This window comes from Oncorhynchus mykiss, chromosome 10 (assembly GCF_013265735.2).
Source record: "Oncorhynchus mykiss isolate Arlee chromosome 10, USDA_OmykA_1.1, whole genome shotgun sequence".
Lineage (NCBI taxonomy): Eukaryota > Metazoa > Chordata > Actinopteri > Salmoniformes > Salmonidae > Oncorhynchus > Oncorhynchus mykiss.
Window position 1 is genome coordinate 46750911 of NC_048574.1, and position 72089 is coordinate 46822999.

The 72089-nt window shown below is 41.5% G+C and overlaps 1 protein-coding gene across 2 annotated transcripts; it reads left to right on the forward strand.

Moving 5' to 3' along the window:
- Window positions 1–14137: 14137 nt before the first annotated feature.
- LOC110534107 (zinc finger and BTB domain-containing protein 20) lies at window positions 14138–48844 on the forward strand. Of its 2 annotated transcripts, none has more exons than XM_036990511.1 (5): window positions 14138–14240; window positions 17026–17132; window positions 41029–41209; window positions 43114–44658; window positions 45932–48844. In XM_036990511.1, exons 4-5 carry the CDS (start codon window positions 43134–43136, stop codon window positions 46459–46461), a joined length of 2055 nt encoding a protein of 684 aa, XP_036846406.1. In that variant the 5' UTR covers window positions 14138–14240; window positions 17026–17132; window positions 41029–41209; window positions 43114–43133; the 3' UTR covers window positions 46462–48844. The 2 variants fall into 2 exon arrangements, with proteins under 2 accessions (XP_036846406.1, XP_021474455.2); XM_021618780.2 differs by having other exon boundaries at window positions 14154–14399.
- The last annotated feature ends 23245 nt before the right edge of the window (window positions 48845–72089 follow it).

Genomic DNA, 72089 nt, shown 5'->3' on the forward strand with positions numbered 1-72089 from the left:
GAGGGGTTAATACGGAAATCAGGGGGAAGCTGTAACCTATAACATACCTCGTTCAGTCTCCTCAGGACTTTAAATGGCCCCACAAACCGTGGCCCCAGCTTCCGGCAGGGCAGGCGGAGGGGCAGGTTTCGGGTCGGGAGCCAGGCCCGGTCCCCCGGTGCAAACACCGGGGCCTCACTGCGGTGACGGTCTGCGCTGGTTTTCTGGCGCAGCACGGACCGCTGGAGGTGAACATGGGCAGCGCCCAGTTGTCCACCGCAGGAGCCTCGGTCTGACTCTGATGCCAAGGAGCCAGAACCGGCTGGTACCCCAGTACGCACTGGAAGGGGGAGAGGTTAGTGGAGGAGTGGCGGAGCGAGTTCTGAACCATCTCGGCCCAGGGCACGAACGCCGCCCACTCCCCCGGCCGGTCCTGGCAATAAGACCGCAGAAACCTACCCACATCCTTGTTCACTCTATCCACCTGCCCATTACTCTCGGGGTGAAAGTGATCGAGACCCCCAGACGTTCCATGAACGCCCTCCAGACCCTCGAAGTGAACTGGGGACCTCAATCAGACACTATATCCTCAGGCCCCCCATAGTGCTGGAAGACGTGCGTAAACAAGGCCCTGCAGTCTGTTGGGCAGTAGGGAGACCGGGCAGAGGGAGGAGACGGCAGGACCAGGATCGTGGTGTGGGGGGAGGTGAAATCGGTTAGAAAATCAATCGACAGGTGCGACCAAGGCCTCTGTGGAACGGGTAAGGGGTGTAGCTTCCCTCTGGGCAGGTGCCTAGGAGCCTTACACTGGGTGCACACTAAGCAGGAGGAAACATAAACCCTCACGTCCTTAGCCAAGGTGGACCACCAGTACTTCCCACTCAAACAGCACACTCCTACCGATCCCTGGATGACCAGAGGAGGGGGACGTGTGAGCCCAATAGATCAGCCTGGTCACGGACGGCAGACGGAACGTACAGACGCCCAGCGGGACACTGGAGGGGAGCGGCCTCTGCACGTAACGCCTGCTCAATGTCCACGTCCAGCTCCCATACTACCAGCGCCACCAGGCAGGAGGCCGGGAGTATGGGGGTAGGATCCATGGGCCGCTCCTCTGTGTCATATACTGCCGGGACAGTGCGTCTGCCTTCACATTCTGGGAACCTGGTCTGTAAGAAAGGGTGAAAACAAAACGGGTGAAAAACATGGCCCACCTTGCCTGATGAGGATTCAGTCTCCTCGCTGCCCGGCGCCGAGGTAAACAGAGCCCTTAGATGACCAAAAGCCCTATCCGCCTCAGCCGACCACTGCAACCGAAAAGGACCCCCCTATAGCAGTGAGGTAATGGGAGCTGCTACCTGACCAAAACCCTGGATAAACCTCCGGTAGTAATTGGCAAACCCTAGAAACCGCTGCACCTTCTTTACCGTGGTTTAGCCAATTACTCACGGCTAAAATGCTGTCACTCTCTATCCCCATCCCTGAGGTGGAAATGCGGTATCCTAGGAAGGAGACGGACTGCTGGAAGAACAATCATTTCTCAGCCTTGACATACAGGCCATGCTCCAACAGTCGACCAAGCACCTTGTGCACCAAGGACACTTGCTCAGAATGTCATCGATATACTCCACTACACTTTCTCCGATAGAGCTCCATTTTTATGGAATGGTCTGCCTACCCATGTGAGAGACGCAAACTCGGTCTCAACCTTTAAGTCTTTACTGAAGACTCATATCTTCAGTGGGTCATATGATTGAGTGTAGTCTGGCCTAGGAGTGTGAAGGTGAACGGGAAAGGCTCTGGAGCAACGAACCGCCCTTGCTGTTTCTGTTATATCTGGAGTACTTCTCCTGTCATATCCGGTGTCCTGTCTGAATTTAAGTATGCTCTCTCTAATTCTCTCTTTCTTTCTCTCTCTCGGAGGACCTGAGCCCTAGGACCATGCCTCAGGACTACCTGACATGATGACTCCTTGCTGTCCTCAGTCCACCTGGCCGTGCTGCTGCTCCAGTTTCAACTGTTCTGACTGTGATTATTATTATTTGACCATGCTGGTCATTTATGAACATTTGAACATCTTGGCCATGTTCTGTTATAATCTCCACCTGGCACAGCCAGAAGAGGACTGGCCACCCCATATAGCCTGGTTCCTCTCTAGGTTTCTTCCTAGGTTTTGGCCTTTCTAGGGTGTTTTTTCTAGCCACCGTGCTTCTACACCTGCATTGCCTGCTGTTTGGGGTTTTAGGCTGGGTTTCTGTACAGCACTTTGAGATATCAGCTGATGTACGAAGGGCTATATAAATAAATGTGATTTGATTTGATTTGATTTACACCCTGCCCGTGCAGGTCCCTAAAAATCTCATCCACAAAGGCTTGGACCATGGGTATCGGAGCGGTGGTGCTGGGGGATAGAACCGACAGATCCCGATCTGGATGTCCGCGGGTAGCCGGCAGGTTATCTAGCCGAATTGACAGGTCCACAAGCTGGTCAAAGGGGAGGGTGGTGTCCCTGCAGGCCAACTCCCGGCAGACGTCCTCGTGCAAACTGCAGAGATAGTGGTCAATCAGGGCCCTGTCGTTCCATCCCGCGCCGGTGACCAGAGTCCGAAAGTCCATCGCAAACTCCTGGGCGCTCCTCGTCCCCTCCCTCAGGTGGAAGAGACGTTCACCCGCCACTCTACCCTCGGGCGGGTGGTAGAAGACGGCCCAGAAGCGGGCGAAATCCTCGAAGTGGTCCAGCGCCGCATCTCCTTCTCCCCACACGGCGTTGGCCCACTCCAGAGCTTTCCCCGAGAGGCACGAGACGAGGACGGACACCCTCTCACGGCCCTAGGGAGCCGGGTGATGTATAAATGTATAAATCCAGCTGCAGCAGGAAACACTGGCAGCGTGCGGCCGTCCCATCGTACTCCCTGGGAAGTGCGAGACGAATCCCACTGGAACCGGGTGCGGAGGGGGTGAGTAGTGGAGACCCCTGTTGTGCTGGTGGGGGCGCTGGAGGGACTCCCTGTCTCTACCAGCGGTCCATCGTCTGGATGACACGGTCCATGGCGGTGCCGAGATGGTGAAGCATTGCCGCGTGCTCCTGGACGCGCTCCTCGACTCCGCTACCAGGGGTACCTGCTCCTGCTGACTCCATAATTCAGGTGTGGAATTCTGTAATGGAGTGCGTAACTGGCTGCAGGGAAGTCAGGGGCAGGAGAGCAGAAATGCGTAGCAAACAGAGCCCTTTATTGAGGCGAACAAAACACGGCACTCAGAAAACTAAACACACACGGGTTACAATAACCCGGTGCAAACCAGCCTGGAGTACACATACATTTACACAGAACAATTCCACACAAAGACATGGGGGGAAACAGAGGGTTATATGCAAGACCAGTAATGAGGGAATGCAAACCAGGTGTGGGGGAAAACAAGATAAAACAAATGGAAAATGAAAGGTGGATTGGCGATGGCTAGAAGACCGGTGACGTCGACCGCCGAACGCCGCCTGAACAAGGAGAGGGACCGACCTCGGCGGAAGTCGTGACATATACAGTTTCCAGAGAGGAAGGAAACCACTCAGGGATTTCACCATGAGGCCAACGGTGACTTTAAAACAGTTTCAGACATTGTAGTTGCGCAGTGGATATTTTAGCATGTAAATCTTGGTGTGGCAAACTAAAACACCTTTTTTTACGCAAGCAAACCCACTACACAGCACAACACTAAACAATACATGAATTGCACTATAATGGACAAATGGTGTCCACACACTGTTAGAGCCTACAGTACACAACACCTTACCACTGCTACACCTGGCTATCAGCAGAGCCTTGTCTGGCAGTGAAACAGTTCATTCAGCCTCATTTACTGCCTTTTAAAAAAACATAGCTGATATGGCTGACTTGCTTAAACAAATGTGGTTTCTACTGACAATTGAGATGTACAAACTACGGCATAAGGGGATGATGAGCAGATCAGAGGCAATCCGTAATTTCAATTAAGACATCAATGAGCGTGCTAGGACAGACGTAGTGAATTTAACTATTACTTTATTTGTGCACTTTTTAAATGTACAGTGACAGAATTCAGAACATGGGCCATTCTTACAGTGTTCTCGCTGTACACCAAGTCAGAACTGTAGGATAAATAAATGGGGCATATAAGCAATGAAAGCTCTTACAATATTCAATGAATACATTTATCTAAAACAGGTTAAAGGCTACATGTGCACCACCAAGTCAGAACAGTAGGTGAAATTAGGATGGGAAAATAGACCAAATTATTAACTTGAACTCACGGAAATCACATTTCCCAGTTCTGAGTTTCCAGTTGTTTTGAGCGTGGCAGAAGTCATGCTGGATTGACAAGATGGCCAATGTTGAATGTTTATAATTTTAAGCTTGGAAAAGAAACCATTAAACCAAGACTTGAGACCACACACCGACTACCCTGAATAGCAGGCTAGTGATCGCTTTGCAATGCTTGCAGTTAGCCACGGATTCCTTCCAAACCACTCATTGTTAAATTTGCAATATCCAACTTGTTGTGTAATGTTTATGGCCGATGAGCACCGATATGTTTTATATATAATTTATCTTCATGTGACAAGGATCAAAAAGGATTTGCCAGTAGATTGTGGACTTGATTCATGATGATGACTGCTAGTTTGCTTGCTAAGATTTTGAAAGTATGATGTTGAAATGAGCAGTCCAATCAAAGCTGCTGTAGATATGTGATTTGACGTCATTTTATCTGTGGCCAATGACTTTGAGCCTTCTTGGATGGGCACTTCTAATGTAACTCTATGGGTACCCAAGGGGCTTGACTTTTCGAGCTCTACCCTTTTTGCTGGGCTCATTTGGTGGTGACATAGTGTCCCTGTGATGTGGTAAGGTTGGACCCAGGTGCAGACAAGAGACCAAACGAGAAATCAGTGGTTAAGGATAAACATAATACTTTACTGAGAAACAGTAGCCCCAGGATCACAGTACACTTGAAAAAACAACAAACACTTTCTCGAAAACTCACTCAGGAAATGAAGGCACGCGGTATATAATTCAAGCAAAGGGCCACAGAAAACACACCACTTTTAACAGGGACACAATCATGAAATAATAAGACACACCTGAGCCCAATAAAAGTCTCTAGGGCTGTCTCTGCCAACCTCTGGTGCTAGGAGCATCTCCAGCTGCTGAGCCATGACGACCAGCACATACTGTAGTTGTTTGAAGTCTCTAACAAGACCAGGATCTAAGATGTCCTGGGCAGGCACCCATGCCCACTCCTCGGGCTCGTAGCCCTCCCAGTCCACCAGGTTCTGCAGGGACCCTCAGACCCGACGAGCCTCCAACAGATGCCGGACCGTGTACAAGTTGAGGGGGCGGAGGAGCAGGTGTGGGGGGGGGGGGGGGGGGGGAGCATGAACTGGTCCTTACCAGCTTGAGACGGGAGACATGAAAGGACAGACAGACCCTCATGGACCTGGGAAGCTGGAGACGATAGGTGACCGGGTTGATGCGACTCATTATCTTGAATGGTTCTATATAGCGAGGATCGAGCTTCTGCGAGTCCACCTTTAAGGGAAGATCACAGGTGGACAACCACACTCGTTGACCTGGTCGGAGGAGCTGAAGAGTTCTTCGGTGCCGGTTTGCCTGATGTTGGTGTCGGGTAGAGGACCGGAGCAAGAGGATCACGCTCTGATTCAGGTGTGGCAACATCGTCGGCCCCGTTTCGGGCCTCTTGTTCAGGAATTGACCAAACTGACACTCAAACGGTGATAGTCCCGTGGACGAGTTCGTCAGTGTGTTAAGAGCATACTCCGCTCAGACAAGGAACTTGCTCCAGTTGCTGGTCTGAGTGGAGACGAAGCAGTGGAGGAACTTCTCCAGCTCCTGGAAGGCCTTCCAATCCAGTGTGACAAACTGGGGTCCACGATCTGAGACAATGTTCTGGGGAAGTCTGTGTAGTCGAAAGACATGGATAATCATGAGAACAGTGGTCTCTTTCACGAAAGGCATCTTGGTCAGGAACTCCAGTGTCCGCCTCAGGAACTCCAGTGTCCGATTAACCCCTGGATGCCCATTTAATTTAGAGGAGTGTCCCCCTTGTAGTACTAAGGACCGGGATGATCACGGAATGTAAAGTCTGTTAGTGGGTCCCACGCCGGTGTCAGGGTCTCTGGTCTGGGCTTGTCGGACCGTGGTCTCAATACTCCATATCACAGGGACCACAACGTGTGAGCTGTGGATTGGCTAAAGATATTGTCTGAATGCTAATTTCACCAATGAGCCAATGATTGACAAGGAACAAGGAACAAACCCCAACATAACGAAAATGCAGGGAGTCAGGAAGCAGGTGCAGATGGTGAGTTTAATAATAACGAACATGGAGCGTTACAAAACAAGAGAAGTGTCTGGACATGAAAACAGAACCAATACTGCCTGACGACTGTCTTTTTCTTCTTCGATGAGATTTAACGGCGGTTGGCATCCAATAATTGTTGCATTACCGCCACCTACTAGACTGGAGTACAACTCCAATATATTTTGCTTGAAAAAAATCATTAATAAACAAATACCCTACCATCTAACACAACACACACACAAAAAAAATACTTCTAACAATAAAAAAGAACACCACCCTCTCTCGCACAGGACATTTATGATCCCCAGCCCCATGGGCACCCCTACAATTAACACATACCACTACTTTCCCCAATGGTACACATTCCTTTGTCTCATGCCCTTCTGCACACATCTCACACCTAGGAGCCTCCCTCCTACACACTGCTGCCACATGCCGATAAGCTTGACACCTGTAACAATGTAATGTATTTGGGTCAAAGGCTCGTACATAATAACTTATATATCCTAACACCACTTTGTCGGGGAAAGAATCAACATTAAAACTCAAAAGAACAATGACTTTTCCATTTCACCACTAACGCCGCCCTGTCTGCGTCGCACCAAACGACGAGCATCACAAACACCAGGAATCTTCCCTTCAGTTGGTCAACTTTTACTGGTACCCCAGTAAGCACTCATTTCAATGGCACCCTTTTCTTCAGAGCAAAACAATTCACATGTCTTGTCCCCATTTGTTTAACGCAGAGGGCCTTCTCCCTCTGTCCAGCAGAGAAACAAACAATTATCACAAGACCACTTCTGGTTACCCTCACCAATTCCACAGCACCCAACTCTGTTTTCACCCACCCCGAATCCACAAATGGATCAGACAATAGGCAAGGGTCCACTTTTTCCAAAGACTCCTGACCGTCAGTGCAAGCCTTGGACTCCGAGAACTTCACCACACCTACCACCACAGATAGCTTTTCTTAAACAAAATGTGGAGGAAAAAACTGGGGGGGAAAAAATAGAATACTAGGCATATACAGTGCATTCAGAAATTATTCAGATCCCTCACCTTTTCCACATTTTGTTACGTTACAGCCTTATTTTAAAATGTATTAAATAATTTGTATTCCTCATCAATCCACATACAATACCCCATAACGACAAAGTGAAAAAAGGTTTTTTAGACATTTGGGGAAATTTTAAAAGAAACCCAGACATACCTTAGTTACACATGTATTCAGACCCTTTGCTATGAGACTTGAAATTGAGCTCAGGTGTATCCTGTTTCCATTGATCATCCTTGAGATGTTTCTACAACTTGATTGGAGTCCACCTGTGGTAAATTCAACTGGACCCTGTTTAGAAAGGCACACACCTGTCTATATAGGTCCCACAGTTGACAGTGCTTGTCAGAGCAAAAACCAAGCCATGAGGTTGAAGGAATTGTCTGTAGAGCTCCGAGACAGGCTCAGATCTTGGGAAGATTACCAAAAAATTGCTACAGCATTGAAGGTCCTGAAGAACACAGTGGCTTCCATCATTCTTAAATGGAAGAAGTTTGGAACCACCAATACTCTTCCGAGAGCTAGCTGCCTGGCCAAACTGAGCAATTGGGGGAAAAGGGCTGTGGTCAGGGAGGTGACCAAGAACCCGATGGTCATTCTGACAGTGCTCTAGAGTTCCTTCCAGAAGTATAACCATCTCTGCCGCACCACCATTCAGGCCTTTATGGTAGAGTGGCCAGATGGAAGCCACTCCTCATTAAAAGGCACATGACAGCCTGCACCTATAAACTCTCAGACCATGAGAAACAAGATTCACTGGTCTGATGAAACTAAGACTGAACTCTCTGGCCTGAATGCCAAGCGTCACGTCTGGAGGAAACCTGGCACCATCCCTACGGTGAAGCATGGGGTTGGCAGCATCATTCTGTGGGGATATTTTTCAGCAGCAAGGACTGGGAGACTAGTCAGGATCGAGGGAAAGATAAACGGAACAAAGTACAGAGAGATCCTTGATGAAAACTTGCTCCAGAGGGCTCAGGACCTAACACTGGGGCGAAGGTTCACCTTCTAACAGGACAATGACCCTAAGCACACAGCCAAGACAGTGCAGGAGTGGCTTCGGGACAAATCTATGAATGTCCTTGAGTGGCCCAGCAAGAGCCTTGAATTGAACCAGATCAAACATCTCTGGAGAGACATGAAAATAGCATTGCAGCGATGCTCCCCATCCAACATGACAGAGTTTGAGAAGATCTGCTGAGAAGAATGGGAGAAACTCCCCAAATACAGGTGTGCCAAGCTTGTAGCATCATACCCAAGAAGATTCAAGCCTGTAATCGCTGCCAAAGGTGCTTCAACAAAGTACTGAGTTAAGGGTCTGAACAATTACGTAAATGTGATATATGTTTTTTATTTTTAATACATTTTCTAAAAAACTGTTTTTGCTTTGTCATTATGCGGTATTGTGTGTAGATGGATGAGGGAAAAAAAACAATTTAATACATTTTTTAATAAGGCTGTAACGTAACAAAATGTGGAATAAGTCAAGGGGTCTGAATACTTTCCGAATGCACTGTATGTGTTAATACACACAGGGTTAAAAAGAGTGATGAAAGGACTCAAGAAGGTTCAGATTACTGTGACAGTATTGTGGCCTTGATGCCCAGAAGCTAGGCGAAACATGCAATAGGCCTAGTTATTCTACCTGTATGGTCTTTAGGCCTATATCTAAAAACATAAAGGAGTCTAACATGTTCTAACTTGAACTGAAGCGGCTCCTCTGGCCTGTCAAAAAACAGGTTTTTAATAATCTCCTGTAGAGAGATCACAAAAAAAGACTGCAAACACTGCATGCCTATGTTGTCATGATCACCAACTTTTGTTTCACCTCAGGAGGTGCTTATTTTTCTCACCTGAAAGATCTGAAGAAAGTTATGGCTTTCCATGTATTTTACAGAGCGCTCAGATGGGTTCATGTAGGATGGCACAGAACGAAAAGACAGATCAGCAGTATCGATTATAAGCACTTTGTTGTTCCTGGTTCTGCCATCTGAGCAGAGAAGTTATTACATTTCCATTTTGCAATACCGCATATGACACTCCAAAAAGTGTATAGGTTACAGTGATGCAATTGGCACGAAAAATGACCTCTGGGGAATGAAAGCGTAAAAGGGTCTGGCAAATTGTCCATAACCTATTTTTCCACTGGTGGTCGATATGCATTTGAAAGTGACAGGTTCTGGAAGAAAAAAATAATGGGTCTATAATTTTGTCTTCTCTCATTAGCCTACCTGCCGAACACCTGCCCTCACCTTAGTAAACAGAACTGCAGGAAAACAGTGCCCGACAGGCGGGGGTGAAGGACACTGTCTACTGGTCACCCCCGCCTCCCACTAGCACAGTAGGCGGAAGATTGGGGTGACACCATGTGCTAGCTAACTAGCTTGTTTGCGACACCGTGTCATGTGCTAGCTTGCTAGTTAGCCTATACTACCGCTGGCACAGCAGGTGGAAGGAGGGGGGAGCATGTGCTAGCTTGCTATTGTGCATTAACCCCACCTACTGTACTGGTGCGCCACCGCCTCCCGCCTGTCCTAACTTAAAAAGTTACAAATAGAAGTATAAAGAGGGCTTCCCAAATTCAGGAATATCCACACGCAGGAACTCCCCGAATTGCACTCGTCGCGACACCGATCAAGTGTGGGTAGCTGCAGCCCAACATGGCGACCAGAGTAAGAGTGAGTGGGTGTATCGAAAGGAGTGGGTTTATGGAAAGCGAATCAGCTAATTGGGCAAATTTGTTGGCACTCCAGACTATTTTGCGTGGCGGATTGGACTGCACAAGTCGACATGAAGTGCTTCCTACTCTCTATCACGGTCCTGTCACCGGCGGTAACTAAAGTGGCATTTTTTCTCTCACATGATTTTATTTTGAGTAGGACAGCAGCCTACACAAGAAATAACTAATATTGATAACCATCTAGATGTCACCTTGATGCATACAGTACCAGTTAAATGTTTGGACACACTTACACATTCCTGGGTTTTTCTGCAGAATAATAGTGAAGACATCAAAACTACCAAAAAGGTGTTAAACAAATCAAAATACAGTATATTTAATATTTTAGATTCTTCAAAGTAGCCACCCTTTGCCTTGATGACAGCTTTGCACACTCTTGCATTCTCTCAACACGCTTCATGAGGAATGCTTTCCGGCATATGCTGAGCACTTGTTGGCTGCTTTTCCTTCACTCTGCCGTCCAACTCATCCCAAACCATCTCAATTGGGTTGAGGTCGGGTGATTGTGGAGGCCAGGTCATCTGATGCAGCACTCCATCACTCCTTGGTCAAATATCTCTTACACGGCCTAGAGGTGGGTTTTGGGTCTTTGTCCTGTTGAAAAACACATGATAGTCCCACTAAGCAAAAACCAGATGAGATGGCGTATCGCTGCTGAATGCTGCGGTAACCATGCTGGTTAAGTGTGCCTTGAGTTCTAAATAAATCACAGACAGTGTCATCAGCAAAGCACCATCACACCTCCTCCTCCATGCTTCATGGTGGGAACCATGCATGCAGAGATAATCCGTTCACCTACTCTCACAAAGACACGGAGGTTGGAACCAAAAATCTCACATTTGGACTCATCAGACCATAGGACAGATTTCCACCGGTCTAATGTCCATTGTTTGTGTGTTTTGGCCCAGGCTAGTCTCTTCTTATTATTGGTGTCCTTTATTAGTGGTTTCTTTGTGGCTATTAGACCATGAAGGCCTGATTCACACAGTCTCCTCTGAACAGTTGATGTTGAGATGTGTCTGTTACTTGAACTCTGTGAAGCATTTAAATGCGCTTCAATCTGAGGTGCAGTTAACTCTAATGAACTTATCCTCTGCAGCAGAGGTAACTCTGTGTCTTCCTTTCCTGTGGCGGTCCTCCTGAGACCCAGTTTCATCATAGCGCTTGATGGTTTTTGCGACTGCACTTGAAGAAACTTTCAAAGTTGTTACCGAGTGACTGACCTTCATGTCTTAAAATAATGTTGAATTGTCATTTCTCTTTGCTTATTTGAGCTGTTATTTTTTAACAAGGCACACCTGTTAATTGAAATGCATTCCAGGTGAATACCTCATGAAGCTGGTTGAGAGAATGCCTATGAGTGTGCACAACTGTCATCAAGGCAAAGGGTGGCTACTTTGAAGAATCTAAAATGTAAAATATATTATGATTTGTTTAACACTTTTCTGGTCACTACATGATTCCATATGTGTTATTTCATAGTTTTGATGTCCTCCCTATTATTCTACAATGTAAAAATAAATAAAAACCCTTGAATGAGTAGGTGTGTCTAAACTTTTGACTGGTACTGTATATTTCGTCTACTACTCAATTGGGAGGGCATGAACAGCAACAAGAATGGGACACAGTGCCCTTAGCTCTGCTTGACAAGCACTACTGTTCGGCCCTTGGGAAGTAGCTACCTAGTATCCAATATCAGGGTGACAGCTGCACACGCATAGAACGCATTAAGTACACCCGCCATCAATACTTTTAATCAAAAATAAACAATTGCCAGTTTTATAACTTAAAATGAACAATTATTTGTGTAAACCAAACAGTGAAATATGACTCAGACTCATCCTCTGGCTTAAAAAAAGAAGTCCAAACTCTCACGGTAAGGTAGGTCAATGTATGGTAGTTGCATGGTAAGAAACTGAAGAAAAAAACACTGATCAATGAAAACCATCAAACCTATAGCAGAGCACTTTTGACTCACATACTTTTTACATACTTTTTTCCACACGCCCACTAATTTCCTTTCGACACACCCACTCGCCCATAATCCAGTTGCCACATTGGGATGCAGCATCCAAAGATTTTTATAACTAACCCAAGATACACCACAGCCTGCCATTTCCAACGGGAACAAATGAGTCATATTGGGCAGAACAAGCAAGAATAGAGGGAGGGGGGCAAGCACGAGCTAGCGAGATCCTATTGGCTAGTTATATCATTGATTTGCGTATTTCCGTTAGGGAACATCTACTCTGTGAAGTGCGCGTGTGCATGAACCCAATTCACCATTGCACTCCTGAACAACGCAATTTCTTAAAACTTTGGCAAAGGGTAAAATCTACAAAACTTAGTCCACTCGTGTTCGTATAAGAATGTAGTTTTGGGAACAGAAAATTGTATTGAGATTAAACTTTTACTCGATTAGAAAATGTGCATTATTTCGGCCAAAATCCATTTCGCTCTATCTTCTCCCACTGCCGGCCACTTAGCTTCCTCTCATCACCATATTTGTTGGTGAGCGGAAAAGCCCAACCCGATGCTTCACACGTATACATCTGGTGAAATGTTTGGCTCATTGTTCCATCTGTGGCTACCCCTTCTCACGCCGCGGGTGTCCTCCATTAACCCACAATGAAATTACATTAAAAAAATATATCCGCCAGATGGCGCTCATAATCAACCAAATGCACATGTCTCACAAAATCCGGAAATATACAATTCGGGATGAAAGTTTACCATGAGAAATGGCGATTGTTTGAGTACATTGTAGTTATGAGATGTGTCTTGCGGGACTAAGCAAAATAGGAAATACGCGTATTTAATGATAATGAACTACGTTTGCTCAATGGTTCCCGTCATGTTGTCTTTCTTAGTCTAATTTCATAGTAGGCCGAAGCACGCGTATTATTTAGGCTATGAGTCACACCTAATTATCCTACAACAGAGCATTAAGCATGAAACAGAACCCCCTGATAAGCATCATTCCAAGAGAGAACGTGATGGCCTACTTAGGGTTCTGCAGATATGTTCGACATCTCATGGTGTTGCCGGTAACGAAAAGCCCATGATGTTTAGAATATACAATAAACATTAACTTCAGCTTTAATTAAGGCTGATTATTCAAGTCTAGACATCAGACAAGCGCGCTCGCACACACACACCTGTCACTGTCTAGACAGGGAGGGGGCATGAAGGCCGGAGGGGGGTGTGGGGACTTGAAAGATCCACTATTGCTATATTTTATGCCAGTCAGAACATATCTGTGAACGCATTGGAGAACAAAACAATTTAATATTGCATTACTCAATCTGATTGGCCAGCTAAACCGTCAGCATTTTTTTTAAATCTTGGCTTGAGGTCAGCTAGGGACGTTAAAAAATAAATAAATGAGAAAATAGAAATGCGTAGAAAGTAAAAGACACGGCAGCCAATCTAGCTTGTTGGTACTAAAAATGATAGGCAGCAACGTCATCCAATATGAAGCTGCAAACCAATCGGTAGCAGTTACTGACAACGACTTTGTCCAATGCAAAGTACAGACACATGATAGACATAATTCTTCAATTGACTGCCCTTTTGATCAATGGAATATTGAAACTAGAGTTATTCTCTTTACATTATAAACCAAGCGTCATGATTCCAATATAGACCTATATAATTATATATATATATATATATATATTTTTAATAAAAGCGTGTAAGAGGAAATTAACCCTTGATGACTTGAATGAAAATTATTTCCTTAAATAACATTCTGCGAAGACGTACATTCTGCATGGATGAACATTTCAAGACACAGAGAGTGGAATTTCATTAAAACTACGGTCTTCGGTTGTTCATATTGGATCAAACAACCCTGTCTGCGTAAGAGGACATGTACTATTTCGGAGCCACAATGCCATGGAGACAGTTTCACCGGCCCACTGCACTCCGTAGAGAGGGTGCACGGCTCAATGATTGGGGCAAAACCACGTTGACCGATTTATGTTCCAACCTACATCGCTCAAGAGAGGCTCTGTTCCAATCGTAAGTGAAAAGGCGTGCCTGTCCAAAATATTCAACGTATAGTTAAAAAATGGGAGGGCGCACTTGAACTCGTTGAAGTCCTTTATGAAGGTAGGCTGCAGCGTGTGTTTATTGATGAGATGAAAGAAGATGGAAGTGAGAAATGAAATAAAGTAAGGGAAAATATTAAACAATTCGAAGCCTTGCCGGGGAAAAACCGGGGAAGCTGTGAATCGCTGTCGCCATTGGAAAAAAAGCTTAGGAGAGCAGGTAAGAAATAGGAAAAGTGAGGGAAGGGGCTGGTGTTAAAACGGTCTATGTTAGGCTATTTATAAGAATATATTACAGTTATTCCCAATATATGATATATACTAAACTTAAGTAAGTGAAGTAAGTGAATCTTAAAACATACAGACAATTTTACGCTTAGTTCCATTGCCTCCATTTCTGGATTTCCCAACCAGATTTACAGCAGAATCAGTAAAACTTTATTTCCTTCCAGCATTCCAGAGCCTTATTGAATTAGACCGTAAATGCAGAATGATATATGATATTGTGGGGTCTATTGATTACAGATAGTATGGATTTACAATAGTCAGTTTACGTTACACCCGACAAAAAAGACGCTCTGCTCACTTTCATGACGTCCTAGGTTGCCCATCTGTCATTATTTTCAACATCAATGCTTATTTCCTTAGTTTTACTCCTTTCTATTCTGGACAGAGATATGAATTGTGTTGACTGTTCTACTTCGGACCGTCACGTTATTATGAAGGGGGCTCCATGGTTAAGACTGTATAACACAAATTAGACAACATAAGGATAATTTACAATGAACATCTGGAGTTTAGTGCATGCGGTGTGGTGCGTAAAGCGGAATAAACTGAGATATAAGGGTCAATCATTTGGGAATGAGAATGAGCAGGCATACAATTTAAAACCACTATGTTGTATCTCCGTCTGTTGGCTGTTTTCTCGGACTATGTCCAAATGTGTCCAGCCCCCTACCAAGTCAACACTTGTTGGACCGAACAATGGGCGAAATAGAACTAAAATTGCAATAAAGCCCTCAAATATTTTAGTTTGGCACATGCTGTACCTAAATTAAAATTGGGATGCAAGGTGTCAGACGTTTGTCAAATGAAATTATACATTAACATCTGCCTGACACAGAAAGGTAGCCGAGATATTCAGCCAATATCCTAGGCTAAAACTATGAAAGACACTGCGGATTTAGTTTCACCGATATAATAAAAACTGTCCATCTGTTCTGGATTTTGGTGCCATGTTTTACAAAATGAATGCCCTCTTTTATTGTCACGATCTTTGTTGCGCAATTCCAGCTATATTGACGTATATGACTGTATAGGAAATTAGAAGAATATCATATAGAAGAATATCATATAGAAATATGATATCATTAGGCATAGGTCTATAGTCCTATGGGAGACAGTCTGGTTAGTTTGATAAATGACGGCACAGGGGTGCTTGAAGCAGTGAATTGGCTCATCAAGATGTTAGTTTCTCCAACTTCAAACAGTTTCATTAGTTTTAACAATTTAATTGACGGTTGATTTGACAGTTGATCAGTGGGGCAAAACGTCCTATCCATCTCTCAAAGTTGTTGAGACTATTGCCTCTGCACCGCATGTTGGATGTCAGCACCAGACTTGGTCAACAAGGTTATGAGTAGCCACAGCCTATATAGTCTATTAGAATGAAACATTGTACAAATGTTGCAGGTTGAAGAGATTTATGGGTGAATAACAAACTTTATTGAATCAGTCAGAGATGGTTCACAATGTCCTTTTAGGATTATTACATTTTTAAATATAACTGTTTCGGTTTGGCTTGTTTCCCATTCACCCCCCTATAACAGTCTTCTAATGGTCATAGACTACTGTGGAGGCATGTCTGCCCTATATAGAATAGGCTTACTATATATAGCTGGAATATACCGGTAACTCCACAACAGAAACCTTGCTTGGCACTGTGAGTTGTAATGGATAACCAGCCGCACGTTTTTAAGCACATGTGCACTGGCTGCTGCAGGCATGAGTGTGTTGAGTTGCGCATCTTATCCTAAATGATCTTGTGAATCATAGGCTGTAGACATAATGAAGAATAGTGCTGAACTGTAGGATAGCAAACACGCATCGAAGAATCCATTTTTTTTTCTCCAAATGCCTGTTGACAAGTAGCCTACGTTTACTGATCAATACACATCTTGATCTAAGATAAAACTCATAACTGAAATGCACATTATAAAGTTTATAGCCTACAAGTATGTTCCCTCCCATTTTTGATATCCATTTCCCTTTTTTTTTTCCCTGGTTTGATATGGAAAGTTTTCATTTAACACATCCACCATTGTAGTGATTGAGGCTGTATGCAGAGTGGGCCTATGCTATGATGGATGAAATTATAATTATTGTAATGAGTGCAGTATCACACATGAAGTATTGCAATTCAAGCCTGTTGGTTGGACATTTAGGCCTACTCTTTAGAGCGATTTTGGCATCCAACAGCCTTTTCTGGTCTTCGGTTTCAAGTTAAATCCAATTTTCTTACAGAGTTCATTCATTCAACCACAACACATAGTAAACAGGCCCAGTTGTCCATAATTGTCACATTTTCATTGTAATCACAATAATAGTGTAACTACATACACATCGTTACATAGTACTTACAACTATTACAACATATTTTCAGATTGTGAAAAAAAACCTCACTGGTTATTCAGGCTACAATTCAGAGGGGCAAGCAGAGTTGAAGGAGTTTGTTTGTTAACTATGTCTTACAACAACTCTTCATATGAGCAATCACAAAACAAATATTTTAAATGCAAAATGCCAAGTTTCGATTCATGATAATTGATTCAGTACTTTGTCCATAGCGATACGTCTGGATTGGCTCACGAAGACACTGCCAGGACATCAAATGTGATCTGTGATGTCATTGCAAGGTGGGGAGGTTTTGGAGGTGTCCAGTTTAAATTGAAAGGTAAGCCATGTGCCTATTTGTGCTCACAGAACAAAAGTTTGATGAAAATGTAATGGCATACCCTTCGGCTCTCAAGGGAACCACTTGATTGCTTTGTGTGGCTAATTCCATAATCATGCAATGGGTACCACATCTTGAATAGATATACATTTTTGAAAGAATTGTAACTATCACAAAGCCAGAGGAAGACATTGTATTTGCCGTTTTAATATTGCTTCCTGTCCTCTTTTGCTCAAGCACATAGTAGAATGGTTTCAGCCTCCCAGTTTTTGTAGTTCCAGCTTCCAACCAACTTAGGCCTGCTGTTCAATCAAAGCTGCCCCCTATGCAAATACTGTAGTATGTTCTACAGTGTTAGCAAGCCCAGCTGTCAGCTCTCTGGCAAATGGTCACTAAAATATTGACATATTGAGACATTTGTAAATGCATCCTCTCCACAGAATGCATCCACAGAAGGCCTCCCTTTCTCTTCAACACAGCAAGCTTTTAAACTGAAGACGTAGAAAACTGTAAATTAGCTAAGCAACAGCTGTGTTGCTCTCATTTGCTGAATAAATCAGTAAGTGGCAAACTAATGCTCCCCGACACATTATGTAATGATATTTTAGCATTGGGCTATACTCAGAAACATATATTGGTGTGGTATCTAGGGCACAGATTACAATATTGTGCATTTTTTGAAAGCCCATTAAAGGCTTTTCAGGAGCACGCTGTAAGATGTCCTGCTGCTAATAGCTCCTTTTAGCCCAGAAATATATCCTGAAAATGTGACAAAGAGTTCACATTATTATGTCATGTCCTCTAGTCTACATGGGGGGGGGGGGGGGGGGGGGGGACGGAGACGGACAAGCATAAGATATTCAGTAGTAATTGTCTGAGCATATATGTAACATGATTTAAGCTTAATAGTGCTATTGTGCCCAAATTGTGTAACAGATTTCTCTTACAGCTTTGAAAGGGATACTTCGAGATTTTGTTAATGAGGCTCTTTATCTACTTCCCCAGAGTCAGATGAACTCATTGATGCAATTTGTATGGCTCTGTGTTCAGTATGAAGGAAGTTAGAGCTAGCAGATACCCATAGACGTCCAGTCATTGTGCTAATGCTAGTTAGCATTGGTTCGTAAAAACAACTCTAACTTCCTTCATACTGGACACAGAGACATAAAAATGGTATCCACGAGATCATCATTGACAACATCTCAAAGTATCCATTTAAGGCCGAGCCTACACGCAGAAATGTGGCCACACTGCTACATATGAGTTTGTGGATTGTTTATATGAGTTGTAATTATTTGGAAATTCATATTTTAGTATTTGCTGTTTAACATACTTCAACCTTACTTTGCGTATTGTAGCGACCTAGGCATTAGAAACCATTCATCGACTACTGCCAAGGACATATGCCTAGTAGGCCAAGGAAGTATTGAGGCCATGGAAAGAAAGTTGAGGAGGGGTAGAGTGCAGTGCGCCTTCCATTGCTAAGTGTACCACAATCACTGCTAAGAGGTGGGTTCTCTTTTAATTATTCGTTTTGACATCCCATTCGTGGGATTCACCAGAATTTCCTAAGTAACTCGAAGAACCAATCATACATGTCTGTCGGAGACAGACAGGTCGAGTGGTGAAGAAGGAGCCCCTCCCCTGATATTAAAGAGCCACTCGCCTGACCTCTGATCATTCTCACTTCTTTTCCTCACAGAAGACTTCTACTTAGTTTTCTTCAGCACAACTTGATCTGTTTTCCTGCTTAACTGTTCACCGGTGTGCAGTCAAGGTTGCACCAACAAGCACAGGGTTATCAGATCTCATATTTTGTCCTGGGTGACTTTCCTGAAAGGATACTTTCTACTTCGGGTAAGAATTAGCTTCACCGCTTTTCTTCCTTCATCTCCTGTTCTAGCTAGTGTCACACGGCTAGCTACGGAGACTTGGCTAGCTTAGCTGCAAGGCTTAGCTGACATGGCTTTCTCACCGCAAGGCTAGCTATCCTACCGACTAGGTTTTATACCTGCAATGGTAGAATTACTAGTTCGCTCTCTTGTTTAGTTTAACCCACTACCGGCTGTGACTAGATCGACCGTCCTGCTTATCAGTCGAGAAGCCATGCTTTTGTTCATCGCAAGACGAACATAGTGCTAGCTTCCTTTGGCTAACTTTGTGCTAATTAGCTAGGCTACTAGCCCACTTGGTGAACACTAGCTACGTTCACATTGTTATATAATTAGCTTCTCCGACCAGCACTGTGTTAACTAGCTAGGCTACTAGCCCACACCTGTATTTGGGGAGTTTCTCCCATTCTTTTCTGCTGATCCTCACAAGCTCTGTCAGGTTGGATGAGGAGCATCACTGCACAGCTATTTTAAGGTCTCTCCAGAGATGTTGGATCGGGTTCAAGTCGGGCTCTGGCTGGGCCACTAGTCAGAGACATGTCACAAACACCACTCCTGCGTTGTCTTGGCTGTGTGCTTAGGGTCGTTGTCCTGTTGGAAGGTGAACCTTCGTCCCAGTCTAAGGTCCTGAGCACTCTGGAGCAGGTTTTCATCAAGGATCTCTCTGTACTTTGTACTTTTCTGTACCATCGGGTTCTTGTTCACCTCCTTGACCAAGACTCTTCTCCCCCGATTGCGCAGTTTGACCAGGTGGCCAGCTATAGGAAGAGGCTTGGTGGTTCCAAACTTATTCCACTTATTCCATTTTGGTACCCTTCCCCAGGTCTGTGCCTTGACACAATCCCGTCTCTGAGCTCTACGGACAATTCCTTTGACCTCATGGCTTGGTTTCTGCTCTGACAGGCACTGTCAACTGTGGGACCTTACAGTATATAGACAGGTTTGTGCCTTTCCAAATCATGTCAAATCAATTGAATGTACCACAGGTGGACTCCAATCAAATTGTAGAAACATCTCAAGGATAATCAGTGGAAACAGGATGCACCTGAGCTCTACAGACAATTCCTTTGACCTCATGGCTTGATTTCTGCTCTGACATGCACTGTCAACTGTGGGACCTTAGAGATAGGTTTGTGCCTTTCCAAATCATGTCAAATCAATTGAATTTACCACAGGTGGACTCCAATCAAGTTGTAGAAACATCTCAAGGATGATCAATGGAAACGGGATGCACCTGAGCTCAATTTCGAGTCTTAAAGCAAAGGGTCTGAATACTTATGTAGATTTTTTTACCTTTATTTAACTAGGCAAGTCAGTTAAGAACAAATTCTTATTTTCAATCAAGGCCTACCAGAAGGCAAAAGGCCTCCTGTGGGGACAGAACAGTGGGTTAACTGCCTTGTTCAGGGGCAGAACAACAGATTTTTACCTTGTCAGCTCGGGGATTCGATCTTGCAATCTTTCAGTTACTAGTCCAACGCTCTAACCACTAGGCTACCTGTAGGGATTGCTTTTTTTTCAATACATTTGCAAAAATTTCTAAAAACCTGTTTTCACTTTGTCATTATGGTGGAATTGTGTATACATTAATGAGAACATTTTTTCAATATTTTTTTTAAAGAAGACTGTAACGTAACAAAATGCACCGTATTCCCGGTTCTTTGATATTATCTCACCTAGGGTTGCACATTTTGGGGAATATTCAGAGGTGGAGTCTTTCCGTGGGAATTAACGGGAATACATGGGAATTAACGGGAATATATGGGAATTAATGGTAATATATGCAAATTAATACAATTTAAATGTAGATGTTTTTTGCATTGGATATGTTTACCATATCATATGGAGACAGAAATATAAACCTTTTACCTTATCATAAGTAGACATAATTGCAAATGGTTAAATCCTTCCAATAGAAATAAAAAAAAACATTTAGTTACGAATTGAACTTTAATTAAATTAGTTGACTCTTCACATGGGATGATTTCACTGAACAACAGAAGAAAGGGAATATTGAATTATCCCCAATGATCCATCGCATTTCCCAAAAACATTTTCAACATACATCTGTAAAATGATAGTCTAGAAACTAAAGCTTTGGCTGTCTCCCTCTCAGGCTTCTATGTCTTCTCCCTGGACCTCCTCAATGTCCACCTCTTGAACATCAGACTCTGAGGCCTCATCTTCACTGTCATTTTCCAACCTTGTTGAGGATGGCTCATTGTCAGGCTCAAAAAGCCTCAAATTTGGCCAGATGGCACCATCTGCAAGCAGAGTCTGAATATCAGACAGGATGGCATTGTCTCCCTCAATACATGCAATGGATACTGCTATAGTTTTCAGGAGTTTCAGGCTGCTTACCACTCTCTCCCAAAATATATCATCCAGGAGGATCCTCTTGATGGGGCTGTCCATTTCGGCAGACTGTGAAATCGCCATTTCTTGGGAGAGACTCCTTCCCCTCCAGGAGACTGTCACACATTATGACAACATCACCCCCAACGGGTGTTGCTGGCAGCTTCAATGTGGTGCTCTTATTCTTCTCACTTTGCTTGGTGAGGTAGATTTCTGCTATAACTTGATGACCCTTCACATACCTAACCATTTCCTTGGCTCTCTTGTAGAGTGTATCCCTTTCAACTGTACATGTGATGGAAGAATGCACTGTGCATGCAGAGGGTTGCAATTCCATTGAATTGGGGAAAGTTTAACCAAAATATGCCACAAGATCTAGAATTGCCTTATGTGTATCCCTCCAAAAAGATTCACTGTTATAAGCTAACTTTTTTTGATAAATTTAAGAAAAATTCCCGGGCTTAACTTCCCATGGAAAAGTTTTCCGGAAAGTTTCCGACCCTTTGCAACCCTAATCTTACCACATTCTCATACTCGCAAGAATGTGAGGAAGTTTGGCATGCTTGAGAATGATCAGAGGGCAGGATCTTTAGTATGAGGGGAGGGTCTCACTCATTCGCCACTCTCTCACAGACAAACAGTGCATTCGGAAAGTATTCAGACCCCTTGACTTTTTCCACATTTTGTTACATTACAGCCTTATTATAAAATGGATACACGTTTCCTCCCCCTCATCAATCTGCACACAATACCACATCATTACAAAGTGAAAACAGGCTTTTAGGAATGTTTGCAAATTTATATAAAAAAACAAAAACAGAAATACCTTATTTACATATGTATTCAGACTCTTTGCTATGACACTCAAAATTGCATCCTGTTTCCATTGATCATCCTTGAGATGTTTCTGCAAGTTGACTGGAGTCCACCTGTGGTACATTCAATTGATTGAACATGATTTGGAAAGGCACACACTTGGAAAGGCACACACATTCACAGTTGACAGTGAATGTTAGAGCAAAAACCAAGCCATGAAGTGGAGGAAATTTTCCGTAGAGCTCCGAGACAGGATTCTGTCGAGGCACAGGTCTGGGGAAGAGTACCAAAACAGTTCTACAACGTTGAAGGTCCCCAAGAACACAATGGTCTCTATCATTCTTAAATGGAAGCAGTTTGGAACCACTAAGACTCTTCCTAGAGCTGGCTGCCGGTCCAAACTGAGCAATCGGTAGAGAAGGGCTTTGGTCAGGGAGGTGACCAAGAACCATATGGTCACTCTGACAGAGCTCAAGAGTTCCCCTGTGGAGATGGGAGAACCTTCCAGAAGGACAACCATCTTTGCAGCACTCCACCAATCAGGCCATTATGGTAGAGTGGCCAGACGGAAGCCACTCCTCAGTAAAAGGCACATGACAGCCTGCACCTAAAAGACTCTCAGACTATGAAAAACAAAATTCTCTGCTCTGATGAAACCAAGATTGAACTCTTTGGCCCGAATGCCAAGCATAACATCTGTAGGAAACCTGGCACAATCCCTATGGTGAAGCATAGTGGTGGCAGCATTATGCTGTGGGGATGTTTTTCAGCAGCAGGGACTGGGAGACTAGTCAGGATCGAGGGAAAGATGAACGGAGCAACGTACAGCGAGATCCTTGATGAAAACCTGCTCCAGCGCGCTCAGGACCTCAGACTGGGGGAGAATGTTAACCTTCCAACATGACAATGACCGCAAGCACACAGCCAAGACAACGCACTAGTGCCTTCGGGACAAGTCTCTGAATATCCTTGAGTGGCCCAGCCAGAGCCCGGACTTGAACCCAATCGAACATCTCTGGAGAGACCTGAAAATAGCTGTGCATCGACTCTATTCATCCAACCTGACAGAGCTTGGGAGGATCACAGAGAAGAATGGGAGAAACTCCACAAATACAGTTGTGCCAAGCTTGTAGCGTCATACCAAAGAAGACTTGAGGCTGTTATCGCTGCCTAAGGTGCTTCAACAAAGTACTGATTAAATGTGATATTTCTGTTTATAATTGTTTATACATTTGTAAAAATGTATAAAAAATGTTTTTTCCTTTGTTATTATGGGGTATTGTGTGTAGATTGACGAGGGGGGAAAACAATTTCATTCATTTTAGAATAAGGCTGTAACAACAAAATGTGGAAAAAGTCAAGGGTTCTGAATATTTTCCCAATACGCTGTATTGCATTGGTTCTTCAAGCTACTTAGGAGAATCTCACAAATCTCACAAAAGTCGAAAACAAATAATTAAGAGAACCCACTTAACAGTGATTGTACTACAGAGAACTGGGGTTACGCAAGTAACCTTAAGTTACCCTATTATCAGATGAAGAAGAGTTGTTAACACATTTTACTACCAAAATAATTTACAGTGTCAAACCACAATGATATTGATCACTAGGCTATATTGTTTATTTGATAAACTATCAAACTTCACAATAGTGATACGCTTGAAAACGACCAAACTCTGGCAGCTGACTCGCAAGTTGGAGAGCACGCTATCTGAGCAGATCACTGGATAGTGTTAACATTCTTGCCCAGTGACAGTCACTTTTGACTTGTGAAATATGCATATAACTCAAGTAATGCTTGAGATGGCAAACCCGACTGGTTCACCAGGGCTATGTTTTAGCACAAAGGTACACAGTGTATGCTTATAGGCCTACCTCTAATAGTCATGAACCGTGTGAATAGATTGCCACTCCCCTTCCAATGTTTAGATTGCAGTTATTAAAAAAAAAGAACCAAAAGTCCAACAGGAAACTTTGTTGAAAGGCTTTTCTATATGGTGTCAAGCAGTAGGCCTATATTATCTCTCGTGTCTAGGCTTATTTTGTTGACAGTACAATGTAAGTCAGTTTTCTGTGCCAGATCTAACATGACTACTTCTTACAATGTAGAGTGAATCAGCTTGATCGTCAGATAATAAGGCTGAATTACAATCAAACCCACACCGCAGCCAAGGGGCACAATGGAAAATAATATTGTTACCATGTTTATGTATTTGGGATTTATTAGACAATGTTTGAGTTAAATAAAGTGAAACAAAGCCATTATTATTCAAACCATGCATTTTTCTCAGCACATTCAAAAGAAAATACCTCCGTGGGGGTATGATGGAGTAGAACAAGTAAGCACTAACACATATTTAGTGAACTTTATGGTAGATTGCCATCGATCTAAGGACTTTGTAACCTACAGTAGTTTATTGTTTTAGAATCTCTTTTAGCCTTTACGGTAGTGTCTGTATGTTCTTGCTGTGCTGTTCTTGAGTTCCTTAAAAACTGATTTGATTTAGGCAAAAGACATGGTCATGTAATGACTTTTTTCTCCGTCTTACTCTTTAAGCACATCCACGAGGACTCGGGCATTTCACTGATGTGAGAAATGTATCTTGGATTCTAATAGGGAAGTTGTATGTTTGCCAAGGTGCATGTGTGTCCTCAGCTAACCCCGCCAACCATATGGTTTTCTACAAGTCATGGTGAGATCACTGTGTGTTCAAAAGGGAAAGTTTCTGAAGATGTTTTTTTAGAAAATAAATAAAATGGTTTCTTCAGGAAAATGTGTGGATTATCCCATCGTAAGTTTAGACCTGTATTCTACTTGTTTACACCTAGACCTCCTGAAAAGCCTTTTAGACCCCATGCTAGTGAACAACACTTGTAGCCAAAGCTGTAAGACGGACTATATCCCATTAAAAAACACACAGTGACATTGGTGTGCAATGGAAAAACCGGAGACGTGTAATCTGCACAACAGCATTTGTGTTATAAAACCAGAGTTGACCCACAAAGTAAATGCTACTTGGACTTTCCACACCTTGTTACTTTTTATTAATAGGGTAGCAATTATTTTTCAGGAAATAGTTGGCAGTCATATCTTTAGATGTTTTGCTTTGCCGATGAAAACAGTTAGGCCCTATTTCTTTTATGAAATGATTTTGGTTTATGCACAAACAAATCTATTTTTGCTTTATGAATATCCACTGAAGAAACAGACACTCCGCTTTTGCATTCTTTCTCTAGCCGAACACTTGCATGAAATGGATCAGGATTGTCAAATGATACTCATAATATACTCTTTACATAAGCTAGCTTCTCAGTATTATTTTTAGAAAGTGTGCTGACTGATTCAGAGTATTTAACAGCTAGGTAGCGAACCTTTTTTTTTAGATAGATTGTGGCAAGTGTGCTTTCTTGTAGGGGTAAGAGAAAACAGGTCACAATGGGGATATGACCTAGTGATCCAGACACATTGTTATTCTTCTTTCAAGAATTTCTCAGAATTTCTGCTCTCTACTTGCTTTTACATGTTGCAGCAGCTTGCATGTCAAGCATAGTAAAACTAGCTTGTCTCACGTGTTGTTTAATCTCTGTTCAATTGTTATACTGTGTGAGATAATACATGACTGTAACCTATGTTCATGCAAGCTTTTTTGGTCTACTGCAGGCCATTTTACATTCTAAAGGACAATTATCAAGGTATCACAATCACATTTTGACAAATTAAATATTTGCTAGAATGACTTGTACATTCTAGCAACATTGCTGGTCAAGGTTTTTATTTGATTTGTCCTCGTACCATCTGTGTCTGCAACAGCCTTACACATTAGCCAGTAGTTGTGCAAATGATTGTTTTGTCCAAAGCCTAAATTGTGCCGTCAAAGAGGATATAGTTCACTCAAACGTATTGTCATGGAATGTATTGATTTAAGAAATATATTTTATGTAATCTTGTGAAGACGATAGCAGGCGTTTACCTATTTCATGATTTGGTTGTTGCACTTTCCTTGACAACGTTTCTGTTGAGCAACAACAAAATATTTGTTATCACGATTAGCTGACATAGCTCTTATTTCATTTTTTTAAGAGTCCCTCTGTCATTACAAATTGAAATATTGAGACAATGCCAAATGGTTTATGGTTTTAATGGATTACTAAACTTTTAATACAACACCGTAGTCGTCACAGTTCACTCTAGCCTAAATCACATTGCTATTATTTTCTGAAACAGGAAAAACAACAGCGAGCTTCTGGCCCGTTGCTTCATTCTTGTGAAATGGCTGGCTTTCTTAACTAGTTCTCCTTGCAACACCGTTATTAATCTATGGGTCAAGTTTATAAAGACCTTATATTTTCAGGTTGGCAGTTTGCGTCTACCCCTTCTGGATTAACAACAAACAATACTTTGTGTAAGTGTTTGTGTGTGTGTGTGTGTGTGTGTGTGTGTGAGAGAGAGTGTGTTTGAAATGTTCTCTATCTCTGATGCAATGTGTAAGTTTTTGTAGCTAGTTACAGTAGCTGGATGAGAAGCTGGCCAGCAGGCCATTGGCACCGAAGTAAGATGAGTCTGCCAGCATAACTATTATAGAGAGGTCAAAGGTTATAAGAGCTAACAAGACACAATATGACTGTATCTTTTATACAACATACCCTTATTCAGAAGTCTGTGTTGAGTTTGGCTTTGGAGTGTGGTATGGTATAAAGCAATGACAGAACGCTTTGTTTGTAAAATCTATGACTGTTTTTTTCAGAGATTCCTTATTACATTCTATAGGTCAAGTGTTTATACTGTTTCTCTTGAATTAAATATTTTTCTTCCTTTTTTTCTTCTTCCAAATGTGGCAGTTGCCATGGACACCTGCTGTGCCAAAATAATGAGACTGCAATTGTGCAAATATCTGCTTCAGGGTTAAAGCATTTTAAAGACGGTCACATGAGTGGTCAAATGTTTTTTTTTTGAATGGCTTTGTGAAACACGAAACCCACTGAAATGCATATCAAAAGGCAACCAAGCCCGAGATTCAAACAGCATCCTGATATTGACTGCTTTTACAAGTACTGTTTGTAGTCTACTGCAAGATGAACTTGATCAATGGTTTGAGAATAATTTATGGTTGAGCCTCAACTTTGTTTTGAGTTCCTGTCTTGATTAATGTTAAGATATTCAAGATACTTTAGCCATTTGTACAGATGTAGGATTTTGAGCCAGTTTGAAATAATCCTGCAGCAACAGAAAATGTGAATTATTATTATTATGTTATAATTAATGGGCATTTTTGTAGGCGTTGATACATTTTTCATGAGGGAAAATCCAGTCTGAAATTTCTTTAGAAGCCTTTTTAAACCTCAAATCCAAGTTTTAAATTGTTCTCCTGCAACAGGGTGATCCAATTTAAATCCTACATCTGTAAGTATTTATGATAAACATCATGAATGCTAAGTAAATCATGCTAGGAATTAAGTAGAAGGGGTGTTGGCTGGGAGTTCTTGACATGCAATGAATTAAGTGAACAAGTTGTTCAGCCAATTTTTTTGTTGTTGCTATAGTTAGGTAGTGCTATAGTTAGTGTTAGTGCTATAGTTAGTTAGTGCTATAGTTAGTGTTAGTGCTATAGTTAGTGTTAGTGCTATAGTTAGTGTTAGTGCTATAGTTAGTTTTAGTGCTGTAGATAGTTAGTGCTATAGTTAGTGTTAGTGCTATAGTTAGTGTTAGTGCTTTAGTTAGTTAGTGCTATAGTTAGTGTTAGTGCTATAGTTAGTTAGTGCTATAGTTAGTGTTAGTGCTATAGTTAGTTAGTGCTATAGTTAGTGTTAGTGCTTTAGTTAGTTAGTGCTATAGTTAGTGTTAGTGCTATAGTTAGAGTTAGTGCTATAGTTAGTTAGTGTTAGTGCTATAGTTAGAGTTAGTGCTATAGTTAGTTAGTGCTATAGTTAGTGTTAGTGCTATAGTTAGAGTTAGTGCTATAGTTAGTTAGTGCTATAGTTAGTTAGTGCTATAGTTAGTGTTAGTGCTTTAGTTAGTTAGCGCTATAGTTAGTGTTAGTGCTATAGTTAGAGTTAGTGCTATAGTTAGTTAGTGCTATAGTTAGTTAGTGTTAGTGCTATAGTTAGAGTTAGTGCTATAGTTAGTTAGTGCTATAGTTAGTGTTAGTGCTATAGTTAGAGTTAGTGCTATAGTTAGTTAGTGCTATAGTTAAGTGTTAGTGCTATAGTTAGTGTTAGTGCTATAGTTAGTTAGTGCTATAGTTAGAGTTAGTGCTATAGTTAGTTAGTGCTATAGTTAGTTAGTGCTATAGTTAGTGTTAGTGCTTTAGTTAGTTAGCGCTATAGTTAGTGTTAGTGCTATAGTTAGTTAGTGCTATAGTTAGTGTTAGTGCTATAGTTAGTGTTAGTGCTTTAGTTAGTTAGTGCTATAGTTAGTGTTAGTGCTATAGTTAGTGTTAGTGCTTTAGTTAGTTAGTGATGGCATAATTGCCTCAAACTTTGATGAATTGTTACCTCATTGCATGTTTTCAAGTAGCTCTATTCTTTACTTTTGTTATCTCAAGATCACAGGAAACTGTGTCATGTTCTGGTCACGTAATACATTTCTCGTAATCTCAAGAAACGTCTTGTGTGCCTACACCAACGTCACACTCATTACCAAGACGCTGGACTGTTAGCATTTCCCATAGGAAAACATGTCCTAATAGATTCAGTAGTGCCATCGAAAGAAAAAGAACGAGGAAAAACTGCCTTAGCAAAGCATCTGGGCGCTCGGGGGGTTTCCCCCCGCTCTGAAAACGTTACTTTCCTCACAATGATGGTATTCATATATGACAAACCCAATCTACATCTTTGGCAATGTTTGATCGAAGGACTTGAGCTCTATGAGCTCACCCACAAACCCCGGCCCAGCTACTGATCTCCTGGTATACCACAACGCAACAGTTTTTCCCATTACGGCTAATGCTAATGAGTCGATTCTATTGGTTTTACACCCTATTTGGCTACCTTGCATACTTGCATAACTAAGTCTCAGAAGAAGGTTCACAAAATATTTACAGAAGAATGCAAATATACAGACCCTTATTTTGTCATGTTTCAAATAAAAATAAAAAACTGAAGTACAATGGTTGAACAGACCATAATGTTCCCATTACACTGTGTGTAGGCTACTTGCAAATAAGCACACAGCGTAAGCTGTAGTCCATTTCAATCATTTTTTATTTCACCTTTATTTAACCAGGCAAGTCAGTTATGAACAAATTCTTATTTTCAATGACGGCCTAGGAACAGTGGCTTAACTGCTTTGTTGAGGGGCAGAATGACAGATTTGTACCTTGTCAGCTCGAGGGATTCGATCTAGCAACCTTTGCAATTACTGGCCCAATGCTCTAACCACTAGGCTACCTGCTGCCCCGATCGTTCTACCTATCATAAAGTGTTCCCATATTTCCAGCTCATTCTGGAGATTTTTTAAATTATTTTTTTTAAAAGCAATGCAGGCTACAGTTATGTCACAACCGACAACAACAAGCTTTTAACGCAACATCCCCTCTAATGTATTTGTTATAGATTGTTGCATAACGTTCAGTAGTGCTTTCATAACAATTCTGAGATGGTATGGCAACAGTGCTCTTACAGTCCCTAACCTAACATTTTGCTCTCATTTTACTGGAACCACAATGAGTAATTTCAACAGCCTGAGCCTGAAATGTAACCACTGTCAAATTCATCGATATGGATACAAGGACTGATCGTTTGATCATTTTTAAACATACATTTTTTTTTTAAGCTTATACATTGTTGGCAAAAACTCAAATGACAAATGACCCCAAAACATTAAGAATGGAGAGAACTTAGATTTAGAACAGGGCAATGTTTATCATCTTATGTATCATTCATGAACTCATTCTGATGTGTTGAGTGGTGGTATTGCTTTGACTTCAATGGCCTGTAGTATTGGCACGTACCAATTACTGTACCTTTTTTAGAAACATGCCCACAGCGCATGCTTCAGCTTCGTTAAGTCCCACACATGTTTTGAAAATGAGAAAAAAAGCTAGTAAGGAGTGTAGACAACTCAGCACATCACGTCATGACAACGTGACCTTCTTTTTTTTTGTTGTTGGAGGGATTTTTAGATATTTGTAGCAGTGTGTAGGTGTTTTGTTAATGTTGATTTTCAAACGTGACGGATTTTCTGCCAACAAAGTTTCATTAGCAGAACAAAGGATAAATCTATTAAAACCTGAGATTGAGCTTCCAGTCATTCTACTAAAGAGTGTTTGTGCATTTTGGGTGCATTAAGCATGTTATCAGGTCATTTGTGTGTTTATACTTAATAGCACAAGGGTTTGATTTTAAACCACTCAACTGTAATAAGAGATGTAGTCCTGTATATTGCTCATTAATTGAATTACACAACAGAATGTTGATGGGAGAGAACTGAACAATCAATTGGCCAATAATGTATTCAGATCAGAGTGTCATTTGCAGTATTGTTCCATTTACCTTGTGTTTATTTATGCCGTATCCAGATTTAGTATACTTTTTGGTGAATTTATGTGCAATGTAGCTCCTTACTGTGAATGAATAGATGTGACCTATGTGTATTTGGTTATTCATGTTAGTCAAACAATTTAGAAAATTGTGTGAAATTATAGAAATGCCTGGATGAAACCGTATGGCAGCTGCTATTGGGTTTGATGTCTGTCTGACCAATACCTTAGTTTACATAAACAATACCGTGACAGGAAACAAATTAGGTTTGAATGACTTGAATTAGGTTTTCCACTCATGACATTTGTGTTTATAATTATTTCGTCTGGTGTAAAAAAAAATATATATTTTTTTTTGCAATATCGTCAGTGTGCAAATACTATACAATTGTTGAACGCGGACCCATTGTCTTCGGCTTTATTTTCGGCACGGCGGTATGAATTACATGGCGATGAAATGGTTGAACCAGATTGATAGTACTCAGGTGCAACAACAAAAAAGAAGCAAAACACTACGTGCTGGCACTAATGGATAATAGCTATTAGCAGTAAATAAAATCAGAATAGGTCGGAATATTCTTGTGAATGGCACAGTATGCACAACACAATACACATCCCAGATTATTCATCGCCCAAGGAAGCAAATGGGTTGGTTCATTTCCATGAAAACCCCTCGCCCCCCCCCCCCCCCCCCCCCCCAATGTAGGCTCACATGTATCAAGGAGAAAATATACGCTTGTTGTGTGTATTGAAGTCACATTTGCATATTCAAGATGTATATTATTCACATGGCTGACATCGTCTCCTTTCACAAACCCGCCTCTCATCTCTGTCCTCAACCCCATCCCCCACCTTTTCATTTCCCCCCCCCTAGATGAAACTGATTTCCAAATTCAGCACAGTATTTGTCATGAGGTTGCCAACTAGTTAAAGCAGCTCTGATTAACCTGAAGTCAGACTGGGGATGCTGCTCTCTTCAAACCTTTTGTTTTCTTTCCCTGTGGTCTTTGTTGTGGCAGTAGGGCATGGCACTGGCAGTCTGGAGCATTGTGTCTGATTTCTAGCAGACGAACTGACCTCTGGGGACTTATTGACAGCTAACTACAGAGGGAAACAGTGCAGGGAGAGAGAGATAGAGAGAGAGAAAGGGAGAGCTGTGGGGAAGATCGATATCAGACAAATAAATGCATTTTTGTTTTTAAGAACATATTTCGCAAGTATAGTTGGATTCTCCCTGAACGGGGATGAAAAGAAAAAGCTACAGATTTTGGCAGAGGCATAATGAGTGAAAGAAAATGGCTGCCTCCAAAAAGGATCTAATTAATTTTGAAGGATCATCAGCCCCTTTCGTCCAAGGCAGGGGAGGGATGAGGGAAGGAGGCAGTGATACAGACCCCTGGACTGATTAGCATTCACTGCAGGTAGGAGCTGGCTGCTGCTCACCCACTGTGTCACAGCTAAAATGGAATCACTGTTGTGAGTGACAGTCTGAGCAGCTGAAGCCTTTGTTGCCCGTATTCACCTCACTTCACCCCTCAGGCAGGTGGCTTTACATGTCTAGATTGCAACTGAAGCCAGGGAGGAAATGTATATGCTCGTCTTGTCTAAATCTAGCCATGCAGAGGCCTTTGTCATCAGGTCATCATAGAATGTCCCTGACCGCACTATTACACCTGCATTGGCTGGCTTATTGTAAACTAGTGTAATTTCCCTCATGATTTCAGCACTTTGTCACTTTTCCAAAGCACTATGGTGAGAATAGAAAAGGGCCGCTTTATGTGCTTTCAAATGTGAGTGAGTGAGAGAGTGAGTGCATACCGTGTGTGCGCTTGCATGCGTGCATGATGATATGTACATTTTATGACTCTCCTTAATATAGAATGTACTATTGTACTTGAATTCAAATTCATACTGAGATATTTACCACAAATGATCTGATAGTAGGAATTGGAAGGTCTGACGTTTAGTCAGTGTTGGGCAATGGGCATACTGGATAGGCAATAGAGAAGTCAAAGAGTGACTACTGTCCTGGCAAGTGTGCTTCCACATTCAACTTCATCAGGGGTCCGCAAGTGTAGCTGCTGGGACCTTATTGTGATTGTATGGATTATAAGGGGTCACTAGACAATTGAGGATGTCCTATTGGTATTGGTGTGTTTCAGCTGTTGCCATGCATCACTCAACATCTTTTCAGCTGCATAGCAATGGCTTGAGACTTGGTTCATGGCTTCAGGCTTGGTTCATATGGCTTCAGACTTGGTTCATGGCTTCAGACTTGGTTCATGGCTTCAGACTTGGTTCATGGCTTCAGGCTTGGTTCATGGCTTCAGACTTGGTTCATGGCTTCAGACTTGGTTCATGGCTTCAGACTTGGTTCAGGGCTTCAGACTTGGTTCAGGGCTTCAGACTTGGTTCATGGCATCATTGGAAGGTCTTTTGCAAAGTCCCTATATCCAAATAATATGGCTGCCATGAGAGAATCATCAACATCTTAGCTGTGATTTTAACACAAAAAAATGGCCATATTGTGTCTGAGCAATTGAATTATGATGTAATTTCTTGGATGGCTTAGTTGGCGAGGCTATCCAAGCTCGTTTCCTTTGAGCTGTTTGACCTAAAACCCTGTGATTTAGTACAAAGCAATGGCTTGTTATGGAACCATGGTGCCATTTTGTCCAACATAGAAAACAAACAACACAAGCTCACAGCTTTATTTACTGTGCCGCAAACTATAATTCAGTAAGACAATGGAGGTAAACATTATTAATGTTGTGGCACACAGCTATCGACTTAGAGGTGATGTTGCATGTCAATCTGCTGTACTGTAACCACCACAGGCATTTGGTTGTTAGGAAACAGGTTAATGAGGTCCACATGTATTCAGTAAAGTAATATTTTCAAGGAAATTAAATCTTAATTAAGCCTACTATCTCTCTATTTCTTTCAAACATCACACTAACAATCCTACTCCAAACCATGCCTTCTAAAATAAAAAATGATAAAATAATGACTCTGTTCTGTAAAAAAAAAAAAAAAAAAGTGTTATCTAGGATCTAAAAAGGTTCTTCAGCTGTCCCCGTTGGAGAACAGGATAACCCTTTAAAGAACCCTATTTAGTTCCAGGTACAACCCTTTTGGTTTCAGGAAGAACCTTTTTGGTTTCCTTGTAGAACCCTTTACCCGGAAGGTGTCCACAAGGAACGCAAAAGAGTTCTACCTGGAACCGAAATAGGTTCTCCTTCCTATGGGGACACCCGAAGAACCCTTTTTGTACCCCTTTTTTGTGTTTTAACTAGTCGGGCATCACATTGTGTTCTCTTGGTTTATGATATTTTACTGTATGTCAATTTCATTGTTTTTCCCAAAGGTTGTCTTTGACTGCTGCTGTGCATCTACAAATCAGTGTTTAATTCTGTTCATCTGGCTGGTCTGCCAGGGGCATGGGCCTACTAATACAATGGAAAGTATGCAAGGATAAATAAAGCCCCCTTTTTTGTTTTTGAAAAATAAATATCTCAGCTCAGAGCAGACTGGGTAAGATAACCAAAAGCAGGAAATAAAATCGGATGAAAAGATAAATTACATAAAGTATTTATGGAGACAATTCCGTATTCATTGCCGTCACATGTTATGTCTTCTTTGTCTGTTGCGGTCAGGAACGGAAGTTAATACAAGTTGTGTAACTTGATGCGAGGACATTTTCCCAGTCAAATAAATGTAAGGATGGTTGGCGCCTTAGAATATTAAAACTGTTGTTGGTTACCCACATACACATCTACTGAAATGTAAGGGTTTTAATCAAGCTCAGTGCTTAACATAATACTCCTACTGTATACTGTATGATCCTATTCATGAAGACCATTCAGCAAAATAGATTGCAATAGATGAAGGACACGTATGGACAGAAATATTATGACATTTTTTGAATGGGAAGACATTGACACATTTGGCTGAGTTGACGAGAATACATTTGCCTGTGTTGTACTATAAGCATATCAGTCGCAGCATCTAAACAAGAAGACCACAACAGAACGGTTCAAATGAAATATGAGTATTTATTTATCCCTCAGCAAACTTCATGATATGAATAGGTTTATTTTGAGTTTGACATATGGACATTTCCACCATTCTGTGAACAGTAAAAACCCGAGGAGGCATAAACTGGCCGTAGTTGGACTCTTACAGTTTGTGGTCGTGCACATAGAGCATGATCCAAAATGATTGACACCCTTGATAAAAGATGAGCAGAAATGACTGTATAAAATAAATAATTGAAACACTGAGCTATATTGTATGGTCAAATGTGTTTCTGCTAACAATGTCTCTAAACGCTAGGGGTCATGTTATTTATTTTTGTGTCACCCAACAAATGTACATCCCTCGAGTTGGCACTTGGATTGGAACCAGTGCTTTGGTCGGATGACATGAAAATAAAGGGCTTTGGCCACTAACACCACTGGTGGGTTTGGCGTCCAAATGAGAATTTATGAGCAGAAAAGAACCCCCATACCTGTAAAATATGGGGGTGGATCCTTGATGTTACGGTCAATGGCATCATGAACTTTACCCAGTACGTGGACATTTTAGCCCAAAAAAACTGGTTGCCTCTGCTAGGAGGCTGAAACGTGGCCACAAGTGGATTCACAAAGAAATGCTTAATTGGCCACAAAATCAACATTTTGCAATGGCCATCTCAGTCTCCAGACTTGAACCCCAATGAAAACCTATGTTTTGAATTGAAGAGGGAAATCCCTAAGCGCAGACGAAGGAGAACAAGGATCTGGAAAGATTCTGTATGGAAGAATTGTCTACGATCCCACTCAATGTGACCAATGCGTTCTCTTTTAGAAAAAGGCTCGGTGTCGTTATCCTCGCAAGGTGAGCTATTGAAAGGTATGGAAAACAGCAGCGTCAATCATTTTGACACATACCTTTTTTTCATAAAAAAAAGTGTAATTTCTTGTTAACTCGTGGGAATTGGCCTATATGGATAGGGCTAAATTGAAATGTTTCTTACAGAATAAATATAAAAGGTATAGCCATGGTAGCAATTGAAAGGGAACAGTTTGGAGATTATGGGAATTAGGCGAGGACACAAAAAAGGTGAGGACACAACAGTTCACCTGACACAAGACTGAACACAAACATTACACTGTTGACTTTATGTGCATTTGACATTTACTGTACTTTTTGCCACATTTGTTGACAACGAAATCTGAAAATACTCTGGGATACATTCAGTAACATGGTAAGAACATTCCTGAAACATGTGTTGTAGGTGCAACATAAGACAAAATAATTACAAGAGCTTGAGTGAGAGGACTAACTGGTGTCTCCAAGTGGCCACACACCTCTCCAAAGTGGGCACATTTCCCAAGTAGTCTTCACATGCAAGGTGTTTTTTGTTGTTGAGCTCTCCTAGCTGTTCCGTTGAGGAACTCGAGCAAGAACACTTGCAGTCGTTTTGTTTGGAACACAACCCTGCATCTCCGCCGTCACACAATTACCGTTGTTCGTTGTTGTTTACACAACCCCGCCCCCCCCCCCCCCCCCCCCCCCAACAAAAACGGTCCACTATAAAACACAATATTGCGGTCTTAAGCTTTCACAATGCAATTGAGGGGAACAGATATAGGTGCTCATAGAAAGGAGTTATGAAGGTGTTCAAGTGCGTGTGTCGCTGCAAATGTTCATCACAGTAGACAAACTTCGGCTAATTCTGTTCAGCATAACCCCGGGTATAATAACATGTCATCGAACATAGTGATCATAAACGTGGACACTGTATATGACATGAGTTTTATGACATGGAAATGTGAAGTGCACATTTGGACTTCCTTGTATGACATCAAAGCAGTATTTCCTTTTTAATCCTCAACGTCTAATCTTTCAAACATACATCGAGTCCTCTTAATTTACAGAATTTCCCTCACTTGGTCAGTCCAAATTTTTGCGACAGTTGCCCAATTAGCGGGAGGGATGGGGGCAGTTTCTTGTTGTGCGCAATGCTCACGTTTTAGAGCGTCTTGTCAGTCAAAACCCATACAGAGCTGTGAAGCACAGAGGCCGAGCTCGGACGTTATGTAGAGGATGTTACTGTTCCAATTTAGGCATTTATCAGTGCCCATGCCATTTTCAACTTCTATACAGAGACGAGTGTAAAGGGTTAAACAAAATATATTTCTGAGCAAATTGTATTAGTATAAAATAATATCATTTCCAAAAATGTTTTGCGTGCAATATAGCTCAGTATTTCAATTATGTATTTTATACAGTCATTTTTGCTCATCATTTTCAAGGGTGTCAATAATTTCGTACCCCACTGTAAACTTGTATAGCTTAGAGTCTCTGTAAACCTCAGAATCACATGCCGGGTGTAGCTGAATGCCTTTTTGTGTTATGGTATATATGATTTGACTGTTTATTTTTTATTTAACCTTTATTTAACTAGTCAAGTCAGTTGAGAACAAATTATTATTGACAATGAATGCCTACCAGAAGGCAAAAGGCCTCCTGCGGGACGGGGGCTGGGATTAAAAATAAACTAACAATAAAATAAAATATAGAACTAAACACACATCACGACAAGAGAGACAACACAACACTACATAAAGAGAGACCTAAGACAACATCATAGCATGGCAGCAACACATGACAACACAGCATGGTAGCAGCACAAAACATGGGACAAACATTATTGGGCACAGACAACAGCACAGAGGGCAAGAAGGTAGAGACAACAATACATCACGCAAAGCAGCCACAACTGTCAGTACGAGTGTCCATGATTGAGTCTTTGAATGAAGAGATAGAACTGTTCAGTTTGAGTGTTTGTTGCAGCTTGTTCCAGTCGCTAGCTACAGCGAACTGAAAAGACGAGCGACCCAGGGATGTGTGCGCTTTGGGGACCTTTAACAGAATGTGACTGGCAGAACAGGTGTTGTATGTGGAGGATAAGGGCTGCAGTAAATATCTCAGATAGGGGGTAGTGAGGCCTAAGAGGGTTTTATAAATAAGCATCAACCAGTGAGTCTTGCGACGGGGTATACAGAGATGACCAGTTTACAGTGATGTGTCCTATAAGGAGCATTGGTGGCAAATCTGATGGCGGAATGGTAAAGAACATCTAGCCGCTCGTGAGCACCCTTACCTTCCGAATGTTTTGTCAAGTGCTACTGGATCATAAGCTCCTAATGTGGTACGCCATAGTAACACAATTTTTTAGATTTACAGTTGAAGTCGGAAGTTTACATACACCTTAGCCAAATACATTTAAACTCAGTTTTTCATAATTCCTGACATTTAATCCTAGTAAATATTCCCCGTTTTAGGTCAGTTAGAATCACAATTCATCATTTATTTTAAGAATGTGAAATGTCAGAAAAATAGTTGAGAGAATGTTTTATTTCAGCTTTTATTTATTTCATCACATTCCCAGTGGGTCAGAGGTTTACATACACTCAATAAGTATTTGGTAGCATTGCCTTTAAATTGTTTAACTTGGGTCAACCGTTTCAGATAGCCTTCCACAAGCTTCCCACAATAAGTTGGGTGAATGTTGGCCTGTTCCTCCTGACAGAGCTGGTGTAACTGAGTCAGGTTTGTATGCCTCCTTGCTCGCACATGTTTTTTCAGTTCTGCCCACATATTTTCTATAGGATTGAGGTCAGGGCTTTGTGATGGCCACTCCAGTAATTTGACTTTGTTGTCCTTAAGCCATTTTGCCACAACTTTGGAAGTATGCTTGGGGTCATTGTCCAGTTGGAAGACCCATTTGCGACCAAGCTTTAACTTCCTGATTGATGTCTTGAGATGTTGCTTCAATATATCCACAAAATTGTCCTTCCTCGTGATGCCATATATTTTGTGAAGTGCACCAGTCCCTCCTGCAGCAAAGCATCCCCACAACATGATGCTGCCACCCCGTGCTTCACGGTTGGGATGGTGTTCTTTGGCTTGCAAGCCTCCATCTTTTTTCACCTAGCACAACGATGGTCATTATGGCCAAACAGTTCTATTTTTGTTTCATCAGACCAGGGGACATTTCTCCAGAAAGTACGATCTTTGTCCCCATGTGCAGTTGCAAACCATAGTCTGGCTTTTTTTATGGTGGTTTTGGAGCAGTGGCTTCTTCCTTGATGAGCGGCCTTTCAGGTTATGTCGATATAGGACTTGTTTTACTGTGGATATAGATACTTTTGTACCGATTTCCTCCAGCATCTTCACAAGGTCGTTTGCTGTTGTTCTGGGATTGATTTGACCTTTTCGCACCAAAGTACATGCATCTCTATGAGACATAGCATGTCTCCTTCCTGAGTGGTAGGGCAGCTGCGTGCACCCATGGTGTTTATACTTGCGTACTATTGTTTGTACAGATGAACGTGGTACCTACAGGCATTTGGAAATTGCTCCCAAGGGTGAACCAGACTTGTGGAGGTCTACAATTTGTTTTCTGAGGTCTTGGCTGATTTCTTTTAATTTTCCCATGATGTCAAGCAAAGAAGCACTGAGTTCGAAGGTAGGCCTTGAAATACATCCACAGGTACACTCTTATTGACTCAAATTATGTAAATTAGCCATCAGAAGCTTCTAAAGCCATGACATAATTTTCTGGAATTTTCCAAGCTGTTTAAAGGCACAACTTAGTGTGTGTAAACTTCTGGCCCATTGGAATAGTGATACAGTGAATTACAAGTTAAATAATCTGTCTGTAAACAATTGTTGGAAAAATTGCTTGTGTCATGCACAAAGTAGATGTCCTAACCGACTGTAGTTATAACAAGAAATGTGTTAGTGGTTGAGTGTCTGTAAATTTCCCGACTTCAACTATATATATATATATATATATATATATATATATATATATATATATATATATATATATATATGCACTGCATCACCAAAAGTATTTAGACACCTTCTTGTCGAACATCTCATTCCAAAATCATGGGCATTAATATGGATTTGGTTCCCCCCTTTGCTGCTATAACAGCCTCCACTTTTCTGGGAAGGCTTTCCCCTAGATGTTGGAACTTTGCTACGGTGACTTGCTTCGATTCAGCCACGAGCATTAGTGATGTTGGGTGATTAGGCCTGGCTCGCAGTCAGTGTTCCAATTCATCCTAAAGGTGTTCAATGAGGTTGAGGTCAGGGCTCTGTGCAGGCCAGTCAAGTTCTTCCACACCGACCTCAACAAACCATTTCTGTATGGACCTTGCTTTGTGCCACAGGGGACATTGTCATGCTGAAACAGGAAAGGGCCTTCCCCAAACTGTTGCCACAAAGTTGGAAGCACAGAATCATCTAGAATGTCATTGTATGCTGTAGCATTAAGATTCCCCTTTACTAGCCCAAATGATTCCTCTCTACAGTTAGCACTATGCATTGGGGCAGGTAGCTTTCTCCTGGAAACCGCCAAACCCAGATTTGTCCGTCGGACTGCCAGATGGTGAAGCATGACTCATCACTCCAGAGAACGCGTTTCCACTGAGTCCAATGGCGGCGAGCTTTACACCACTTCAGCCGACGCTTGGCATTGCGCATGGAAACCCATTTCATGAAGCTCCCGATGAACAGTTCTTGTTCTGACATTGCTTCCAGAGGCAGTTTGGAACTTGGTAATGAGTGTTGCAACCTAGAGAGACGCAAGACATAGGGACTGGGAAAACCAGGGATTTGAAATCACGTTCAGTACGGCCTTGGTATGCACGCACGACACGCACGCACGACACGCGCGCGCGCACACACACACACACACACACACACACACAATCCAGTTGGAGACTTTTATATTGGAGAGCAATCCTTTTGCGATTGTTGCAACCTTTTATTAAATTGATTCAAGCTCCTGTGTCCTCTGTAGGTCCGCTCGAGGCAGGTTGTAGACATTTCTGGTCTCCTAAATGCTTCTCTGATAACGATCGGACTGTGAGCATAACAGTATGTCTATAGCCTTTGACATTTTATTCACAACTGACAAATATGATATGAGGAGATATAATATAATTGTGGGTACATCAGACCGAAAGGTGGATGGATCTCCTTTGGCTGTGTGTGGTTCACTGACCAGTGGTTTAGATAACGTCTGAAAAGAGATTTGGCCACGTGATTTCCAACCTTGACGTATAGTTGGCGGTTAACGGTCCACTAGAGTATTAGTCTAGAAGGTCCACTCACTCTTTATTTGAACACATCCATTGCATTGCATCCAACGTCACCACTTCCAAGTTTCCCCCCAGTTGTCTTTTGTAAGTTACGAGTACATTCGCTGGAGTCGGTCTCTACGTATCAAGGTCAGACACTTCTGCCTCAGAATGAGCATGTTGATTTCTGAATGGTTTCTTGTTCCCTCTATAGGGCGGTATTGCAGAGACCACTGTGGCAGATCGACCTGTGATAGAGGCAAGCAGAGAGGACGGAAGGTATTGCCTAGCACTGGTCTTCTCTCAGCCACCTCCACCAGGAACCTGTAGCAGTGTGTCCCGTGCCTCATCACCAGCCTCACACACATCTTCCCAACCAAGCGTCATCTGACTGTGTGAGTATATTTCTGTGGTCAGTCGGAGAGTGCCCCTCATAGTTAGGCTAGACTAGCAGCATGGGTGTGTTTTGCATGTATTAAAACAGACATTGAATATGGTTTTATTCATATAGGCCAAATCTGTCCTGCATGTTGCAATCATTAACATGTTCTGTTTCTGATTGTAGTAAGCCTAATGGATGTGATTTGGTTTGTTCTTTGAATTCGTTATTTTCTGTTTCATTTATTTATATAGATTTGCGATCATATGTGGTTTCCCAGGAACTAATAATAATAAGTAGTATTCATTAGTCCTTCCCTTGGTTTTTTGATAGAATGTCTTCGACAATACCTTTTATAGTAAATAGTCACCTAGATACAAGGCTTTCACCTTCACTGACAGGTGGTCAAAGGTAATCACTTGAGAGCTCTCCTTTTGTTGACCTAAAAGCAAGGCGTGGCCATGAATATACATTATCTAGATAGATCTTGATGATCGTGTTTAACATCAAGGGGAGGTGGGTTATTTTTTTTTTCTGTCACCATGGTTGCATAGTAAAGTAGCCTAATTTCATAGTGGTTTTACTGCTAAGCATAAGATAATTACAAGGGTGATAGTAGTGAAAAGGGGTCAGGTGCTATATGAATAAACGTGTGTGTGTGTGTGTGTGTGTGTGATGTACAGTACGTACCCAGTGAGTAAAGGGAGAGGCGTTGTATTATAGCAGTGGTTTTAAGAACCCTTGTGCTCCGGGTGTGGGTTATGTGGATGAATGAAAATATGTAAAACGTATACAGATTGTAGGAACAGGTGTCCAGTCTCACAGAGGAGCCATTCGTTTTTTGTTGTTGTTGAGGAGAGTAATAATGAGGCTGTTTGCTGGAGGACTAATGCAAAATCATATTGAGTGGTTTGATACAGATGAGGTTAAGAAAAATCGATGATGTTACGTTGAGATGAGATGTAATGGTAAAATAGTAGAACGCCCCATTTACACCACTCAAATGAATCTAGATTCCACGTGTGGAGGGACAAAGCGATTGGATGCCATTGATTGTCATTGTCATATCCAGTCTTGTTAAACTGATCTACAAATGTCCGGGGTAACGGTAAAACATTCAACAAGTAAGTCGTGTGTTGTTTTGTAGCAATTAGTTAATTCTACATGTAGATATCTAAGAAGAGCTTTAACAACGTGTGAATTGAGAGCAATACTGTGACACAGGAAATATCACGAAGCCTATAGCTGAGCCATTTTTTTTTTAGATTTGTAGTTTAGGAGACGGGCGCAAATACAAACTTAAACACGGCTTAAGCCTAGCTGTGTAACGTCCTGACATCCGGAGAGTAGGGTAGTTAGGAACCACGTCACAGTGCACGCTGACGGCTGGTGAACGAGGCTTTATAGTCTAAACCCACACCACCACCTACTGGGGGTTTGGAGTCTCATAGAAAATATATCACCAGACTTGTAAAGATAGGAACAAAACGAATTGGATGGGAACCATCTTGTTTGTTTCGTTCTCGCTATTGCCCTACAGATCCTCTGTCGTGCTGTTTTGTGCAGACATTCATCCAACTACGAACCAGCCAGTTTACCTCGACTGATCGGATTGTTTCAATATCAAATGCCAACATAAGATGAAAGAACAAAATAAATAAGATGACCACCGAAATGTGAGGAAATCACATGGGGTGGATGGGAAAGGTCATATGTTGAAGTGGATTAAATTGGGCATATCTGTGCTAAATATCGTGATTATGTCCCTACAACAGTGCAGCTGTGTTGCTTCTCAAAATGTATTTGATAATCAATTTCACGTTTTTTTTTTTTATTAGATTGTTGCTCATCATGTGGCCCACATTTCTAAAGATTGAGTCATCATTTAAAACGTTTGGTGTTTTCTTCTTCTTTTTCCAGGTGACATCAGTTGCAAGGGGATGACCGAGCGCATTCATAACATCAATCTCCACAACTTCAGCAATTCTGTACTTGAGACCCTCAATGAGCAGCGCAACCGCGGGCACTTCTGTGACGTGACTGTTCGGATCCATGGAAGCATGCTGCGAGCCCACCGCTGCGTGCTGGCCGCTGGGAGCCCCTTCTTCCAGGACAAGCTGCTCCTGGGCTACAGTGACATTGAGGTCCCCTCGGTGGTCTCGGTGCAGTCCATCCAGAAGCTGATAGACTTCATGTACAGCGGGGTCCTGCGGGTTTCCCAATCGGAAGCTCTCCAGATCCTCACTGCTGCCAGCATCCTGCAGATCAAAACGGTCATCGATGAGTGCACCCGCATCGTGTCCCAGAATGTGGGCCTGGCCGGGCCAGGGGGGTTCCCTGTCAACCCAGGAGACTCTGGGCAGGAGACGCCCCGGGGCACACCTGAGTCAGGCACCTCTGGGCCCAGCAGCGATGCAGAGTCAGTGTACATGCAGGCCACGTCCCAGCAGAACCTAGAGCGTGCGTACACATCGCATTACTCCTACTCCGGCCTTTCACTGCAGAATGGAACCCGTGAGCGCTCCCACTACGTAACCAGTATGACAACAAGCTACGACCCAGCCCTCGGCACGCAGAAGGACCAGCATGACCAGGACCCGCCGTGGATCACCCGCATCCACGAGAGGTCACAGCAGATGGAACGCTTCCTATCCACCCCTGAGACCACCCACTGCCGCAAGCAGCCCCGACCGGTACGCATACAGACAGGAGGCGTTCACATAAAGCAGGAGGCAGAGGACGAGTACAGCAGCTATGGTATGGATGAGTGCACAGAAGACACAGAACACGTTGAGGGTGTGGAGAGTGAGCCGAAGGGTGAAAGCTTTGACTCAGGGGTAAGCTCCTCCATCGGTACTGAGCCAGACTCCGTGGATCAGCAGCAGTACCTGCTTGGCTTTGGGAGGGAAGGGGTTGGAGAGGGGCAACAGTGCGAGGGGACCCCAGTGCAGATCGATGTCAATGACTCCTCCCCAGAGCAGATGCATGAGACGGAGGACAGGGGCACATCCCACGGCACTAGCGACAGTAACATGTTGCAGCCCCTGCCCAACCCAATCATGGCCCAGTCCCTGCCAAGTGCCCCACTCTATATGCGTCAGGCCGAATCTCACACCAGCAACCTGAGGATGCCGCTCACCATGACCAGCAACACCCAGGTAATGGGCACGGCCAGCAACTCCTACCTGCCCAACCTCTTTGCCACACAGTCGGCCAGCAACAACAAGCCCTTCCTCTTCAGCCTGCCACAGTCCATGGGAGGCCAACAGACCCAGTTTGTGGCCGTGCCGCCCCCTTGTATGCCCCCATTCTCTCAGCAGTTGATGGTACAGCAGCAGGCAGCGCGGGAACAGCAACAGGCGGCCCAGATGGGACAGGGGGAGAAGAAGCCCTATGAGTGCACTCTATGCACTAAAACCTTTACTGCTAAACAGAACTATGTCAAACACATGTTTGTGCACACTGGTGAGTACACTAGCTCCTCTTACCATTTTGCATGTAACACTAATATATTGCCATGAGTGGTTTGTGGTTCAAATAATTTCCCTGTACATTTGCAAACATAAAATACACAAACGCAATGAATGGCTCTTTAAGTTAACATGTAGCAATGGATAAATGTTTATTGTGTTTAGTGGCTTGAAGTATGTAGGCTATCTCTTGATGGTTGACTAATAGCAAACAAATATTTTACTAGCATAAGGACAATTACATAGGTTTTCTGTGCATGAAAGAACTATTCATTTTAGGGATTAACATCAAGGGTTCCCCCTACTGGCCGGGCAAGTGAACTTTCTGGTTTCTCCCCTTATTGAATTCATGGCAGTCGGGCAAGTTGAGCCTGCTCTGTGGTTTCCCCATTGGTCAGGTAGTTAAAAAAAAAAATGAAAACAACCAAACTGCAAATAATTCCAGTAGCTTAAATATGATATTTTTTTGGTTCCTGCCCATGTTTTAAGTGAAAGACAGAACATTTTTGGCATTTTATGGCCCTATTTTTTTTTACACAAAGAAATGCCATCAATTATCTTCACATAAACAATGGGGAGGAACCAGAAATATCAGTTTTAGGCTACCTTAATGTCAATCCCTGATTTTGATTCAGCTGAGCGGTACAAATGAGTTTTAAGGCTGTCGCATTGAAAAATGAACTTTGGCGGCCTGCATCATAGCTGATATTTCTGTATTTGATTAATACAGTGAGTGATACTTAAGGTCCTGTATGGTTGCCAGTGAAGCTAGTCCTGTAAAATATGACACATTGATGACTATTTGTAATTTAGAGTTTTATCAGTGGGTGGTGGTTGGTGCATAAATATTTGTAAAAAATTCAAAAATAGGGATGGCAACTACCACTGAGCAGGACGTTGGAAGGGGTTCTAATTCTACCAGAATTCATAACCGGGCTCTTTATATTCCAGTTAAGAGCAGAATTATGTTATTATAAATATTTTAAAAAATATATTCAAGCCGAGATACTTATTCGTAAACAGACGGAGGACGAGTGTGCCGATCAACAATGGCTGCTTGGCAGTGAGGTCAAACTTTGTTAGGGCATTGGTTTTAACTTGTTTTTTTTTGACGGGCACAGTCCTCGTTCATTTTCAAAATGACATTTTCAAGGCTACATTGGAAGAATCGAGTTGCGCTGTCGGTGTCCTTCGTTGTTTAGCACGGTTTTGTATTTCCCTGTCTCCCATTTTTCCTCCTAATGACTGTGACTTCTGTGTATATCCAGGTGAGAAACCACATCAGTGCAGCATCTGCTGGCGCTCGTTCTCCCTGAAGGATTACCTAATCAAACACATGGTCACACACACAGGGGTGCGTGCCTACCAGTGCAGCATCTGCAACAAACGCTTCACCCAAAAGAGCTCCCTCAACGTCCACATGCGGCTGCACCGTGGAGAGAAGTCCTACGAGTGCTACATCTGCAAGAAGAAGTTCTCGCACAAGACCCTGCTGGAGAGACACATGGCTCTGCACAGCACAGCGGGCGCCGTCACAGGGCTGTCGGGGGCAGCAGGCGCCGGTGGTCCCGTCTCCATTCCCATGGCCGTGCCCGAACCCGGCGCCGGAGTGGTGGCCCTCGCCGTGCCCGTCAGCGGAGGCGCCGGAATAGGGGGTGGGGTCGGAACAGGAGTGGGTGTGGCTGCGGAGGCAAGCTGCCAAGAAGGGACCACCTACGTGTGCTCCGTCTGTCCTGCCAAGTTCGACCAAATTGAGCACTTCAATGACCACATGCGAATGCATGTCTCCGATGGATAAGTACAAATAGATGCACTTCTTTAAAAAAAAGAATGAAAAAGAAAAATGGCACTAGATTTTTTTATTTTGGGGCATGAAGAGTAATGAGTATAGACACTGGCACATTAAGTTTCCCAGAAAGGAGTTTTTTTTGTTGTTATTCTAAAAGAAAAACAAGATGGTGGCCTTAAGGCTTTGTAGTTTGATATTGATCCACTGGATGGATCCTTACTACAGGCCTCTAAATGTATGCTTTCCTAAAATTACTGATTTATGTGTTGAACACTACCGAAAGGCCTACGAAAGAAACACACACATACACAAATTCAAACTTACACACCTATATACAGTATAGATATATGTTTGTATGAGTGTATGTGTTCATGTGTGTATGTGTGTGCTTGTGTATTTGTATGTGTGCGTGACTGCTTGTGTGTGTGTGCGCGTGTGCAAACATTGCCATGGAATTTCTAACATGGTAAATGTGATCCCATATTGACCGTTTTGGGCACTATAGGCGTCCAAGCTTACTGTGGTATGATTTTCAAATAAACAAAAAAAAAATATCTGGCTTGGGCTAAAGATTCCCTCTTAAAAAATATTGTTGGTCACAAGTTTGCCTTCTTATGTCGGATAAGAAAAGGAGAGTAATTCATTTGACACTGGGTTTTTATTTATTATTATGGTATCGAGGGATTAAAATGCAGCTGTTGTGGAGGTACAAGTTGATTTGACTAATTGTACTGAAATGTAACTTCCTGTGAGTGGGTATAGGAATGGTTATTTGGTTAATGTTTTACTGTCCATGCAGTTTGATGGTTCAGGTTAAGTTGACGAAATTAGGGTTGTTGATAAGACAGTATTTGAGCAACAAACAAACAAAAAGTAATATTGTTAGGAGTTTATTTCGTTTGCATACACTGCCACTAATATCTTAGGAGACTGTTAAGGCTATAACTTATTAACAGAAGACAGAAGAAAGTTCTTCTTGACCTAATCTGTTGCTAAAGGATTGTTTAGTTCTATGAAGAGGATTTGACATGTGCAGTTGTGGCAGGCTTGAGTATGTCACCAGACTTATCATGATTGCTGCTCCCACAACGTGTACCAGACTGTTATCAGCTGTAGATTACAACGCGATTCGTCATTATTACTATTATCGTTCAAATGATTCAAAAAAATATATATATATATTATTTGATAATGGAATGATTTACCAAGAAAGTTTAAAGACAGCCGTCAGATGGATTACCGGTGAATTGAGAATGATTCTGTGAACTTGCATTGGACAGAAATATCATCCTATGACCTAACACTCTTGTCTACCCTGTTCCTAAGGATATGACCCAGCTATTTGAGCAGGTGGAGAAAATGAAATGCACTACTCCTGAAATCTTAGCTCCACCTGGTGGCCCAAATGGCATGTCTAGTCCGGACATGACATGCAGACAAGAGAGACACGAGGCAAAATAAAGCACGATAACATATACCCGGGGTCAATAATTAGCCTACTTCATAATATACCACAATTTGCAGATGGACTTTCCAGACAATAAGATACATTCCTGTTTTCACCGGATACCTAGACACAAGTGTGTACAGAATAGATTTGGGAGTAGGGAGCGGGGATACCGTTCAAGTGTCACGTCACTCAAAGGCTCTGCTCTGATATTTGTCTTGTTGTTCTTGCATTTTATCCAAAATAAGACAGACACGTCTGCCTGCAACTGCAATCTGACGTTTTTGCTCATTTCTTTGAGTAGACACTTTTTTTTATAGTTACAACGATGAGATCGTAACTAACCACAATTACAGTACAGTCTGAAAACAATATGTTGTAGATAAAAACAAAGTGCTGCATTGCAAATTTTCTTCAAATGCCTGTGCTAAATATTGAATTGTTTTACTTAAGTAAATTAAATTCTATGATTTTCGTTTTTTTTTTTTCATTTTCTAAAGGAAAAAAAAAAAAAATTCTTAAAAGCTTGATAAGAGGACTGCATTATTTTCTTGCATATATGTTGCACTGCTTAAACCGATAAGTGCACTACTGTTACCAGAGATATTTTAGTTTTAGAGAATAATAATCATTTTTTATCGAATGTTTGGTTGTAGAATTCACGTGTTAGAATAGCTTTTGTTCTATTTTTCGATAAGGTAATTCAACGTTTATTGGCTTTTGTTATTGCTTGCTACTATATGTATTGACTTGTGCTGTGTTTGTGCAAGCATTTATTTTTTATTCAAATCCGAACCATCGTGTGAGCTTCTCTCTGTTTTTACCCTTTTTAATGTATGTTTTTCAGGAGTTAATCCCTTCTAACAGCAGTTATCGCACTGCATACATTAGAACAGATGCTGAATTTTCATACAAAAAGCATTCATGCCAAATGATACACCCCCCCCCCCCCCCCCCCCCCCCCCCCCAAAAAAAAACTTTCTTTTTTTATATATAGTGCGCGTGGACATAAATGATACACATAAATCATAGGCGTGTTTTAGACATTTCTTTGGGAATAAGAGGGTGGGTGGGAGATTGTACGAAGCTTATTTGCTATTTGTAAATTGTTTCACAAGTGTGTGTCTCTTGTGTTTTGTATGTCTGTGTGAGTGTTTGTGTGTGTTGTATAATCAAACTGTTGGTGTCCCAAGTGGATGTGTAATACCTGAACTGTAGGGCTTCCTTTGCAATATGCAGTGCAGGTACTATGAGAAGCAGCTTTTGCTAACTCTCATGGGCTAATAAACACATTTGTGATGCACATTTACAAAGACATCTATTGATCAAACATTGATACTGGTAAATACATTGCCCCTATTGGAAGAAGTATATGGCATTTTGTGCCTAGTGCTTTAGTTACCTTCATTCAGCTGGTTGCTATTTAAAAAGGCAAGGTGTACCTGAGAAAACTCTCCCGCCAGCTTCACTGTGTTCTATCTTTGTCTCTTTCAAATGGGAAAAGCAAGGACGTGATGAGGACTGTAATTAACATAGATCACAAAGTTCGGATATCCTCATATCAGAAACAACGGACCTACTGCATGCATCAGAGCGGTGTCTTCATATTATGTCATAGAGTCTCCATCTGGTCACTGAATAGCATGTGGTTGTCAAGCGAAGGAAACAATATACACTCCCCTACGTGTTTTGTGGAACAGTGAATCTACATGTTTAATTTGTCTCTATACCCCAGCATATTTTCATACATATCAGTTTTACCGTTTAGAAATGAAAGCACGCTATGTATGTAGTCCCCCCATTTGAACGTATTAGAAGTATTGGGACAAATTCACTTATAGTGTATTATATTTAGTCAAAAGTTTATTATTTGGTCCCATATTCCTAACACGCAATGAGTACATCAAGCTTGTGACTACGAACCTGTTGGATACATTTGCAGTTTATATTGGTTGTGCTGTTGTGCTATGCCCACTAGAAATGAATGGTAAATAATGTGTAGTGTATTTTGGAGTCACTTTCATTGTAAATTAGAATATCATATTTCTGAACGATTATAAATTAAGGTGGATGCTACCATGATTATGGATAATTATGAATGAATCGTCAATAATGATGTGTGGTAAAGTTACAGAGACATAAATATCATGCCCCCCCCCCCCCCCAAAAAAAATGTAACCTCCCTGTTATTGGTAATGGTGAGAGGATAGCATGTTTTGAGGGATCTTTGTGCATCTGTAACTTGGTACATTAATGTAAAAGTGTCCAGAAACATATTATTTTCTTATTTACAATAAAAGCGACACCAAAATGGCAATAAGTATTCACTATAAGTGAATTTGTCCAATATTTAAAATGGAGATACATAAAGTGCTTTCATTTCTAAACGGGAAAACAGATATGTACTGTATGAAAATACCTTCAAATAAAAGGTGATATTCTGTACTGGCGCTTCATAAGGCAATATTAAACGTTTTAGCTTCGCTGTCCAAATAAATACGTAGGTGAGTGTATGTGACTTGTGATTGGCCAGCAGTTTGTTATCCTCTGCTGCAGAGATCTCTAGGGGGAACATAAGCCTATACCTGCTTCTACTCTATAGCTTAAATTGCCACACTAAGACAAGGAACACTGAATGGCTGCATGCAATGTTAATTTGTCTCTATTCTTGGAGGACTCTCTGTAGGCGTAGGTTTGCTGAGGCAATGTCCTTAACAGATGGGCTACAGTATGTAAGGGACTGCTGTGATCTATTTTGATCACATGTTATTGCTCTGGCATACAGTTGTTGTTGTTGTTGGTGTTGGTGGTAGTGTTCAGGGCCGTAAACCAGGGTCTTAGTCTTAGTGAGGTCCGGACTGTTTTAAGAAAGTTGAAGCTCATTTACTGCATTTCGATACAGTTTTTAAAAAAATAATCTAAAATGCTATTTGGAGAACAGCAAACGTGACCCCAGCCATTATCACACTGGTTGCTGTAGCTTCATTCACCTCAGTCCATCTCCAAACACACAGCCTACTGGCTATACAATTAGCCGCTACACATGAACTCAGAACTGGGATTAAAAACTATGATTGAATACGTACAGAGGGATATGTTGGCAGAAAAAAAGTATTTCATTAACGAAAAAGTAAACGAATGAGTTTGTTTTACAGAACAATTGTTTTTGCAGTTTTACAGCTAATCTCCTGCCGTTCTCCACATGTTGCCATGACTTATTCCATGTGAATGATATCTGAGTGAGAGGGACTAACTAAATCAATTGGAATCCCCCTGGGGTGCCCTGCTTGCCCAGTCGGTAATTCAGCCACGATTACTACAAGTTTAGATAGCTGGCTAGACTAACTAGACTCATTTACCAATCTGAAAATGTGTTACTGACATGGGCTAATTGAGTGACTGTCAGTGAGTGACATATAACAACAGGAAAACTACTGATGCACAACTACGCTTTGAAATTGCACCTTGTGTATTCTACTATTCTAACTCTCAGCAGTAAGTTGAGACCCTGACGGAGTTCCATCTTTTGAATTCCCCCCAAAAAATTCAGACCTGTGACCTACTATGTGGTTTACAGCCCTGGTGGTTGTCTGCTCTATGGAATAATATAGAAATGGTCAACCGTCTAGGCAGAGCAGTACAGTCACCAAATGAGTCCCAGTAAACACAGTGTGTGCCATGCACCGCGAAAGCAAGTCCAACCTTCAGTTTCGCAAAACCAGAATAATGAATGCACTCTATGATAGCCATGGAGCCATCACTTATTTATAATGAAACCAAGACCAGACAATAGTTGCTTCCAAGTGTATTACCAGTGAGATAATCTAGCATTATTTTGTGATTATCAAGATTATCAAGTGATATCAAGTGATTGTTTGGACCACTTGGCAGTCTCATACAGTCAGCCTAAATTATATTTATGTAACACATGAATCAAATGCACTATTGACTGTAGATGTCTTTCTTAAAGTGCGTCATTTTCTCGTTGTCACAGGTTGTGTAAAAAGACAATAGCGATGTAGATGTTGGTTTTTGAGAGACACCGTTTTCGAGAGCGGATTTGGGCTATAAATCATCCATATTATCCCATGGCTGATGAGAGGTTCAATGGATTTATGACATGACATTGACAGTACTGAGGTATAGGCCTGTTGGTTACCCATAGACGGTTGACCTCACTCATACGTGTGTTTTAAGGCAAACTTGACTTACAAGCAGAAGCTTAGCATTAGTATCATCTTATGACACTATACATTGACATGGCTGATGAACTACCTAGGATTTGTTTTCCAACGGTGCCATTTCCCCCTCTCCCTGGCCTTACTTATAACAGCTCTCTTTTTGTTTCATTCACTTATTGTACCCGTGGCTGATGTCCCATTGTTGTGTTCAATGAATAGTCAGAACGTTGTGAAAACATGCAATACAACCCTGAAATACACCCCTGTCGTAATTGTACCAGTTATGTTTGTAAGATTGCTATAACGTAATGTGTTTTTTCAACTATACAATATACTCACAGGTATAGAGCTACGCAGAATTAAGCCTATAGCTCTTCGTTCGGTGTTTTATAACGGTCACTATCTTATATTTCACATTTTTACTTAAGGGTAGAGACACAGGATCAGTTTTTCAGTGTTTGAATCATCTGTGTGCTTGTGTGTTTCAGGGCTTAACTTTGACCTTTTATCTTGCAACCATTGTCTACCGGTGTATTTGTAATTCATTTTTAGTTAGTGGGCAAACAGGATAGACAGCCATTGAAGACATCACAGCTTGCCAGAAGCACATATCTTCTGGATGGACACAAACCTCTTTTCAAATGAGAGACTTTGGGGGGGGGGGGGGGGTAGTGATATGCTTGAATGCCACAGCACATGTGATATACACTCCTAGAAAAAAAAGGTGCTATGTAGACCCCCCAAAAAAGAGTTTGTCAGCTGTCCACATAGAATAACCGTTTGAAGAACCCTTTTTGGTTCCAGGTACAACCCTATTGGGTTGCAGGTAGAGCTCTTTCTACAGAGGGTTCTATATGGGTTCTGCCCGGAACCAAAAAGGGTTCTACCTGAAGCGAGAAAAAAAAGCGTTCTCCTATGGGGACAGCCGAAGAAACCTTTTGGAACCCTTTTTTTCCCCCCCGAGTGTACTTCTAGTTCTAGAAGGCTTAGAAATACTCATGCTATTTGTCTAACAGCTTACATCAGTGTCCTCACATTCATTTCATGTGCTTCCACAGTATCTTGCATAGTAACTCAGATAGTAACGAACAGTTACCCTGACAGTACACCTGCTGGCATACATTATATAGATCAATTCCAACTACATGGTATCAGTTGAATCTAATGGATATACAGTACATGCACCTCTTCATCAACAACACGTATAATATAAACGTTTTGAGATACAGACAGAACTGCAGCTAAATGAATGTGCTTTGAGGGATATAAGGAGTGTGCCTATCTATCAAGTGCCTATTTGTACAGTACTATACGAAATCTTCATAAAGTAGTTTTGCTCTCCTACAGTACATTTTCCAAATATATACAGTATATACACATGATAATCTATACACAAATGATAACAATATTTATACTACTACAACAACAGTGTTGGTCATAGTCATAACACAGTGCATCCTAAGAAAGCCTTTTAAAATATCTTTATCCGCCTCAAATCTTCTATTTATATAAAGATAGATTTGTGTTTTTATTTCCTGCTGTCATACATAGTTTTGTAACTAATACATAAAGAGAAAACCGCTATGATAAACAACTGGAGTCATAGCCCACCCAACTCTTCTTCATTAAAACAATGAGTAAGCATGTACAATAATATGATATAGTAGCTGGTCCCTATCTTCATATTTGCCATTACACACACACACACAGAATTGTTTTGTTTGTCTAAAACGATGTAATCTCAAAGAGTTTGCCCAGGTTTGTAAGCACACCTAAATTGTCATGACTTTTGGCTTATCAGCTTTAGCTATCATTCTTCTGCCATTCTGAACGGGGGGGGGGGTGGGGGTCCTTAGACATAGCGTAGTTGTTCTCTCAGAATTCAATGATTACGATCTCACTTCAGACATCCCAGTCAGTTGAGCACATACCGTGTGTTTGTTCCCTGCTTGTAGTTCATATCGATGGATTGCGTGTATACTTGTGTCTTTGTGCTGGTTCGGGCGATGATAGGCAGTCGAAATCCATTTCTGACCTAGCAATCAACTATGCTTCTCTGTCCCTGCACATAGCTACACGTGCACCTGCATTTCTGTGCATGGTCAGTCACACAGATGGGGTACTATATTTGATTCAGCTACTCCAGTCTACAACACCACAGCAATACCAGTTAAAAGTGCAAACGCGTTTTACGTGAAGAGTAGCAAGCCTTTGTCCGAGTGTCGACTGTAATAAGTGTCCTTATGAACCAGAATCGGACAGCTGTCCCATATATCAGCCTCTCTTCAGCATTCTTCTCTTTACTATCGTTGTATAAGAGTATTACTCTCTAGAATATGATTTGGAGATCAATCGTCATTTTTTTCTTGTTTGCGTATCTCTAACTTGAATTGGTAGGGAAAAGTTCATGCTATACATTATCCGAGCCCAATACGCGCCGCATATTTGACATATTGACATTCCTGTATTGTCCAGAACATTCCTAACTAGTCTGGCATCACTTTACGTGACTATGTTGTAACAGACAACGTGACCCCCAACAGCCTTACTAGGACAGCAGATCATTTACTTTCTCTTCACTATTCGCTGGTCTGCTGGTTATTCTGTCCTGGGACATTTTCCCCTCTAAGTTGGTTTATGTTTAGCTGAATATCCGCAATAAATCCCACTCGTATTGATGTTTCCATTTAAATGTCACTGGTTAGCTCAAATTTAGATGATTTACAGGTCAGTCTCAGTCTCTGCTCTGGTGCCTGTCTGATTGGGTTTCATATGCAATATCTCAACACCACCACCCCCCCCCCCCCCCCGGTAAATGTTGTCTTTTAGTTATAGAGAATACTGAGTCATCCAGAAGCTGTGGCGTTTGAAAGGTGCTGAATAAAAGAGCCTCAACAGTAGCTTGCTTAGCACCTTTGGATGTCTTGGGGCTTTCGGCAGCTCTTGAACTTCTAACATGTCCAGAAGATAGTTTATGTCTACGGTAAGATTAAGCAACATGCACTGCACTGTGTTACCCATATGTTTTTCTAAGCTGGTCCCTCTTTCACCTAATAGGTTCGGTTAACACTTTCTGTCCACTTTCGGCTGTGTTCCCCTTCCCCCCCCCCATACTTGTGGTCTCAGTCAGCATGCAATCATATATAATTAGTTTGAACATGCAGAACTTCCATGACAATACGTTGCTTTGTGTTGTTGTTGAAGGTGTGTTGTTGTTGAACCATTAGGGGGTTATTGAACATGTTGGATGACATGTTTTTTTGTTCTTGCCGTAAACACCAAAGAATCATAAGAATATCACAGTGTCTTGAGTTTCAAGCAGAAAGAACATAATCTGTTGTGTAAGCGATAACAAAGACTACCAAGATGTACGTTCCTGTACATTTGTACGCGTTCAAATCTGGCTAGATGGCTACTGTTCTATTTTATTTTGATACTAAAGACAGGGTGCTTGTGAAAATGCGTTACTGCGTTTCATACTCTGATCACGATCGGTAGACTGTAGTTGAATAGTTGTGTTGATGTGCCTACTGTAGACCAAAATAGCTTTTCTAAAGAAATTCAGCAAAACAGAAAAAATAAATCTGACACGTAGTAGCTGGGATGTAAAACTATAGCATGTTATTACATGAATAAGATTTTAAATGTTGCATTGTTCCTCTGCTTAAAAGTAATACCCAATATCTATTAGTTATTTTTCTCTACATACTCTCAGCTAATTGATTTAGGCCTTTCCAATACGCATTTGATTTGGTTTGATTCATCTGTTTGTCTTTGTTTGATCCGTTCGTCTGCTATTCCAGTTTTCAGTAGTTGATTTCTTCCTGCCGTATTGTTGATTTCAAAAGCTTTTATTCTCTAATAAACAAAATGCACTGGATTGGTGGAAAACTGATACTCAACTGAAGTGCCATGCACAATTGATCAATTGGCCTGACTAATATTCAAAAGACACGTCTCAAAATGTTTTTCAAACATATAGTGGAAGATCCATAGCGAATTTATACTGTGTATTTTTTATTTTTCATACTTTGAGATGGACCAAGATGCTAGTTGTTTTTGCACATATTTGTTAATTGGTTTTGCAATGTGTTGATGCCATTGAGTAAAAGAGTAGGAAGATAACAACCAATCCAAGTAACGCAAAGAGGCCTAAATCTGATTTAAGGGCCTTTAAAAAAAAATGTTTTGCCTACAATACATTATATATACATTTTGATGGCTACCCTAGAGCCTGCTACAGATACATTCTTCCCAGAGAGCATGAAGCCAAATAGCCAGCAGACATTTGATGAATAATCACTGCAAAAACAACAATACAGTGTAATAATATTCACATGAATTGAGTTGTATTAACATCTTAAAGATGTGGACCAAATTTCTTATCAGTTGGTGGCATACGTGATATCGATTACTACATGATATATTTTCTGTCATATTAATTGTTCATATCAAAGAAGAATGTAACCCCTTGGGATTTTTTTGTGGTTGTTAATATTTCACGTATTGATGAGGTGTGGCCTTTTGAAGCTTTTTTTTCAAGCTGGATGTTCGAAATAGGATTCGTAACTCGTGTCATGCTTCTTTCGTGTAGTAGTGTCATAACGTCAGCGTCTCCCATAGGACATTGTAAGATCCCCCCTCATTGATAAATCAGACATTCAGTGTGCTCTCAAAGTGTAGCTAGCTGTATGTTACAGAAAGCGTAGTTTTTTTTAAAATCAGACATTTTTTTGGAAAAAAATGCACCTGCAGTCAAATATGAGGGGCATTTATATATACACATGTATTTAGTTAAGAATATTTTGTTTCGGTTTTGTTGCCTGCTTTGGCTTGCGATTTCTTTATCTTCCTGATCAAATAGTCCTTATATATTAAAATAATGAACTTGGCAGAAGTGGAGCTGTTGTAGTACAGGTAGTTAACATCACAATTAAGGAACCCTGACTTATATGCTGCAGTAATGTTGTTTTGTCAGTTTTCGTTTTCTTTTATGTGTGCTCCGAGTTGGTTTTTTATTTTTATTACTGTTATGAAACAACCCTGTTTGAATTGTATGACTGCTGTTTTGAAATAGGTGATACGTAAAAAAAAAAAAAAAATGATGTACAAGGAAGTTTTATACTTTGACTTGTCAAACACTGGACTGAGTTTTCCAACATTTCCAAGTTGAGAGCTATTATATGAGAGACATTAACCGACTGCACAGAATAAAGCCTTATCACACCCATTAACTGACAGATGAAGCATGTCCACACTGCTGGAGAAGGAATAGTGACACCATTTTTTTTTTTTTATGGAAATTGCTAATTATATTTGCACCATTTTAATTCAGTTCAATAAGGTGCTGAATTGTTGCATTTTGTCAGGCTTATTCAAAATTTGTCCGTCATTATTATACAATAACAATTTCAAAATTCTCTGTTCTAACGAAAGACTGTTCTAATAAGTATATGCTGAAATATCAAAAGGGATACCACTTAATAGCAATTCAATAATCAAACTAAACCACTCAGTATACGTTGTCTTAATGTTAAAGTCTTTTGCAGAGTCAACTACCACTTATCAAACCAGAAAAGAGATTTGCACTAATCATATTTTGGTCTTTGTTGATGGAAAGCAATACAACACAGAACATTTGACACATTCTTCAAGCCACAGTATTTGAAATAAAAACGCTGTCTGTGTACAGGTGTAATGCTGTGTAAAAGGTTATATTTTAAACGTTTTTTTTTTTTTTTTGAATGATTTTTGTTTAAAGGTACAGAATGGAAGACCTGTTGTCTTTGAGACACATTATGAACTTGGACACGCACATATTGTTGTTTAGAGTTGACATGTTTGACCAATCACACGTTCTGTTTCCTCTTGTGATTGTTTTGGACTAAATGAAATTGCTCTTACAAGCCCTATGTGAGGGACAGGAAGGAGTTCAGAGTCACAAGATGTCCCATAAACATGCACTCATTGTAAAATGTCCTCATCAGAAAAAGATGGTGGTAACGGAACCAAAGGTGATAAAAGTTTATGTTATGTAGACAATATTTTCTTTCAAATGATGCCAACATAACACATTAAACTTCCTCCATGTTAAAACATTCAATTTCTTCACTGATTTACTTATTTTTCTGTTTTAAAACACTCACATGTAAAGATCTGAGGTCAGGTCGGAGTACATCTTTCTGGGACATTATAGATAACATTTTTGAAAATGGGAGAGAAAAAAAAAAGACTACAACATTTCTGTAGAAAAACACTGATGGATGGGAAATGCCTCTTTCCTTGTCAATTTTAACATCAGTTTAGTCATCCAAAGATTCAAAGTCCACCCAAACATATTAGAATCCCTAATTATCCGTAAGGAAATAGACATCAAGAGTAGTGGGGGTGAAATATGGTTGAAGTCTAAACGTTCTCTATTGATAATTATAAACCATCAATCATTTATGATAGCAATCATGATAATTATCATTTTTGGTATCTGGGAATAGTAGCTTTCCTGTTATAACCGCTTTGTGGTGTTATTGAAAGGTGTTGCAGTTTGTCTAAATATGAAGCATAAGTATGTGCCTTCTTGTAATCTCCTTGGTGAGCTTGTTATTATTGAGAAGCTGAAGCCAGCCAATAGTGTTTGCACTAAAACCAAATTGCTTTTGTGATGTAGGCTATTTAAGCAAGCTTGTTGCATCACTTTAACCGTACAGTATGCATGAGGGTGAAATTGGTCAGTTCTACGGCTAGCGCTCCCATCTGTTGATCTGTTAACTAGTGCAGCGTAGTGAATACCCCGACTATATATCAGCTTTGTACTGCGTTCCGTTTTTGATTCCATCTCATTCATTACTCTTCTAATTTCTCAGACGCATGTTCCACATGAAATAACCTCTGTGGAATATCCATACGCTAAAAGACAAAGCAAATGACATAACAAATCAAACACGGCTCTCCTTTTCCCTTTTCATATGCCACAGCTGAAGAGCTGCATTACTAGTAGTAAGAGATATTCAACCATTCTCTCAACCCACGGGGATGCATGAGTACAAGAGGCTACTTCGAGACTTGGTCAACTTTATTTTGATTGTTTAAAAAAAAAAAAAGAAGTTTGTGTTTCTAAGTTATTTTAGTCAGTTGAAATCTAAGATAAATAAATAGCTACATGCTTTGAGTCTTACAAATGCACCTTTATTCATGTCAGTCTGAGTGGAAAAGGCTGGTTATGTAATATGTCTGATTTAGCACCTTACTACACAGCATGTTTTCACTATATGCCAGTTTTGCTATTCTTCCGTGCATATGATTTCCAAAACAAACCTTATATATTTTGTGAAAATGTTTAAAGGGATGTGCCAAAGTTAGGAGGCGATCTCCCGAGTGTTTTAAAGCTTATAATCTTTTTCTTTCTTCCTCCTTCAGTTATCACAATGGTATGTCAGACCTTTCCTATCAATGTGTGAAAGCAAGTTATTTCAGCGAACAGTATCATTACCTGCCATTTTACAGTAAGCCCTGTATTTCACGTATATTTACCAGTGATGTGTATTTGTTATTATAAAGAAAAATAGCCGTAAAGCTTCATTATGTTACATAATATTGTGACTTTTTTCGAAAAACTGTGAAGACTTATCTTGCATATACTTTATACAGAAGTATTAAGCCTTAATACAAAATACTAAAAAAAGTGTGGAAGAATAAACTGATTGTTGCTAAGTAAGGATGATTTTTTGTAAATGTTACCAGCACTTTTTTTGTAATTTTCACTCTCTGAGGTATTGTACAAGTTCACGCTGTTTGTGAAGTTTGATTATGAAGGAATAAAAAACTAGTACTTTCCTGTACTTCACAGAAAGTAATGTTTTGTGTTTTTATTTCATCACTTTTTCCACATTTTGTTACGTTACAGCCTTATTCTAAAACGGATTAAATTGTTTTTTTTCCCCCCTCAATCTTCAAACAATACCCCATAATGACAAAGCAAAAACAGGTTGAGAAATGTTTGCAAATGTTACGACTTCTAGGAGTAGTGGGTGCGGAGTCAGGCGCAGAGAGCAGAGGGTAAAGGACAACTGTATTTATTCCGGAAAAAAGTAGGTCACGCCAAAACACAAGGCGCATACAATGACCGACCCAAAAACAGGACACAAACAGTCCGGAGAAATACAGAAAATATTACATCCACAAAACGAACAGAGAAACAAGCCCGCGCAAAAGCCGGTGGGCTTACGGGGTTTAAATAGCCCACAATCACAACCTAAACACAAAACAGGTGCAACTAATCAGACAACTAAATGAAACAGAAAAGGGGATCGGTGGCAGCTAGTAGGCCGGCGACGACGACCGCTGAGCGCCGCCCGAACAGGAAGAGGCACCATCTTCGGCGGGATTCGTGACAGCAAATCTATTTTTTTAAATAAAATAAAATTTCACATTTATATAAGTATTCAGACCCTTTACTAAGTACTTTGTTAAGGCACCGTTGTATAACCTTTATTTAAAAGTAACCTTAATTTAACTAGGCGAGTCATTTAAGAACAAATTCTTATTTACAATGACGGCCTACACCGGCCAAAGCCGGACAATGCTGGGCCAATTTTGCTCCGCCCTTTGGGACTCCCAATCACGGCCGGTTGTGATACAGCCTGGAATCGAACCAGGGGATCTGTAGTGACGCTTCTAGCACTGAGATGCAGTGCCATAGACTGCTGCGCAACTCGGGAGCGATTACAACCTCGAGTCTTCTTGGGTATGACGCTACAAGCTTGGCACACCTGTATTTGGGAAGGTTCCCCCATTCTCCCAAGCAGATCCTCTCAAGCTTTGTCAGGTTGGATGGGGAGTGTCACTGGACAGCTATTTGAAGAGATCTTAGATTGGGTTCAAGTCCGGGCTTTGGCTGGGCCACTCAACGACATTTAGAGACTTGTCCGTTCATCTTTCCCTCGATCCTGACTAGTCTCCCAGTCTGAAAAACATCCCTACAGCATGATGCTGGATGGTGCCAGGTTTCCTCCAGATGTGACGCTTGGCATTCAGGCCAAAGTGTTACATTTTGGTTTCATCAGACCAGAGAATCTTGTTCCTCATGGTCTGAGTCCTTTAGGTGCCTTTTGCCAAACTCCAAGCAGGCTATCTGGCTGCTCTACAATAAAGGACTGATTGGTGGAGTTTTTGGTACCCTTCCCCAGATCTGTGCCTCGACTCAACCATGTCTCGGAGCTCTACGGACAATTCCTTTGACCTCATGGTTTGGTTTTTGCTCTGACATGCACTGTCAACTGTGGGACTTTATACAAATCATGTCAAATCAATTGAATTTACCACAGGTGGACTGAGAAACATCTCAAGGATGGAAATAGGATGCACCAGAGCTCAATTTGGAGTCTCATAGCAAAACGTCTGAATACTTACAGTTGAAGTCGGAAATGTACATACACTTAGGTTGGAGTCATTAAAACTCGTTTTTCAACCACCCCACAAATTTCTTGTTAACAAACTATAGTTTTGGCAAGTCGGTTAGTGAGGACATCTAATTTGTGTATGACACAAGTAATTTTTCCAACAATTGTTTACAGACAGATTATTTCACTTACAATTGCAGTGGGTCAAAAGTTTACATACACTAAGTTGGCTGCCTTTAAACAGCTTGTAAAATTCCAGAAAAATGATGTCATGGCTTTAGAAGCTTCTGATAGGCTAAATGACATCATTTGAGTCAATTGGAGGTGTACCTGTGGATGTATTTCAAGGCCTACCTTCAAACTCAGTGCCTCTTTGCTTGACATCATGGGAAAATCAAAAGAAATCAGCCAAGACCTCTGTCACGCCCTGACCATAGAGAGCCTTTTTATTCTCTATGTTGGTTAGGTTGGGGTGTGACTAGGGTGGGTAATCTAGGTTATTTTATTTCTATGTTGGCCTGGTACGGTTCCCAATCAGAGGCAGCTGTTTATCATTGTCTCTGATTGGGGATCATATTTAGGCAGCCATTTCCCCACTGTGTTTTGTGGGATCTTGTTGTTGTGTTGTTGCCTGTGAGCACTCCAGAACGTCACGTTTCATGTATTCTTTATTGTTTTTTGTGTGGTTCACTTCAAATAAATTGTCGAACCGATTTCACGCTGCGCTTTGGTCCGAATGTTATTACGACGATCGTGACAACATCAGAAAAAAACATGTAGACCTCCACAAGTCTGGTTCATCCTTGGGAGCAATTTCCAACCGCCTGAAGGTACCACGTTCATCTGTACAAACCATAGTACGCAAGCATGAACACCATGGGACCACGCAGCCGTCATACCACTCAGGAAGGAGACGCGTTCTGTCTCCTAGAGATGAAAGAAATTTGGTGTGAAAAGTGCAAATCAATCCCAGAACAACAGCAAAGGACCTTGTGAAGATGCTGGAGGAAACAGGTACAAAATAATCTATATCCACAGTAAAACGAGTCCTATATTGACATAACCTGAAAGGCCGCTCAGCAAGGAAGAATCCACTGCTCCAAAACCGCCATAAAAAAGCCAGACTACGGTTTGCAACTGCACATGGGGAGTAAGATTGATCCTCTGGTCTGATGAAACAAAAATAGAACTGTTTGGCCATAATGACAATCGTTCTGTTTGGAGGAAAAAGGGGGAGGCTTGCAAGCCGAAGAACACCATCCCAACCGTGAAGCAAGGCGGTGGCAGCATCATGTTGTGGGGGTGCTTTGCTGCAGGAGGGACTGGTGCACTTCACAAAATAGATGGCATCATGAGAAGGAACATTTTGTGGATATATTGAAACAACATCTCAAGACATCAGTCAGGAAGTTAAAGCTTGGTTGCAAATGGGTCTTCCAACTGGACAATGCATACTTCGTAAGTTGTGGCAAAATGGCTTAAGGACAACAAAGTCAAGGTATTGGAGTGGCCATCACAACGCCCTGACCTCAATACCATAGAAATTGTGTGGGCAGAACTGAAAAGGCGTGTGTGAGCAAGGAGGCCCTGCAAACCTGACTCAGTTACACCAGCTCTGTCAGGAGGAATGGGCCAAAATTCACCCAACTAATTGTGGGAAGCTTGTGGAAGGCTACACAAAACGTTTGACCCAAGTTAAACATTTTAAAGTCAATGCTCCCAAATACTAATTGAGTGTATGTAAACTTCTGACCCACTGGGAATGTGATGAAAGAAATAAAAGCTGAAATAAATCACTCTCTCTACTATTATTCTGACTTTTCACATTCTTAAAATAAAGTGGTGATCCTAACGGACCTAAGACAGGGGATTTTTACTAGGATTAAATGTCAGGAATGATGAAAAACTGAGTTTAAATGTATTTGGCTAAGGTGTATGTAAACTTCGACTTCAACTGTAGATAGATAGATAGATAGATATCACAAGAAGATAAGACTCACTCATTCATTATGGACTGGATGGTCATGATTAGAGAGCCAGGAGGTTTTCTAAAGTGAATGTTAGAGCCGGGCAAGGGGTCAATTTCATCAGATCTGGGCAGAGAGGTAGAGAAAAAGCGAAAGGGTCTACTCTGGAAAAATATGTCCATGCAGATTAAAACTTCTTAGGGCTAGTTTCCTGAATTTCCGCCTGACTGACGTGCCCAAAGTCAACTGCCTGTTACTCACGCCTAGAAGCCAGGATATGCAAATAATTGGTAGCATTAGATAGAAAACACTTTGAGTTTCTAAAACTGTTAAAATAATGTCTGAGACTATAAGATAATTTATATGGCAAGCGAAAATCTGAAGAAAATCCCACCAGAAATATTTTTTTGAGCTCCCAGGCTCTTATTATGGAAACCTATTGTTTCTTTGTAACTGTCGCCCAGATTGCAAGTCCTATGGCTTCCACTAGATGTCAGTCTTTTTTCAAGGTTTCAGGCTTCTTTTTTGAAAAACAAAGTATTTGGAGCTTTTGTTAAGGGACCACCTGAAGCAAATCAGTCTTTCGGCGTGCGCTTACGAATTTTCGTTTCCTATTGAACATACTACTTTCCGTGTAAAATATTATAGTTTATTTACATTTTAGAGTACCTGAGGATTAAATAGAAACGTCGTTTGACTTGTTTGGACGAAGTTTAGCGGTTGCTTTTTGTAGTCCTTTGTCTGAGTGGATTACTGAAATCAGAGGCAGATGAAGGTTGCCGTGCCTCACTACAAAGTGCCATCACGAACATTCTTTTCTAAGACTGAAATCCCAAACCTGTACAACCAGGGTAAAGCTGATGTTGGAAAAAGTTTGGCTCAAGGCACATGGTTTGCTGCACCTACTGACCTCTTGACCAGTAAAAGCAGGGTGGTCAACCCTACATCAGCTTCACTATCCATTACCTCACCCTAGACTGGCAACTGGAATCAAACTGCCTAGAAATACAGTTCTTCCCAGAAGATCACTCGGCTCACATCATCAGTGTTTTTTGAGAATATGCTGGAAGAGTGGGGGATCAACGAGAAAGACCTGGTCTGCATAACCACAGAACGCATCAAACATGATCAAGGCTTTTGAAGAGTTCCCAGATCTGTGGCTTTGGTGCTTTGGCCATAATTTAAACCTGGTCATCTCAAAGGCTCTGAAAATTCAGAGCTGACACAGCAGTCAAGGCCTGCCGTCATCTGGTCCAAGGCTTCTCACGGAGCTGGAAGAGGAGAGAACTTGAGAGAAAAGCAAGCTGCCCTCAACATGCCACTGAAGGCTTTGATACATGATGTGGTGAACCGATGGGGATCTACACACAAGATGCTTGAGCGTTTCCTCAGCCAACAGCAGCCAGTCTGTGTGACCCTGGCGGGAGATAGAGGAACATGGCATCAAGGATGAGGAACAAGGAACAAGGATGCCGACATAAGTGTCATGGGAGCAACTGTGCCAGCTCCTTGAACCTCTGAGAAAGTTTACAGATGCACTTGCCTCATAGACACGAGTGACACTGTCAGCCATCAAGCCTGTCCTGGACCACATCACCCGTGACGTTCTGGAGGAAAAGGACTACGGAGCCATCCCTGAACAAGGAGATGAATAGGGTAATGAGTGAAGACATTAACAACAGATACACAGAGAAGGCAAAGAGAGTCATGCACATGGCTTGTTTCATTGACCCCCGCTTCAAAAGGAGCCTTTTAGATGCGCCTGAGGCTGCACAAGTTGACACTGACAGCTGTGTCCAGAGGCCTTGAAGCTGGCAGCTGCACAAGTCAGGGAAGAACCACAAAGCACCAGCAGCACCTCCACCACCAACACCCCCACATCGGCATCAGAGGGGAAAGTCCTGGCTGGGTTACTGAGAAAGAGGCAGCAGAGAGGCGAAGAGGGTCAGATTCCGACCACCCCAGAAGACATAGTGAAAGAAGAGATCCGGGTCTACCTGTCTCTGCCACCCATTCCAGCAGAAGAGGATCCACTGGTGTGGTGGAGGGGCCATGCATCAGAGCTGCCTCGACCTTGCCAGGGTTGCCAAGAAGCTTTTGTGCATCCCAGCAACCAGCGTGCCATCAGAGAGTGTTCAGTGCCAGCGGGCACATTGCCTCCCCTCGCAGATCACTACTTAAACCGGACAAAGTAAATATGCTGACATTTTTACATTTCAATCTCAAGTGAACAAAGATGCATATATACAGGATGTTAGACCAGCAGCCCCTCGTTTTATTGTGAAGGAGAGTACAGACATACAATCAGTGCTGTTCATTTGATTTAAACATATTTTGTGTTGTTATTTTAATGTCAACACCTGCACATTGGATGTGTTTACATATGGTTGTATTGTTCTTACATGCACATTGGATGTGTTTACATATGGTTGTGTTGTTGTTAAATGCACATTGGATGTGTTTACATATGGTTGTATTGTTCTTACATGCACATTGGATGTGTTTACATATGGTTGTATTGCTCTTACATGCACATTGGATGTGTTTACATATGGTTGTATTGTTCTTACATGCACATTGGATGTGTTTACATATGGTTGTATTGTTCTTACATGCACATTGGATGTGTTTACATATGGTTGTGTTGTTGTTACAAGCACATTGGATGTGTTTACATATGGTTGTATTGTTCTTACATGCACATTGGATGTGTTTACATATGGTTGTATTGTTCTTACATGCACATTGGATGTGTTTACATATGGTTGTGTTGTTGTTACATGCACATTGGATGTGTTTACATATGGTTGTATTGTTCTTACATGCACATTGGATGTGTTTACATATGGTTGTATTGTTCTTACATGCACATTGGATGTGTTTACATATGGTTGTGTTGTTGTTACATGCACATTGGATGTGTTTACATATGGTTGTGTTGTTGTTACATGCACATTGGATGTGTTTACATATGGTTGTATTGTTCTTACATGCACATTGCTTTATTTGTGTTGCTTTTATATGCACATTTGATTTGCTTACTGAAGGTTGTGTTCATTTAAACCTGCACTATGGAAACTTTTACCTCTCATGGCCACATGGTGCCATCTTTAATGTTCATGTTTAATGTTATTATTTGAATGTTTATGCACACAAAGTGGTTTTCAATATAAAACTTGGTGAAATGATTTCAGTGTGTGTATCAGTACTTTTTGAACATTTCCAGCACGTTTTAACAATACCACGATAATACTGATAACCGTGATCATTTTGGTCGCTATAATTGTGATATGAAATTTTCATACCATTTCATCTCTAGTTCTGAGCATGTCAAATTGGGTGTCAAATGAAAGCTAAGAGTCAATATTAAAAATATATAGATGTACATTTATCAAAGTTTCAAACCTTAAAATTAGGAATAAGCAAAGGCTTTTATTTCTGGGCAAACAGATGTATTAGAAATGCATCACTCTGCTCAGACTGGGTGAATATGCGCTTTGGTGATGAATTTCACCTCCCTATGTTATAAAATATATATATATATTTTTGTTTTTAAATACGTTTGACCAAGACACATTTGATTCTTCTGAATCGTTCAGTGGGGTTTGTCTCAAAATATTTCAATAACATTATATCCCAAAAGTCGGAATTCGTAATCTAATACATCCGATAATAAGCAGCGAGCTCTGTCGACTGAGGGGTGCAGCTTTCTCGTAGCAACTCGATTTTACATGTGGTGGTGGTCATTTCCGCAGGTTGCAAAAGGAAACATTTTCATGACGAGCGGAATGAAGTGTGAAAGGCTTTGAAAAAAATAAAATAAACTTGTGGTACACAGTGCCCTGACGCTGTTGACATTTCAGAGATACACTTGTTTTTGTGAGAAATAGATATTAAAAGTGTATGCTAAATATGAAAATACTACTACATGTCATGTCTCAAAATCGATATCTATCTTACCTCTATTGTTTTATGTCATGTGGCTCCCGAGTGGCGCAGCGGTCTAAGGCACTGCATCTCAGTGCAAGAGGTGTCACTACAGTCCCTGGTTTGAATCCAGGCTGAATCACATCTGGCCATGATTGGAAGTCCCATGGGGTGGCGCACAATTGGCCCAGCGTTGTCTGGGGTAGGCTGTCATTGTAAATAAGAATTTGTTCTTAACTGACTTTCCTAGTTAAATACAAATAAATTAGAGAAGAAATATGACCAGTTCAAGGGGAAAGGGAATCCTGTTAGCTAGCCTTCATTCTTGCACAGCATCCAACCAAGCTATTTCGATGCTGTGCAAATTCCCTTATTTTTGACCACTTTTTTTGTGGCCTCCATTGATTTAGTCACCCTAATTTTGACCATCCAACAAGGGTAAACGGATTATGATAGACAGTACTTTAGGGGATTATCTACACAATGAACATATTATTTTACCCATTTGTCAAAATAGGCGTTTTTGCTTGGACACCCTAAATAATGTTGAAGTAAGAAGTCCTGCCAACTAATAGCAACACTTATATTTAGTTTTGGAGAAATGATTTGCCTTCTGTAAGTTTAAGAAACATTGCTTTGTGCTTTGTAATTCCATTACCAAAAAATCTAAACATCTTTAAAATATTCTAATTTCTCTCCCTCATGTGGAGGGAGGATAATGAAAGCTCCCAGAAGTAACAATTAAGGTAGACCTACCAATTAGTTCGTGTTTTTACTGATATCAAGGTTGTTTATTAATTATTACGTGATTAAAACTCATTCTGTTACCAAATTGTTAATTACTACAATTGAATTGGCTACAATGGGAAATCATTGTAGTCACAAACCACAGTTGGGTCACCTGCTACTGTCCTACCTTCCACTGACTGTTATGTTCAGCTCATGACAGTTTTTCTTCTCTTTCTGTCATTTGGTGGACAAAGCAAGACTGTGAAAAGTCTGGACGACCCCTCATTCTCCCTCTCGCTGCCGCTCTTCTCACTCGCCCAGTTAATGTCACATCCCATGGCTCTTACCGACACCTACCATGACACCTACCACCTACCCTCCGTTTACTGTAACAAGCATCCTCCCCCCCTGAGCGACCGGCCAACAAGGGGCGTCCATGGACGCTGAAAAGTAATTGAAGGAAAAAAGGAAACCGCACACTGCTCTTGATAGGATCGCAAGTTTGGACAGCACAGTACAGTAGAGAACAGTACAGTAAAGTAGAGATCAGTACAGTAGAGCACACTAGAATACAGTGTAATGCACCATACTGCAGTGTGGGGTCATTTTCTCAGTGGGGTCATTTTATTTATGAATATTTCTAACAGACTAAAATAATTTTGTCCAAGGGATTCGGGAATAACTTTAGAGGGTGTAATACATTACAATGTAACATTATTCATTTATGTTCTTAATCCTGGGCAACATGGGCCGGGGAGGCTCACAGGGATATTGGTATCCCAGTGCTCCACCAATAAAAAATCTTTAAACTCAAAAGTATTTTTTTTTCTTCTCATAAATGCACTGTAATTTAAAGCTAGAATCCTTAGTTGCTATATACATTTTAGGTATGGAATATCATTATATACCCATTGATTCTTGTAGAATATAACTTATAAATGCTTCATGAGCTTAGTTCAGCTGTCGTACCCCATCAGAACCCAAAATATAAGCTTGTCTTACTCCAATGTTTACAACCATGGTAAATGTAAACAAACTATGTATAGCCTCAAAACATTGTTAAAACTATAATGTTGATATCATGGATGGTCAGTCCTTGCATCCATAGCTCCAGTCTTTCTGCTGTACTCATTTAACTGTGGTGTTGCGCCATGGCAAAATCATTGTCGCTAAGCCCAAAACATATGAAACATGAACAAATGTTTCTGTCGAGGCCCACTGTGAAGATGCTAGAACTGTCCACATTTACTTTTCCTCTCCAAAAAGTAACAAGTAATGATTTGAAAAATTGGACAAGCCCATAGTAGAATAGTTTATCAATTTACATTGTCTGCTTGTTGTGCGTTCTATATGAGATAAATATTAATCTCGAGTTGCATTCAAGTTACGAGTCAGAGGGAAACCTGCATTCTGACAAGCAGTCAATACCCAACAATTCTTCCAATTGAGCAGGAAACAACAGTTTAAAGAGGAAGTTCCTAGCTTTCCGTTCCAACTTTATTTATTTCTCAACTCCTAAATATGCACGAACTGTACCATTTTAAACCCAGAGTTTTTTAGCAGCGTCATAGTTAAGCACGTAACCAGTCCGCAATTCGCTGTGAGTGCATAGGGGAGAGTGGGCAAAATGCCACCCTACCTCAATCTGACCATGACTACTCTCCTGCTCAAACAGGAAGTACCAGTGATAGGAAAGTATCCAAACCAAAAAAAAACATGGATTACAGGCAACATCCGTGCTGGACTAAAGGCTAGAGCTACCCCTTACAAGGAACAGGATATGGACATGGGCGCATACAATAAATCCCGCTACGACATCAGACGAGACATCAAACATGCAAAAGGCCAGTATAGGACTAAGGTGGAATCCTATTACATAGGCTCCGACACTCGTCGAATGTGTCAGGGCTTGCAGACGTTAACAGATTACAAAAGGGAAACCCAACCATGAGTTGCCCAGTGATGCAGAACTCCCAAACGAGCTAAATGGCTTTTATGCTTGCTTCGAGGAATATAACACTGTGCCTTGCGTGAAAGCCCCTGTTTTTCAGAATGACTGTGAAATCTCGCTCTCCGTGGCCGATATGAGCAAAACGTTTAAAAAAAGGTTAACAGTCACAAGGCCGCCGTCATTCTCAAAGCATGTGAAGACCAGCTGGCAAGTGTCTTCAGACATCTCTCCTCGTCTCAGTCTGTAATCCCAACATGTTTCAAGCTGACCATCATTTTGTCCCTGCTCCCAAGAGCCCCAATGTAACTTGCCTATATGACATCTTTAATTATGAAGTGCTTTGACAGGCTGGTCATGACACACATCACCACCATCATCCCAGACACCCTAGAGCCGGGGGTATCCAACCTTTTCTAGCATTAAACATTTCGCAATATTTTTTTAGCTTTCAAATGGTCACATTCTTCTCTTCTCTCCCCAGCAAATATTCCCCGGGTCTCAATATACACTATATATACAAAAAAATGGCCTTACTGAATGACCTTACTCAAGTGCTCAGTGGTTTTCAACGTGGCACCGTCATAGGATGCCACCTTTCCAACAAGTCAGTTTGTCAAATTTCTGCCCCGGTCAACTGTATGTGCCGTTATCATGAAGTGGAAATGTCTAGGAGCAACAACGGCTCAGCTGCAAAGTGGTAGGCCACACAAGCTCACTGTTTGTTGAACATCTCATTCCAAAATCATGGGCATTATTATGGAGTTGGTCCCCCCTTTGCTTCTATAACAGCCTACACTCTTCTGGGAAGGCTTTCCACTAGATGTTAGAACATAGCTGTGGGGACTTGCTTCTATTCAGCCACGAGCATTAGTTAGGTTGGGCGATTAGGCCTTGCTCGCAGTCGGCCTTCCAATTCATCCCAAAGGTGTTTGATGAGGTTGAGGTTAGGGCTCTGTGCAGGCCAGTCAAGTTCTTCCACGTCGATCTCAACAAACCATTTCTGTATGGACTTCGCTTTGTGCACAGAAGCATTGTCATGCAGGAAAGGGCCTTCCCCAAAGTTGGAAGCACAGAATCGTCTAGAATGTCATTGTATGCTGTAGCATTAAGATTTCCCTTCACTGGAACTAAGGGGCCTAGCCCGAACCATGAAAAACAGACCCAGACCAATAATTCCTCCTCCACCACCAAACTGTACAGTTGGCACTATACATTGGGGCAGGTAGTGTTCTGTTTCTCCTAGATGTTTCCACTTTACAATAACAGCACTTACAGTTGACTGGGGAAGATCTAGCAGGACAGAAATTTGACGAACTGACTTGTTGTGAAGGTGGCATCCTATGACGGTGCCACGTTGAAAGTTACTGAGCTCTTCAGGAAGGTCATTCTACTGCCAATGTTTGTCTATGGAGATTGCATGGCTGTGTGCTCGATTTATACACCTGTCAGCAACAGGTGTTGCTAAAATAGCCAAATCTACTAATTTGAAGGGGTGTCCACATACACTATCTATACAAAAGTATCTCTCAGATATAGGAGAGGCACTTCAGAACAAACTTCCTTTTTCTGTTTTTGGGGGATTATCTATTCCATGTAGTGAATCTGTAATGCAATGTGTTTACATGGGCTAATAGCAGTAAGACAAAATATTTTTCATCATATACATTTTTGGGATATCTTTTTTTTATACTTAGTATGACCTTCTTACAACAATTTCATATAGCTTAGTGGAGCCCCCCCGGCTTAGACTCTGATGGGTTAATTGATAAGGCTTTAGGGAAAGTACCTCTAATCAACACACAAGACGGTTATCACATCAACTGACCACACGGAGTGATAGACATACACGCGCACCACACAGACAGACAGGGACAATATTGCTGGAAATGAATTGCCAGATATTGTTAGATTTTGATTTTTAAGCCAATAGTGGATAACCAGGGGTGTGATAATGTCAATGTTGCATTGATTAGATTGTAGATGGGAGTTTGCACTGTCTGATGTGTGAGATTTGTTTGAAAGTTTTCGGTGGAACATTGC

Bases quoted from the DNA above. Each gene is read 5' to 3' on its own strand.
- LOC110534107 (XM_036990511.1), top strand. From the start codon at position 43,134: ATGACCGAGCGCATTCATAACATCAATCTCCACAACTTCAGCAATTCT. The intron at 44,659-45,931 runs GTGAGTACACTA...GTGTATATCCAG, and splicing joins ACACATGTTTGTGCACACTG to GTGAGAAACCACATCAGTGC.